The sequence below is a fragment of the Lactuca sativa genome, chromosome 3, assembly GCF_002870075.4.
Source record: "Lactuca sativa cultivar Salinas chromosome 3, Lsat_Salinas_v11, whole genome shotgun sequence".
NCBI lineage: Eukaryota > Viridiplantae > Streptophyta > Magnoliopsida > Asterales > Asteraceae > Lactuca > Lactuca sativa.
In genome coordinates, this window is record NC_056625.2 from 209,946,402 (window position 1) to 210,018,490 (window position 72,089).

Consider the following 72,089-nt stretch of genomic DNA (forward strand, 5'->3'; position numbering starts at 1 on the left):
AAGACTCGCAACGGACACTCTAGCTCTCCTGATGGCCCCCGAGTCAAATAATAGCAAAGCAGGTAAGGAGTTCACTAAGAACATACCTAATCATAGGTACAACATATAAGTATAAAACATATATAATCAATAAGATAAAGGGTAGAAACATACCAGCAACCACATCCAGTGCTGTCCTGGCCTCCTCGGTTGTAAGCTGGAAGGCGCGTCCCCGAGCCTTCAGAGGCTCTACTCTACCCTAACTCTTGTCAGTAATCCTCAGTGTAGAGGGGACACTAGGCCTTCATATGACCCACCTGCTTATAATTCTAACAAAGTTTGACCCCGGAAGTTGGAATCTGCTGTTTGCATTCCCTGGTAAGGTGGCTATGCTTTCCATATTTGTGGCACCCATTCCCCAATCGACATGCCCCCGAATTTGCCTTCCTACACTTCCCACAAGCATGGCCCGAATGACTTCCAGACCTGGAATCAGCGGTCTTGGACCGCTTTGGCGTTGGCTGTGACTGCTTCGGGGCCTGCCTCTGCTCCTGTACCGTAACTCTGATAATCATTATACAACCCAATCATCAACCTCCACCAGTCCTTTGCCTTGGACCTCAACAACTTCAGGGCACATCTGACCTTTTGGTCAGCAGGACATGAGCACGTGAAGAAACATCCCTCTACATCAGACACCCACCTCATGGCTATGATCAGATCCTAGGTCCCATCGAAGGCTAGGGGCTTCATGTTATCGAAGTCCCGTGTTAGGTGCATTTCATGCACCCATTCTGTAGTTTTATTTCGTAAAAGTGCATTGCATATAGGCTTACACTCATGTATTTTGCTTGTTTTTCGGGATTTTTCATGAGGCTATTTCATTCACACACTTTTGTGATATTTTAGGGACTTTTGGGGGGAGGATCTTGCTTGAGGAGTTAAATAAGAGATGTGGACAAAATTTCGGGATTTACGGAGCACCAAGGATGAAGATATTGAAGAATTGAAGATTTTGCCAATTCAGTGATTTACACGGCCATGTAAACGTAAGGCATGAGTTTACGCAGCCGCAGATTTGAATCTACAAAGGCAGTTTGAGAGTTCTACTTTTTGCGTTTACACGGGCCGCATAAATGACAGTGTTAATTTACGCAGTCCGTTTAAACGTAAATGTGGGTTTTAAAACAGATTTGCACCTTTCTTAAAAGAGGGAACCAATTTTTTACTTTAGGCTATCGATTTTTGGAGTAGAGAAAGCAATTTTCTTGAGGATTTTGGGGTTGATTAACACTTGGGAACATTTGATTTCACTTTGTAAGAACTTTAATTTCATTTTCTAGATTTGTGATCTTGTTCTAGTCATGAGTGGATGGAACCCTAGATTCTCCAACTTTATGTCTTGACTTCTTAGTTGTGATTTCAATCATGTGACTTGATGTTTGCTTTCCATTTCTATCTAGTGAATTTGATTTTGTTTTAATTGAATGTTTGATTCTAAGTGTGATCCTTATTTACCATTTGAATTAGGGTTAGGTCATTCAAGTTATCTAATTGCAAAATCCGTAATTGTTTTTTAAATTGGACTAGGTAACAAGAAATAAATTGATTTCTATTAAATGAATTTTTTGTAAATCTTATTCACAAATTCTTATGCTCCCGAGCTTGTGAGGAGTATTGAATGTTGTTGGGAACATTCACATAAAGTTTAATGCAATCTTTCAACCTAATTGTAAGAGCTTGTTTAGATTAGATTGGTAAGGTTAGGATTAATCAAAGAGTTTATTTTGGTTAGTTAATGTGGTGAATGGGAAGTGCTAGAGCTTTTTAACATTTCCAAGTTCCAACTTAGATAGAATTGAACAAATATCATTTTATCCATGGAATCTCATTGCTAATTTGTCTTGCATAGAGTTGGAGTACTTACAAATCTTGAATTTATTTTAATTAATCAATCATTTACTTACTATTTTAGTCTTTTATTTAAATCAGTTCATATAAACCCCCCACTTTTGTGAGTATTATTGTACCTTCTGCAATAAGGTATAAAAATTTGTTCTGTGTCTCTGTGGATCTACCCTACTTACCTTGTATTACATTTTTAGTGCAAAGTAGTAGTATTTTTGGAGTCTTTATGTACCCCTTTATTTGTTGGGTTTGACACGCCTAACAAATTGGCGCCATTGTCGGGGACACGGTGTTACTAATTGTTTATGTCAAAAATTTTGTGAGCAGGTACATCTCTCTCAAAAAAAAGTGTGGCTCGGAAATGAACACTCCTTACATTAAAGACCAACTTTCTGAGCTAGCCCAATTAGTTATGATGATTGGAAATGACCTAAGTGTGTAGCCCCCATCTATTCCTTATGATTTTTGCACTATAATGGACCTCATACCAACAGGTTTCCATATTTACAAGGAGAACAGACCATGATGGAATTCATTACCAAGTAACTTCCCATGGAACAGATCACGGTGGCCATGAGACCAGAAAACCACAAGAGGGAGTAGATGATAGGGCATATTTCGGATTTTGAGACAGATAGTAGGGGGTTATGACTTTCCATGGGTGGATTTGGGTGTCGTATGCAGGTGGGGCCCGATAGATTTTGTTGGAGGATGCCCATACGTTGAGGTTTTCTATCCATTTGGGGGCCACGATGATGTATCTGGATTTGAAACACAATTATTGGTGGCCATGTATGAAGAGAGATATGGCATGGGTTGTAGAGAGATGTTTGATCTGCCGCAAGGTCAAGGCAGAGCACCAGCGCCCTCATGACAAGTTACAGCCTCTGGAGGTTCCTCTTTGTAAATGGGAACATACTTCTATGGATTTTATTACCAAATTACCAAGGTCTGTGAGGGGTGTGGACACCATCTGGGTGATAGTGTACTGATTGACAAAGAGTGCTCACTTATTGGCTATAGGTGAGAACTCTTTTGTGGAGAAGCGAGCCGAGATCTATGTTTGAGAGGTGGTGGCTCGGCACGGAGTGCCAACATCGACAGTGTCTGATCATGATGTGCATTTTACTTCCAGATTCTAGAAGAAATTTCATGAGGAGTTTGGTACCCAGCTGCATTTTAGCACCGCTTACCATCCGCAGACAGATGGGCAGAGTGAACAGACGATTCAGACACTCAAGGATATGCTACGTGCTTGTGTTATGGATTTTGGTGGGAGTTGGGATTCCTATCTTCCCTTGGCTGAGTTTTCTTACAACAACAGTCATCACTCCAGTATTAGGATGCCTCCCTTTGATCTTTTGTACGGGTGGAGATGTCAGGCTCCTATATGTTGGGGGGGGGGGGGGGTCGAACAGAGAGTTATTGGGAGCACGGAGATAATGCTCAAGACGACAGAACATATCCAACAGGTCAGACAGAGATTGCTGAAGGCCCAGAGTTGCCAGAAGATTTATGCAGATCAAAGGCGTTCTGAGCTAGAGTTCTAAGTCGGTGACTTTGTTCTCCTAAAGGTATCCCCATGGAAAAGGGTGATCCGATTCAGGAAGCAGGGCAAGTTGGGCCCTAAATTTATTGGTCCTCTCAGGGTGATTGCTCTAGTGGGTAAGGTAGCTTATTGGTTAGAGCTGCCTGAGGCTCTGAGTCAGATTAATGACACCTTCCATGTATCCTAGTTGACGAAGTGTGTAGCCAATGAGACGGCAATGGTTCCTTTAGAGGACATTCAGGTTGATGATCGCCTGAATTATATTGAGAGACCGATGGTGTTCTTGGATAAGAAATTAAAGACCTTGAGGAACAAGGAAGTGCACTGGGTTAAAGTCTAGTGGAAGCATCATAGAGGCTTGAAGTGGACTTAGGATCCAGAGTCTGAGATGCACGAGCAGTACCCAGAGCTATTTTCGGAGGATGACTTCGAGGGTGAAGTCTGATCCTAGTGGGGGAGAATTGTAACATCCCGAAATAAGGTATACATCGATGACCTTAATCTTTATCCAATTATTAAGACTAGTCCTTATTTGAGAAAAGGAGGAAATTGAGTACACATGGCGTACACATGTTTACACTCAGTGTACTCATGTGCTTCGCATGAACGTGGAAGCCACCTAGTACGCTGGGCATACGAGGCTCAGAATGTGAACCCTAATGCTTTGTGTGTGCCTATTTAAGGAACATGATGGCCTCATTTCCAGCCACCATTTCCAACCTCCAACTTTCCTCAAACCCTAAATCTCGTTTCCATAGCTTGTGTGAGTGCTTATGGCTTATTGATTGTTCTTGTGAAGCTCTTTGTGAAGAAGGAGCCTTGAAGGAAGAATAGATGGTGCTTTCAGCTCTTAGATCTGAGTTCTTCTATTGTTGGTACATCATTCGGAGGTATCAAGTTTGAAACTTGCTCATTGTTTTGATTAGTTCATGTTTTGGGTCCATTTTTAGGGTTTTATGTCCTAGGTTTGGAGCTTTGTGAGTTTGGTGAACTCCATAGCATATCCTCTATCCTTTTGAGTGTATTTAGTTGTCTAGATTCATAAAAATGGGGACTTGATCGCGTAGACCTCCCTATGCATGAGATATGTGGGCTTTGGTGTTGAAAAGATTAGAGATTGCAAGTTTGGGACTTGTTCACCCATGCTAAGGCTCAAAGTCCACAACTTTATGGAGTAATAGGCCTTAGACAACTTGGATCTAGAGTTGTGGCATTTGTCTTAACGAATTAAGACTAAATGAGTGAGGAATGATATCCGAGACGTACGTTGTACGTACTTCTAGCTACAAACAACGTAGCGTTAAGTTTTACCCATGCATGCATTGAGAGTAGTACACCCATTGTAGAGGGTTGTACGCCCAGCGTACTCGTTGGGTGTTGACCTTTGTTGACTTTTGGAGCTTTTGGCCATATGGTGGACTTTTGGTCAAGGAGGTGCAAAATGGTCTTATCTCCCTCCTGAGACTTCGTAAAGAGACTCAATATAGCATATTGGGATTTCTAGTAATATTTATTAATTAGAGTTAAATGTGCTATATCAGGCAGAGTCTAGACCGGTAGTTCGGGTACCAGGTTGATTACTTTTCCAGCGAGAGGTGAGTCTTCTCACTATACTTATCCGTATGATAACTTTTGGGATGACCGGAGGGTTGTATTGATGTTATGGACCGGAGGGTCTTAACTGTATGACTGACCAGAGGGTCTTATCTGTTTATGTATCATTTTTCATCTGTCTTTCTGACATATGTTATTATATTATTTTGTGTATGTATTGAGATGTGACCGGAGGGTCCATACTGAGACGTGAGACCGAAGGGTCTTCACTAAGACACATGACCGGAGGGTCCTTATCGGGATTAGCCATGAGTGGCTAATTATTTGTATATATGGTATTTTGAGGGACTCGCTAAGTTTTGTGCTTACAATGTTGACTAAATGTGTTTTAGGTACATCACTGGACCGCGGGAAAGCACCGACATGATTCTACACACCAGCTTGATGTTTAGGGTTTATGTCGATTTTGGGATACTTGACTTTGTTTTATGATATTCTATGTTGACAATTATATTTTTGGCATGGAGTGATGCTACGAACAATGTTTTTGTGATATTTTAAAAATAAAAAGTTTGTTGAAAATTTTGGTCGTTACAATCTAGCTTGTTTTTATGTTGAAAGGTCTCCACAGACGGGATGTTAAAATGTGCATTCCCACGGTAGTATACAAGCTTACAGATAATATATATGATTAGAACATGTATTACATTAAAAAAATAATTATAATAAATAAATTGAAAATTACAGGTTTGCATGGGCTACATATTTCTGGACCTATACTTTGGGGTTGATGTGTGGAATGTTTGAGAAAGCAGGCCGATCCCGAATCGAAGAAAATACACAAGTATACCGTTTTCGATTTTATGCTTCTGTTGAAGGTTAGTTTCTAATGTAAATTTAAATAGTTATCATACTTTCCTTTTTTTATATCATAATAGCATTGTACTTCCGTTTGTACTATATAATACCGTTGTACTTTCATTTTTATACTATAATAGCATCATGCTTCCCTTTTTTCATAGATATGGATTTTGGAGACTTCTTAGAGGCAACACAATATTTTATTCACATGTCGACAGAATTGCCACGAATGAGGTCATGGAGAAGAAAAACATCATTATCTTGGGTTCAATATTGTCGAATAATCAACATCTTTGTGGTAGGATTTTTTATATTATAATTATATATAGTTACAAATTCCAATGTTTTTCATGTTAAACTAACAATCTTATTTTTGCAGCCCAACAACCAGCATGTTGTTGTCGCGGAAAACGAGACGGAGATCATGGAGCCATTTTATATTCGCTATGTGAATTGGACTCTTAACCAAGTAGAATCTTCCCCACGGCAGCAAATTCCACCACCTATTGTTGCCTCTTCTCCTCGAAGAAATAAGTACAAGTCAGAAACATCTTCGACCGAAACAACCACAAGTGTGTATTCCTCGCAACAACCTTAAGTAGAAAGAAGTCATATGTCAAGCGACACATCAACAAGGCCGGTAAAGAAGAAGAAGACGAGCTTAAGACATTAATGAAGCATCTAATAGGCATCGTGGCTGAATTAACTTCTAAAGTAGGTTGTGTATTACAAAAAAACCCACATACAGGGTTTAGTGGTGGGGAGGACATGGTAAATGAAGAGGAGGAAGAAACATCTTACCATGGTACAGGGATGAATTATGATGATACATTTATGCATGGTTTGGAGGGAGAATTTGGGCTTACAACTACGGAGAAATATGTTGAGCCATCACCGGAGGTGGTTCGACATCACAAAAAAATAGTCACTCCTATTGTTAGGCCGCAACGAACAAGGGATATTTCACAATATCAACACACATCGTACGCAGTGGTATTAATCTATTCTAAATTTGGTGTATTTATAAAATATTATGTTGTTGATAATTAATTAACATTTTAATTTTTTAGATTGAATCCAAACCAAATTGAAGAAATCACCCAAACCAAGGAAAAAACAAAGCAGTGGAGTGTCTCGAAAAAAACAAATAAAGAAATTGTGAATGAAGACATTGGTGATGTTTTAAATCATCGACTGTTAGACAGTCTTCATGCTGCTAGTACGTTGGGTTTTTAGAAAGAATGGAATACGATCTCTTACAACTTTAATACTACACACATGCTGCATATAATCCCACTAGATGTGGAGTTTTGGTCAAAGTTACTTGCAGTTACTGACTCTGGGTGGTTAATTTCTTCGGTAACATTTGTTAAATTTTAATAACTTTTTTAGATGATAATTTATATAATTAATTATAACATTTATATCTTAAAATGTACAACATATTTCAATATGTAGTGCCTTGCTCATGGAAAGACGACCGACGTCTGCAAGGTGGACGATATACCCTCGGGAAATCAATTTGCAACCTGAAAAATCACATTTATTAGGAATATAGCAAATGGTGTTGGAGGCTATCCTAAATGGAAGGATGTGGATATGATTAGTTTAACATTTATTTATATATACAATATTACCATTTGAATTTGTTATGTATTTAATTAATTATTTTTTTTACAGTTTTTATTCCCAATAAACGTTATTGGTGTCCATTTGTTTTTGGCAGTGCTAGATTTACAAATGTGGATAGTAACCATTTACGATTCAGCACAATCTATGAATTTCTTTAGTAAGTACAAATTTGGTTGAGTATTCAAAATTTTTGGGGATAGTCTTATCTCAGAGAGCTAGATGTGATTGAGTATTGGAATTATTTCCCCGTTGGACATAGAGGCATTGCAATTCTGAACTTTGTTGAAGGTATAGACGTGCCACAGCAAGAACACATCAAAGATTGAGGTGATTGTGGAGTTTTCATATGCATGTTTATGGAAACGATTGTTTCGGTGGTACTGGTGAAGATTTGAAAGCCATGTAAAGATGTGGGATTTATATATAGAAATAGGATGACAAATATTATTTGGGACACTATATAATTTGATTTTAGGAACTTTGTTTACATTAATATGAAATACTTGTATTTAGTAGTTTCGTTTAATACATATGTGTTTTTATTTTTTATTATATTCATTTCACAGACTGCCAAGTCAGTTATGCGGACAGACAAGTCAGTTAGGCGGACTGCCAAATTACTTTTATGGATTTCCAAGTCAATTATACGGATTGATAAGTCGTAAATTACATTTCACTATAAACGAATTGAAACTCTGTATCATGTCATCTAATCTATATCACTATATCTACTTTGTATCTCTCACAATTAGTTCAAAACCATGGACCGCAGAGGAGTATTTGTTTCTAACTCGTGCATATATTAATGTCTATGAGAACACCAAGTTGAATGATACAATGTTTTGGCCCCGTTAACCGATGCCTTTAACACTAACTCTCAAACCAACTTAGAGAACCATCGTAACACCCTTAATATAACAGCAAAATGGTATGAATTGATAACAGAAGTTCTGTTATTCAACGATCTTTATTAGAACATTGAAAACGCACGTGTGAATGATATTGAGGAAGACATCTTGGAGGCAGCTAAAGAGAAATACAAATCCATTAGCAATGAAGAGATTTTCAACTATAAAGCACCTTGGAATCTTTTGAAAGATCTCTTGTATTTTTAACCTGTGATGCGTTTGTATTATGTTATTTATATGTATTATGTTTGATTAAGCGATTATTTATATTTACTGCGTTTGTATTATATTATTTATCCTTTATTTTTTCGAAACATAATGCACAAACAAAAATTACAATACATTCAAATAACAAACATTACAAATAACATAAAAAGATTACAAATAAACATAAACATTACATTCAAATAAAAAAACATTACAAATAACAAGCAGAAACATAAACATTAAGAATAAGATATAGGATTCACAAACATTACATAAAACATTACAAATAAAAGAGTCGTCTACATGAAAAAATGTTTATTTTTAACGAGATTCCAAACATCCTTGTACTCGAACTCATTTCCATCAAACTCGAAAATGTAATATTCATTCACTTTTTCAAAAAGTTCTTCATCATTTGCATGAGAGTGTTTCATTTTAGCATAATTGTAGCATTGATTGAACCATGTGACTTTTTTTCTTTAATCCATTCATTTACTAACAATTTCAGGTTTTATTTGTTCTTGTCCTTCTCCCACCTCATAGTTGAACAAAGCTATTAGGTGGGACCATTCATCACCTACAAGGCAATGAGGGGGATCTATTGTTGCTACACCTACGTAAACGGTAATCCAATATTGTGTTAGGACCAACACCTTTGTTGTCGTCCATGGACATGTACCATTGGATGGAGCTGTTGCATTTGACATATTTGCTACATTCGAAGAAGTTGGTATACTGGATGCCATTTTGTGAATAAAGATGTGAGTGTCATATAGACATGAGCTTTATTATACAACAAGATAGGTTACACGGACTACCAAGTTACTTTCGCAGACTGCCAAGTCAGTTATACAGACTAACAAGTCGGTTACGCGGACTGCCAAGCTACTTCCGCAGACTGCCAAGTCAGTTATGCGGACTGACAAGTCAGTTATGCGGAATGCCAGCGAACTGCCAAGTTACTTCCGTAGAGTTATACAGTGTATAAAATGACATTATGAGTTCATATAAAAAATATATCCTTTTTTCAACTTTTTTATGAGTTCATCTTCAAATTTTCAAATTTGCTCTTGCAACGAAGTTCATTGTTACTACTGTGATCCAATTGACCATTTTGTTATAGCCTCTTCGGAAGGGCCATATATGTCTTATGAAACTATGAAAGAATTGCAATTGCTAAAGAACAACAAAAACAAGATAAACAGTCATCATGGGATCTCACTGAACATATTGAATTCATTGCGTCAGAATGAAAAAAGGTCTAACAATGGATAGATATCAAGAAAAAGAAAATCAAAGAGCGTGAAGAATTGATTAAAAAGAGTAAGAAGAGTATCAAAATGACTGAAAAATAGGTTGCTGAGAAGGATGCAAGTATGTTAGATCTTAGTCTGAAAAATGATCATTTTGAAGATAAAATGAGAATTAGGGATGACTACATAACGATGGAGAAAGAAAAGTATCCAAAGCAGTTCCCGAAAGTTAATAAATGGTAAAAAAATGTTTTACGCTTCTTATGTTTTTAGGTTATCTATATGTACTTTTATTGTGTTTTCCTTGTTTGAGTAATGTATTTTCTATGTAATCCGTAATTGTGTTATGTTCATAACAAAAGCTAATTTCCTTGATAGGGTAATCAAAGTACACAATCAATGTCTTCCGAAACATAAAATACTTAATCAAACGTCAAACAATAATCTTCTCTTTGCGTCCCGTGCGTCTCTTGCATCTCGTGTGTCCCTTGCGTCCCGTGCATCCCTTTCCCATTTTTTTACTACCTGACGTCGTGCTACTTTTTAGGATTCTTTTTCTTAACTGGGACCAAAGCAGGACAAGTCCCTGCATTATGTGTTGTACTATCACATCTACTACACCTTCTTACTATAGGTTCCTCACCTTGTGACGGAATACGATTTTTGTTTTTCGGTCTACCAGCTTGACGTGTATCCATTATTGGGGGTTTAACAACCATCATCTCATCAAGAAGCTCCCAATCACACGATTCTGGAAGGGGTAAACTGCCTCCTCATATGTACTTCAGTACGTTTCCATTTGGTAAGCGTCTATAGCCAAATGTCCAAAGTCAGTTTTTTCAAGTGCCTTAAGACCATTATGACATGACCACAAAACAAACTAGTTCCTTCCCAATATTTTCATGTAAAAGTCTCTTGCCTCAGATCAACTATGCCACCATTTTTGAAATCATGTACTTGATATATTGCATCTCAAACGCTTGAAACAGACCAATCTTGTCGTACGCTCTTCATTTTTTCTAACTACTTTTTCACCCCACTCCGTTAGCACTGTTTAACGTTTCCTTGTAAAGAACACACACACACACACACACACATATATATATATATATAATTATTATTATTCGACCTAATTAAAGTCATACCTCCATCGATGCAACACTTGTTACACCATTCCTGTGAAAGACAGTGGAAGAACTCAAGGAGGGGTATTATATGCATTTTCCTAGAATCTATAAATAAAGCATTCACAGACTCTGCATTGTTGGAGGTCATGTAATCGTTCCGTTTCAACGGGGCATACGCTCTAGTCTATTTAGCACGTTGAATTTCACTTAGGTATGCCACTACTTGCGGCCTAGTAGAACTAAATCTATACCATAAATTTTCAAATACATTTGTTTTGTAAGCTCTCACAGGCCTTTCTGTAATGACGAACATGTGTGTACATTGTTGAAAGTCCTAATTCAAATTCGTCAGTCGGATCAAGACGTTTTGCATATAAACGCCAACTACATTTCTCGATTTCTCAATATACCTTGTAACAATTTTTGTTAGAATGTTTGGTCTTAAACTGAAACCTTTCTCTGGTTGCTTTAAGACTCAAAGAAAATATTAGTTGTTTGTTATAATACGTTTGACAAACAAACATATCATAATTTGGACCTAAACTGTGAAATGGTCCAGGTTCAAGAATCACATTAGGACAATCAAGTATGGGAGGCACATCGTAAAAGATGTATAACATTTTATTTCCGTGTGTGAACTCATGTTATGGCCATCCTTCATTTGATTCTGACAAAGTTTTGTTATCCAGTCTTCCAAACTCATATATATTTTCTTCTTCCACCTTATTTACTGCCACAGTTTCTTCTCGTGAACACTTTTCAACATTATCTAATGCAATGTTGTCAACATTGTATACAATGTTGCCAACATTGTATGATACAATCTTGTCATTCGCTTCTGTCTTTTCGACCCATCCCTCAAACACCTCCAAATATAACTGCACAATCTCCTTCGTTTCAGACATTACATTTTCGAATTGATGAACATTTGCTTCGTCTACAATATTCATAACATACCTATGAATCGGATGTTGAAATGACAATGATATATTACTATTGAACGTATTAGCCTTAGTTTTAACCAAATCAAACGATATTCTACGGTCAAAATTAGGCTAAAGTAGTAAACCTAAGTTGTTAAACTTTGGTCTAATGTAGGTGTTAATTTCACTACTCAACTGCCAAAACCACCCCATATATAAAATAACAAAACTCATATTTTCTCTGAAAAAAATTTAACCCTAAAACTGATCGGTTTTTTCAAATAGAACAAAAATTTTCTTTTAAATGAGCAAAATTTCTTTTGAATTACAAAAAAACGTCGCTAAAGACCAAACACATTCCGCAGAGACCTTGTCAATATGCTACGCGGAGGCTTTAATAATATGCTGAGTCAAACACTCCGCGGAGGGTTTAATGTGTTTGCAGAGATAACTCTACGGAGCCATATGCGGTCCGTACAAAATATTTGAAAATCATACAAAATCAATCATTCTGCGGTGATTTTATGATTCCGTGGAGTCCGTAAAACACCCCTCCACGGAACGTATGTTTATACATGGAATTTTGCTTTTTATGAATAAATTTTGAAATCCCAAAAAAAATTGTCTCTAACCACATAATTTTCCAAATAATAATTCCTATTCTAATAAATGAATAGTTTTAATTTCCTTTTGTCAAGTGTCATTCTAATACAACTCGTCATTAATATTATTATTAATGTCATGTGTCATGTAGATATATTAGACAACTTATTTCAAAATTTAAATTTACATTTTCTAATTATATGTTAATTTTGAAGTTATAATAACTTTAAAATTTATATATATCTCTTAATTAATAATTTATTTAAAATAATTGATTAATAATTATAAAATTTTATTATAAAAATTTAATTAATTTTACGGTTATAAACTAGTAAATCTATGAAATAATAACTTAATATCTTGGAAACTAAAGAACACCTTTATGTGCACAAACATCTTTTATACGTGTTAAAGCGAGCTTAGGTCCCATCCCGCCCCTAGCACCTTCTCCTTCCATTCGAATCTCTCTTTCCAACGCTTCTCCACAAGCACCAATTTCAGTTCTGCTATAGAACACAAGAACAAAAATGGCGGACTGGGGACCCGTATTGATTGGTGTAGTACTCTTCATTCTATTGCAGCCGGGACTCCTTTTTCAGTTACCCGGAAACGGTAAGCAGGTAGAATTTGGGAGCATGAAGACCAACGGCAAAGCAATCGCTGTTCACACTCTCATCTTCTTCACCATCTATTCCATCCTTATCCTCGCCGTTCATGTCCATATCTACACCGGCTAAACACCGCCGCACCTCCTCCGCATAAATCAGGTTTTAAATCTAGAGATCTGTACTGTAATAGCTTTATTCTACTTGTAGTTTTATCAATAATCTGTTTCTTTTCGATGGATGTTTCGATTTGGTTATTGATTTATTAGCTCCGTTTAGATCTGGGTTTTCTTTTGCTGGTTATTATGTTTTTGATTCGAGTGTTAGTGAAGTTGAAATGTATAATGCGTGTGGTACAACTTGTTGTTGCTATGTCATCAAGAACACTGTAGAACCCCTTAACTTAGTTAAATAGCAAAATCTTTTCTATTTTGGGTATTTTCCAACAGGACAGCACCGACGCATAAATATATCGCTTGACGGTGGTAGGTGGTGGGCAGTCGGAAAAACAAATAGGTTTTAGCTTTCCATTGCATTTGATTGATTAATTAAGTTGATTTTTCTTTTCAAGTGTCACTCCATATATTGATATCTTCAAAGTTGTGTTGGGCGAATGGGAATTCGTTTGGAAATTGATTGATTCCGGTAAGACTTCTCGGAGTGGTGCGGTAGGAGACCGCACCTTGGTGCCACATCAGCAGGGAACACCGCCCCCAGGGTGCGGTTTCCTGCCATTGAGACCGCAGTGCGGCCCTTGAAGACCGTGGTATTTAATTGGTTGGTCATATTCTTGACCGTTGAACGCAATTTCCCCCTTTTTTTTTTTTCTTTTTTTTTGTTTTTTTTTTCTTTCCTTCCTATATATATACACATATCAAACTCAATTTTTTTCACAATACAATCTTCTCTCTCTCAATTTTTTTTTTTTTTTTTTTTTAAATCACCACTCTCCAAAAAATGTCATCTTCTTCATCTTCTGAAGAATTTCAAACTATTTTTGATACCGCTATTGCGTGTGTTCAAATGGCGGAACAAACATACAACGTTGTATGTAACAACGCAGCTGCAAGTTCTCAACAGAGAACACGAAGATACATTTACAGAAATCGTGAAAAAGCCAACCAACGTTTGGTGCAAGACTATTTTGCAGAGAATGCCACTTACCAAGGGTATTATTTTCGTAGGCGCTTCAGAATGCTCAAAGGTTTATTCGAACGTATAGTTGAAGATGTAACGAGGGAGTGCAGTTTTTTCCAACAACGCTACGATGCTAGAGGTACACCCGGTTTCACTCCGTTACAAAAATGTACGGCCGCACTTCGTCAGTTAGCATATGGCATTCCGCCTGATGCGTTAGACGAAAGTTTTAGGATGTCTGCTAGGACAGCACGAGACAGTCTCCATTTTTTCTGCAAAACTGTCATTCAGTTTTATGGTCCAAAAGCCTACACGTAATGACATCTTGCAATTGCAAGCTCATCATGCTAGTGTGCATGAGTTTCCTGGAATGCTAGGAAGCTTAGATTGTCTCCATTGGGCATGAGAAAATTGTCCTACAGCATATCATGGGCAATTTACACAAGGTGATCATGGTCACCCAACGGTGGTACTTGAAGCAGTTGCATCACAAGATATGTGGATTTGGCATGCTTTTTTTGGTTCTCCTGGTTCGATTAACGACATCAACGTTCTTAACTGTTCACCAATATTTAACAACATATACGATGGATCCGTACCAGATTCTTCTTTTCAAGTGCATGGAACGCCATATAAGTATGGTTATTATCTGGTCGATGGAATCTATCCTGAGTATGCTGTGTTTGTTAAGTCGTTTTCAGCTCCACATGGTTCTAGACGAAAGAAATTCAAGAGAGCTCAAGAAAGAGCTATGAAGGATGTTGAGCGTGCTTTTGGAGCTCTGAAGAAACGATGGTTCATACTGAAAAAACCAGCAGCTTATTTGGGCGAGGAAAAACTTCAAGAAATCATGTATACGTGTATTATATTGCATAACATGATTATTGAAGACGAAGGAAGAGCGATATGTGTGTTTGACGAGGAAGAAATAATACCAGAGACACAGCCAATAAAAATTGGTGGCGAAGAGTATATAAACAGAAGAGCAGAGATACGTTGCAATGAAACATTTCATAATCTTCGCAATGACTTGGTGGAATACATTTACGGGGTTCAAAACATTAACCTTAATTTGGATCCACCGGATGACCCCGAAGACGAGTTCTCGGAGAACGACTTTATGTAGTTTCCTTTAGTTATTTTATTTATGTTTTTTAAGTTTATAGGGTTATTTAAATGTCATGTGTGTGGTTTTTTTTTAGTAACGCAATGTACTGTTTTTTATTTTATTTTCAAGTAATGAAGAATTATGTTTTTTTTTTTATTAAAATAGAAGGTATATTAAATTAAATTAGTTAAAAAAAAAAAGAAGTTTTATTAAATTAAAATACTTAAAAAAAAAAACAAAAAAATAAAAGAAATGCAAAGTGTGGCACCACACCCTTGGTGTGGCAAGAAACCACACTTAAGTGGTAAAATGTGATGTGGCGCTTACGTGGCGAGGGAGGGAGTGCGGTTTCGGTGGCACCACTCCCTCCAGCCTAACAACGCATGGAATGATGGAAAGTTATTTGGCTTAACGGTATGGGTGCGGTCCGGGACCGCACTTCGTGCCACATGGACCTGGAACACCGCCCCCAGACCGCGGTCTCGGCCGCAGTGCATCTAGGGAGTACCGTGCATTGTGATTGGTCCTTGATGTTTGACTGCCTTTTGACCGTTGAATGTTTTTTTTTATTATTATTATTATTTTTTATTTTTTTTATTTTTTTGTTTTTTTTTTATTTTAAACTTTACTATATTACCAATCTACACAATATTTTTACACAACATTTTTACACAATTTTTTTATCATATCTCTACTCTTTTTTTTTTTTATATTTTTATTTGAAAAATGTCATCTTCCAAACGAACTAGCAAAGAAAAAACACCAGTCAGAAATACCAACACCCTAGTACCTTCGTTTGATCAACCGATTTTCTCACCTCCGTATTACCACTACGGTGGTATGTTTCCGTATTTTCCACAACGACCAGGACAACCACAAACATCACCACTACCACAATCCAACTCGGATTTTAATCCATTTGATTTTTTGTCCCAACCCGAGTTTGTTCAACAAACACAAACACAACCAGAAACGGTCGTTTTTGATTCTGAACCGGAATTCGTTACAGAAACCCAACCCACTCGAGCAGCGACTAAAAGAAAAGAGAAGGCGGAGGCTAGATGTTGGAAACCTTTGGAAACGTTAGTGTTGGCACAATCTTGGATCGATATTTCAGAAGATGCAGCGGTTGGAAAAGACCAAAAGCATGACGCTTTTGGATTCACGTTTTACACAGGTTCCATAAATGAATGAACCGTGGAGAATACCGTTCAAAACATCAAGTGTACTCCAAATGGGGGAAGATGAACAAAAAAGTCATGTTGTTTAATGACTTGTGGAACAACATGAAACGTTAATGGAAAAGTGGAGAAAGCGATGAAGTGATTTTGAAGAAAGCGTTGAAAGTGTATCAAAAAGAAAATCTGAAACCTTTCAAGTTTCTTGAAGTTTGGAATTTTTTGAAAGATAATAGGAAATGACTGAGTAGCAAAACATCTGACCAACATATCGATAGTGGGTCAAAACGCAGCAGAACATCTGAGTCCGACCACACTACATCAGATGCTCGTGTTCAATTTGATCTGAACGAAGATGAGCCTATTTCAGTTTCACCACCTTCCCGACCATTGGGAAGAGACAAATCAAAAAGTAAAGACAAAGGCAAAACGTCGGACTCAGATGATTTGAAAGAAATGGGATCCGACATGAGGGGTATAAAAGACAGAACGGACAAGATTTTAAAAATTGCTTCTGAAAGAGAGCTTCGGAAACAAAGTGAGAGCGACATGCGAATACTAGCGATGGACACGTCGAATATGACCGGGGCCGAGCTTGAAGTGGTTTTGGCGATGAAGGAGGAAGTAAAAAACCGTTACATCAATCGTGGCTAATTTCTAGTTTTTTTTTTTCAAGTTTTTAATGGTTTTGTGTGTGTTTTTTTTAAGTTGTAGGTTTTATGTTTCTACTTTGTTTTTTTAAAATTTTTAGGTTTTTTTTTTTTTTTTTTTTTTTTTTTTTTTTTTTTTTTAAATTAAGTAATGTATGGTATTTGTATTTTTAATTAATGAAATATTATGTTTTTTAAAATTATGTTTTTTTATTAAAAAAATAAGTTTTACTAAATTAAAATAATTAACAAAAAAAAAACAAACAAAAAAAAACTAAAACTAAAACTGTGGCACCACACCCTTAGTGTGGCAAGAAACCACATTTGAGTGGTAAAAAGTGACATGACGCTTATGTGGCGGGGGAGGGAGTGTGGTTTCGGTGGCACCACTCCCTCCAGCCTTAAGACAAAATTTTGTCTCACTAGTGCGGTAAACGAACCAACCCACCAAGACAGAACAAGGTCATATTCATGTTCATTTGTTTAAGTTAGTCGAACTAATTAACGAATAAATGAACGAGTTTTTTTTGTTTATGTTGGTTTGTTTAACGAATTACATTGTTTATATTCGTGAACATGCTAAACGAACGAAGATAAATAAATATAATTGAACATATATAAACATAAACGAACATATAATATGGTAATGTAATCAAACGCAGTTGAACATATAAGAACATAAAAGGAAATAAAAGGAACTTAAATAAACAAACATAATTTTTGAACGAACAAGACTTTTTCCTAAATGAAAATTTGTGTTTATGTTCGTTCATTTATTAAATAAGCGAACATAAACAAAAGTACTGCTGAACGGTTTACGAACAATTCGATAAACCTTTGGTTTGTTTGCAACTCTGTCTCACACAACACAATAATGTTTTATGTACCACAATACAACATGGCATGATGTCATTATTTTTTTTACTAATACGAAAACCATTCAATTAAAACACGACATGGAACGAGAAAAATAGCATAACATAACTATTATTGGAATTAATCAGTACTTAATCATATATAACACAAAAGACACGAGAAACATGTCATACCCTAAAACCATGAATGGCGGAAACATTCTGGGGCGGAGGACGTCATGTACAGTATCATAACAATGAATAACAGTAAACAAGCAACAACATCATCCATTGCATTAATAATATAATTTCATACATGTGTGTTCTGTCAAGTTATATAGACACTAAAAATATACATATCAAAATAAAAGATGAGTCTTGAATGAACTTCATCTTCTCAAAAGCCTGGCACCTGTACCTGTCTAGTGGTGACCTGAGAATACAAGTTATTTTGAAAGCGAGTATCAGCTTTAAAGATGGTGAGATCATAAGTATATTAGTGTCTTAGTTTGTATGAAAGCTGGTAAGATGTAATGTATAAGTTTTGTAAAGTTTGTGTTTGTTTGAACTATCCTAGAAAACCCTATGTTTCCTACTAAGAGTAGCCTTCTACCAAGGCATCTAGTAACTGTATGTGTGTCTCTTGTAAGAGTATGTATTTTCCCAAATCCGACTATCATTAACCAAAAATATAGTTTTTACATTACCGTGCATCGTGTGAATGTTCACGAAGTGAATGTAATGGGATAAATATTATAGTACTGTAGTGTTGTATTAAGTAACTACTGTTGTACTAACTACCTTAAACCAATTGTTATTTAAAGTACAATGTGATCGGCCTGTACCCTGCTACCGACTCAATAGTAAAACGATGATGTAAGACGCCGTAAGAAATGACATTTGGCACCCGAAGACTTGCAAGTCCCACTGTAGCGAGCAGCAAGGTGTAGGATAGTCAATCCAGTATAGATCTATATGCAAACTCATACGCTCCCCAATTAAGGAGATTCTGGATACAAAAACTGTCATGGCAGGTAGTGCCATGACCCGTTTAATGGCTCATATAACTGAATGTAATGTATGTGCTAGTTGTATTGTGTGTTCTTCCTCTGTTTAGCCTGTATGTTTGTTTCTCATCACTACGTATTATGTTTGTTTCTCATCACTATGTATTATGTTTGTTTCTCATCACTATGTATTATGTTTGTTTCTCATCACTAAGTATTATGACTCATGTATGCACTGACTCTTTGTGTGATTCATTGTTCTTGTATTAGTATTAGTAAAACCCTAAACTACGCCTATTGTAGTTTACTAGTAATATAACTTGTACGTATGAACATTGAAATATACCCTTGCTACCCAAGGGTATTGATTTTACTGGAAATACCCTTTTATGACTATATATGTACACATGATATATAACTAATATTTAAACGAACTTTGAACGGACACCCGATACCCCACCAGACCACATCTCAATGGCGAAAAGGAAATAAGGCGGGCGGCCTTCCTAAGCCTTTTAGACATTGCTTATATAACTATACATACATGGACATGCAATTGATAATAAGTATAACAGAGTTTAAGTAAAAGTATTTGATAAGTAAAAGAGTTTGTAAAACAGTTTGAAGCAAAGCAGTTTGATAAACAGTTTAAACAGTAAGAAAAATCACTGGTTTTGTAGTTATTAATCACATGTGATTGAAGTAATAACTATAAGGATTCAACTTGTATTCCCCCCATAAAAGCATTTAAAACAATTAAACCATTGATTAGGGGTATGAACTCACTTGCAGTGAGTTAATTGGATTGAACTCACGAGCCTAGTTATCATATAATGAACATATATATAACTAATTAGCCAATTTATAACTAATAAATTAAGTTGGGACACTCTAGAACATGAAAACACTTTGTTCCGAGTGTTAAAGATCACAAGGGTTGCATCCAAGTGTTTGTAGGGCAAAGCTAGAGTGTTTGGAGTTCAAGGGTAAACTCCTTTGGAGTTTACGGTTTTAATGACCATTACCCAAGGAGTTTACGGCAGTAAACTCAAGGGTTTACGGTCGTAAACTCTACACTTTATGACCATATGTTGTTTTGAGGTTTTACAAGTCCTTTGAAACATTTCTATTTGGTGGTTAGGCCTTTGGAAGGGATTAGGGCAATAAAACACTCCTTTGAGGAGTTTACGGACTCATGGTCATTTCCCTTTGGGTTTACTACCGTAAACCCATATGGAAAATGGTATTGCCATGTTTTCAAGTCCTTAACTCATCAAGGTAATTGTCTAGGTTAGTTTTTAGGCCTAAGGAAGGAATATGGCCCAAATAAACTTACTTTAGGGTGTTTACGGTTTTGGGAGATCCCCAAACCGTAAACACATAGAAATGGTGGACTTTGGTGTTTTTCAAGGCTTAAACACATCAAGGGAAGGTTTAGACATCAAACTAAGGCTAGGTAAAGGACTTAGGCACACTTTGGTGCCTTACTTGGTGTTTACAACCCAAGAACATTCTTGGACCGTGAACACCTTAATCCTTGTGTTCTTGGCACATTTTCTTGATGCTAACATGTAATACAAGCTTAATAAGACTCAAGGATGGAAGTACTTACTATAAGGAAGCTTGAAATGAGCTAAAAGTCCAAGAACACTTAGTGTGTGTTCTTGGTGTTTTTGGAAATCTAATCAAAACACAAAAATGGATGGATGAAAAGATGCACAATCACTAGATTAAGTGTTATACCAACTTGAAATGGCTAGAACACTTACAAGTTTGAAGATCTTGAATTAAATCTTGGATGATACTTGAGAGGGTTTTTGAGTTTACTCTTTTAAAATGAAAAGTGATGTTCTTTGGGGAGTAAACATAAAATGACTAGTTTGGGGAGTAAACTCATGCTTAATGCATGAGTTCACGGTTTTGGAAGATTTTTCGGCCCAAACATAAAAGTTTGGCCGTGAACTTCTAAGACACGAGGTGTTTGCGGTTTTGAAATTTCAAGACCCGAGACGACACTTCCTTTCACCCGTTCGTTTAAAGAATAATATTAAAATAATCAAACGAACTTTAAATTTGCTAAAAATAAGTAATAAAGTAATTGACTTATAAATTGAAGTGATTGACTTTTAGGGTTTGATCGAATGCAAAATTCCGGGTTGTCACAAAACACATGCTAATATATATTTTTAAATTTCATATTAAATATTTTTAAATTTCAATTTAGTTTCAATTTGGTTTTGTATCATAGATAATGGTGTATAAAATGATTTCTAGAATAAACCATTACCTTCTAATAGAAGCAACATAAAAAATACTATGATTGAATTATAGTTTACTTCTTGATTAATAACAACCAAAATTAACATGCAAGAAGGTTTAAGGATAACCTTTATTTTATAAGAAGTTACAGGATCCAAAGTAAAAATTTTCTAATGGCATTACACCCTTTATACTTCAACTCTAACAAAATCTTTCTTTGTTGGACCTTAACAAAATCGACCAAACCCTACGGTTTGTCTTCTTGGAATCGTCGGCTAGGAGGAGGGAGAGAGTGGTGGAAATCTTAGGTGACATTTGGTTCATTGGAATCCTTGGAAATTAAAATCAAATTCCACCATATTCCCATGTTTGTTTTTGCTAAAGAATTAGATTCCTAAATGAGATGAACTTTCCATCAAATGAGGGAAAGTCCATTCCATTGAATTACTTTCATCCTTTTTAGTAGGGAAAGTTCAAGATTACTATAACATCCTGCTTCTGATTGTCCGTGATTAGGGTTCATGGGCTACAAATAGGGCATGAGGGATTCTCGGGGTTGTGACGAGTTGTTAGGAGCTTAGGGCATCTCGTCACCTATCCGAGGATATGAGGTTGGTGGGAATCGGGGTTATGTCGAGGAAGCGATGAAAGTTTGATGATTTGGCAAGCTAAGTCCTTATTTTGAGATGTGTCGCGGTCGAGTACGCGGGGCGTAATTATGTGTACGCTCGGCGTACTTATATGCGTGGAAGAGACGCGAAGGCCACCTAGTACGCCTAGTGTACCAGAGGGTACGCCCAGCGTACTAGGTCCTGGAAGAAAACCCTAATGTCTTGAAGTATCCCTATTTAAGGAACAATATGCCATCATATTCAACCACCATTTCCAGCATGTTACTTCCCTCAAAACCCTAAATCTCGTTTCTTTGCTTATGTGAGCATTGGAGGCTTATGAAGCGATCTTGGGGGATTCTTTTGAGAAGAAGGAACTTTGAAGGAAGAAGAGTTGTCATTCAAGCTCTTGGATCTGAGTTTCCTTGAGGATTGAGCATCATTCAGAGGTATCAAGCTCAAAACTTGGCTCTTCTTTTGCATGGTTCATCTAATGGTCCATTTTAGGGTTTATGTCCCCAAAGCTTGAAGGTTTATGAGTTGGTCAACCCAAGAACAGTGTACTTGTCCCCTTTGATGTCTTTAGATGGTATAAGTTCATAAAAATGGAGTCTTGGTGGTCAAGATCTCCCAAACTATGAGATATGTGGATTTTATGGTGGAAAAAGTGAGAGTTTATGAGATCTTGACTTGTTCAGCCTTGATAGAGCTTAAAGTCACCAACTTTATGTTATAAGAGACTTCATTTGACCGAGATCTGAGATGGTAGCCTTTGTCTTAACGGGTTAAGACCACTTGAGTGGGATAAGCAAGTCTGGGACGTACGTCGAGTGTACTCCCAGCTACGCGCAACGTTGTACTGAGTCACCCACGTTGCATGCATGGCTAAGCGTACACCCAACGTTGAGAGACGTACGCCCAGCGTAGAGAGACGTACGCCCAGCGTAGAGAGACGTACGCCCAGCGTACGTGGCAAGTGTTGACTTTCTGTTGACTTTTTAGTGTTTTGAGCAAATGTGAATATTGAGGGGCAAAATGGTCTTTTTACCCTCCTTGGATTTAGCAAAGGATTATTGGGCTTGAGGGTTAGGTCTATTTAAGGATGGGCCTAATTGGGAAGATTGGGCCATTAGTGGGCCCTTGTGTTGGGCTTGCCTTCTTGACTTGAGTTAAGGGTTGGGCCTTGGATGGGCCCAATTAGTATTGGGCCTCGTTGGGCCCAATGGATTTGGGTTATTTGTGGACTGAGTTGGTGGGTCATCTTTAGACCTGATGAGTGAAGGTATGGTCTTAGATCCTAATTGAGTTAACTGTGGGTTTGGCACAGTGTTAGGGGCCGGTGTGCAGTGTCAACAATTATAGGAGCCATTCTTCATCCGAGGTGGGTCTGCTTACTATACGTTACCTAGAGTGGTACTTATGTTTGACCGGAGGGTCTTATGTGTTTACATTGAGTATTACATTATCCCGCTTTATGTTGCATGCTATGCATTATGTCTTTGTGATTTATGCTATGCGGAGCTTTACAGACCGGACCAGAGGGTCCAACGAACCGTGGGACTGGAGGGTCCCACTAAGACACATTGACCGGAGGGTCTTACAGTGATATAGCCTCGAGTGGCTGATGAGCTGTGTGTGTTGTATTTTGGGGAACTCACTAAGCTTCGTGCTTACCGTGTTATGTGTTATGTGTTTCAGGTTTTCTTGGAATCACGGGAAGGCACTGACTCGATAGTACACACCAGAGAAGGAGTTATGATTTGAGGATCCTGGATTATTATTATTAAAAAAATATAGAGTTGTGTTTTGTAAATAAATTCAATGGTGTTTTTGTGAAACGTGATTTGGGAATTATGTGATTTTAAAAGAAAATTTGTTTGAAAATTTACGCTATTACAATTACCATAATATTTTTTTCACCACCATCAACCACCATACCACCACCGCAACTGCCACCTCCACCATCACTATTGCCGCCACCTTTACCACTACTTGTTACAACCAACACCCACCACCTACCTTTGCAACCACCACCCGCCCCACCTCTACTACCAAGACCACCATTGCCGCCGCCACAACCACAATCATTAGCACCCAACAGTACTGGCACTGCCACCATTTATTGTTTTTATAATTTATATACTCCCTCCGTCCCATATTAATAGTCCATGTTTCCTTTTTGGTTTGTCCCAAAATAATTGTCTACTTCTAAAAATAAATATGTCTTTTACCATAATACCCCTCATTATTAGTTAAATTACCATAAAATTAAATGCAACTACCATGGAATTAAATGCAACAGAAGGGTAAGACTGTCATTTCATTTAATAAAGTTAACGGTAATTAATGTTTTCTTAAACTGTGTGTTTTTTGTCTGTGAACTATTATTTTGGGACGGAGGGAGTAATATATTTTTACATATAAATTATAAAACAAAGTAAAATTAAGCAAAAAAACAAGAAGAACAATTATGTCATTTTACATTATTCCATTTACATTTCCTATCAACCAAACCAAACAGAATATGAAATTGAATTACAATTCCTAACAAATTACAAATCATTTAAAAACATTTTGTAAACCAAACGTCAGGTAAGTTATATATAGGTGGTGCAAATTCAATTATGTTTCTCCTTAGCCTCTAAGGTTTATTTGAATTATAATTATCTATTAGTCAAATATGATAATAAGTCATAATTTAAACCTTTAATAATATTCCATTATTACCCCCTCTAATTAGTTTATAGTTATTTACTTGGTAAATCAGTAAATAACAAATTAATCTCTCTCAAATAAATACTCTTGTTTTAAGATTGATCCAAGTGTGTAATCTATATATGATCATATAACTAATTTTGTCACTAACACGTTGTTTCCAGTAAACATATTTCGAACAGACAATATTTGTATATTCGAACTTGTAAATTATACAGGGTATGTCTTCATGATAAGTACTTAGATCTATGAACCTTTAGATTCAGCCTACTCCAAAGTTTGTGATCAAACATTCTTTTGTTATGGATATTTGTATAAACGTGAAACATAGAAATGTTGTCTAACTATGACGTTCATGATTCTGTTTCTTAGTATGGAGTCATGGTGACCTAAAAGATAAACTGTATAATTGAACGACTATCCATCCACTCTAAGTATAGCTATACTTCACTATCAACACCAAATCATTAACGGACCCTATGATATCACTTTTATCGAAGAGGAACAGAAGGAACAAGTCAACTTCAACTACACCGACTTGTACACCTTTTCCATCTCACACGCGAGCGTACTATGTATTTTTTTCAATTACAGACAACGTTGGAGGACATTAAGGCAAAAAAGTAAGTCATATGTATCTTAGTTTCGAGGAAAAAATATATTACGATCTTCCTTGCGACAATATTCCATGACGTAATTATGTGAGTGTGGTTTACTTCGGTACATGTGTGTAGTAGTCGGTCGTATCTCTATGCTATATCCATCTTTATGAATAATCTACTATCACCCTACATTGGTCTTAATTAATTACTTTCATCCTATAAAGTATGATCAATTGTAGAGATTCTAAATTGATATTCTCAATAAGGTGTAAAACATGTAAAATAAAAGGGAAACTCCATCAAAATCTTAATACTTTGGCCTCATAGTCGAGTTAATTATTATATATATTTTTTTATCCAAAGAAGTCCCAAAAATCAAAAATTGTATTCATTTTGACTCCTTGACCCAGTCAACATGTAATATTACTTTCACAATTTACACTTTTGGCCCAGATTTTAAATTTATTACAAATTTGGTAAAAAATTTACACTTTTTGCATAGATTTCAATTTTGTTATGAATTCATCCTAAATTTAGTTTTTAAAAATCTTGTTTCAAATAGTTTTTTCTACTGTATAAAATTATATTTATAGAAAAGAACATATTTTCATATAAAAAGCCTTCTTTTTTCTACCTAAAAACATTTTTTATAAAAAACATTTTTGTATGCTAAATTCCTATATATATTTTTTAAAAAGAACATTTTTGTATGCAAAATTCCTATTTATAATTTTATTTTATTTTATATAGCTATTTATAAAAACATAGGTATGTATCTAGACAATTGAAGACGCATGAAGTAAATTACACCACCCATGATCTTGAGCTGGGAGCTGTGGTCTTCGCCCTAAAGATTTGGAGGCACTACCTCTACGGTACGAAGTGCACCATCTTCATGGATCACAAAAGCCTCCAACACATTCTAAACCAAAAGGAGATGAACATGAGGCAGAGAAGGTGGGTCGAGCTGCTAAACGATTACGAATGCGAAATCAAGTACCACCCAGGCAAGGCTAACGTGGTAGCCGATGCCCTGAACAGGAAAGAATACTTAGGTCGCCAGGTGAAGACATTATCGATAACCATCCACTCCCACCTAACTTCACAGATCAAGGGAGCCCAATCAAATGCATTGAAGCCGGAGAATGCCACAAATGAAACACTGCATGGAATGGATAAAAACCTTGAAGCCAAGGAGGAACAAAACTTACTACTTCATGAATAGAATCTGGGTCCCTAAACTTGGGAGATTTAGAGAGATATTCATGAACGAGGCTCATAGAACGCGATATTCCGTCCATCCAGGTTTAGATAAGATGTACCTAGACATTAAGCAACATTATTGGTGGCCAAATATGAAGGCAGAGATCGCCACTTACGTGAGCAAGTGTCTCACTTGCGCCAAAGTGAAAGTGGAGTATCAGAAGCCCTCAGGGTTACTGCAACAGCCAGTAATACCCGAGTGGAAGTGGGAAAGGGTTATTATGGACTTCATAACCAAATTACCTAAGACAGCAGATAGATTGGATGCTATCTGGGTGATTGTTGATAGATTAACCATATCCGCCCATTTCCTGCCAATAAAAGAATCGTACAAGATGGAAAGATTAACACAAATCTATATAAAAGAGATCGTGAGACTCCATGGAGTGCCATTATTTATTATCTCGGACCGTGATAGTAGATTTACTTCATGATTTTGGTAGTCACTGCACAAAGCTATAGGAACACAACTAGACATGAGCACTGCTTACCACCCTCAAACCGATGGCCAGAGCGAACGAACCATTCAAACACTTGAAGACATGCTTTGAGCCTGTGTGATCGATTTCGGCTAATCATGGGATACCCACTTTCCTTTGATTGAGTTCTCGTACAACAACAGTTATCATACAAGCATAAAGGTTGCACCTTTTGAGGCTTTATATGGTCGCAAATGTCGATCGCCTCTCTGTTGGTATGAGGTCGGTGACACTCATCTGGAAAAAGGGCAATCACTAAGCAGCACACTTACAAGACCATAAATCATTCGAGAAACGACAGAGAAGATAATCTAAATCAAAGCCCGACTCCAATCATCGCGTGACCGACAAAAGAGTTACGCTGACAAACGACAAACACCTCTGGAATTCCAAGTCGAAGATCGGGTACTATTAAAGGTCTCTCCATGGAAAGAGATGATCCGTTTTAGGAAACGTGGAAAACTAAATCTGTGATACATCGGGCCGTTCGATATTCTAGCCCGAGTTGGCTTGGTGGCATACAAGCTGCAGCTGCCTGCGGAGCTCAGCAGCGTACACCCTGTGTTCTACGTCTCAAATCTGAAAAAGTGCTTATCAGATGAAACTCATATCATTCCTTTGGAAGAGATCGAAATAAACGAGAATCTCCTGTTCATCGAGGAACCGGTCGAGATTATGGACAGGTAAGTGAAGCGTACGAAGCAGAGTCGTATTCTAATTATGAAGGTTCGGTGGAACGCTAAACATGGACCGGAATTCACATGGGAACGCGAGGACCAGATGAAGCAGAAGTACGCTCACTTATTCTCTCGTTCATGATCCTACCTTCCAAAAGAATTTCGGGCGAAATTCCCTCTAACGGGGGGATGATGTCACAACTAGCATTTTTAGCTAGGAAATTCTGTTTTCATGTAAACATCAACTCTTGTAAGACTTGTAATCTAAGTGGATATCATATTCTCTACTCAATCAAAAACATCCATTTGAATCAAAACTCCTGAGTGAAGTCCAAAATCTAAATTAAGACATCTCATATACTCAACTATGGGTTTGAAACCCTAATAACCTGGTTTAAACTTCGTATGGGCCAGTAAACCTTTCATTAGACGATTTGGGGCTAAAGAACCCCATTTGTGCTCTAATTGGACCCACATTCGTCAAACCATGGCATTTGGGCCTTATTGGGCCTAAAATGTCTCACCATGTTAACATGGGCCATGATGGGCCGTGAATCACTCTATCGAACCACGATGGGCTGTAAACCCATATTTCCATTGCGATTGGGCCGTAAACCCCATCCTTTCACCACCTTTAGGCCGTGAACCCATAAGAAGGGCCCAATGGGCCGAGAATCTTCATGATTGGGCCTATGATCTCGAAAATGTTCAATGAGGGCCCAACCTTCTCCTTCTCTTTTACTTTCCTCGTCATTCATGACCCACACATATAAAAAAACAAATTAGCATGAATAATTACTTAACACCTCATGTTTACATGGTGAATATCCATGCAATACACAACATACAGCAAGAAAATCCCATACATCCATGCAATGTCTTTTCACACTTCTCTCTTCTCTCTTCTTCTTAATCACGGTCAAGGAGCAAAAACTCCCACCACCTTCATTTTTTTTCTCTCAAATTCAACCAAAGACTTCTCTTTAGAAATCTCAAAAAACCTCTCATTTCCTCCTAGAAAAATCATGTGTATGCTTGAGAATACATCATTAAAGTTCATCATCTTGCTAAGATATCTTATATTCTAGTGTTTAACTTCATCATATGACAAATCCTCCATCTATTAACACCTCATTCGTGATCTATGCTCTAGATCCATCTTAGATTCGAAAAGCTCCACATAAGAAGCTTCTAGGGCCGAGATCCTCATCATTCTTTATCAAAAAGCGAAACCTTCAAAGCAATGTCAGTTCATACCCCCTATTTTCAGTTTTTACTATCTTTTGGGGGAGAATACAAGTTGTTTTATGTAGATCTATGTGTGTATGCATGATATTGTGTGTTTTTCAAGATATATGTGTGATTATGTGTTATAAACTCCATGAACTTGAAGATCTACTAAAATGTGATGATATTTGTAGAACATAATACTCATTTCAACTAATTATGCAAAGAAAAGGTTTTAAAATACATCAAAGTTACTTAAAACTATGAGATTTTGATGAAAGGGGCCAAAAGTGACAAAATAACCAAAAATGGGGTACTATATGTAACTCACCGTTTTTTAGGAACCAAAAGGAATGTATTTTCATAAATATGAATCTTTTTGATATTTGTGACCTTAAAAGGGCTTACCTGTTTAAAAATTCATAAATGGGCTTCTTTTGGGCTTTTTCGAGTTTTTGATAAGAGGAACAAAAAAAATGTAAATTTATTAAAACTTGGGCAAAAAAGATATATTCATTTATAAATGGGCCGAAAATGTACATTTTCATAAAAATCAAGCCAAAAATGATATTTTTGACAAAAGTGAGTTAAAAATGTTATTTATACTTAAATCTAGTCTCAAATAGAAATTTTGTCCTTAAAGGACCTAAATTGTCACTTTTACCAAACATGTGCTACAATTGTAAATTTGTGGTTTTAGGACCAAAAATGTCTTTTTACAAAAAAAGTGGGCTTTTTAGGTCAATTTGGTAACCAACGAAGCTTATACAATTAACGTAACAAACAACAGATAGACTACGTCATTCTTACCTTTATTGGGTTTGGAATTAATTTTCATGCTTAGTGGGCCTTAGTAGTTCACTTACATGTTTATTGGGCCTGGGATACTCCTTATATGCTTATTGGGCCTGGAAATGATATACATGTTAAATGGGCCTTAGTTGTCCTTTTACATATATATTGGGCCCTGGATATATATTCTCATTCCTTTTGAGCATGGAAATAATTCACATGCTTAGTGGGCCTTAGTTGTCCACTTACATGTTCATTGGGCTAGGAATATACCTTATATGTTTCTTTTCGCGTAAATTCGATTAAGGATCTTGTGAGTCATGTTGGTTGACACCCATTGAGTGTACAATCGTAGCTTGTTGTTATAACCAGAGTCTCCTGGAGGGAGAGCATCAGTTTGTGTATAGATCTAGATCTATACGAAGTTGACACCCCACACCTGAGCTGTTCGCTACAGTTAGACTAGACCAGTCTAGGGTACCAAAAACCTTACCTTGTTCAGTCGGCATCCGAAAAACGCCAAGACAGACGAAATTTTCATTTATGGTTGTAGCGACTCACTTAGAGGAATTAACGTTATAAATTTTACGGGAAACCATTCTCTTTTCTTTTTGGATAACACAGTAATATACTCGTATTGTTACTTAACTTCAGGGGTTGAGATATCAGCATTCTCTTTTGCAGACAACATCGGGTTATCTGGGGTCATTCTCTTTGTATTCCCTTTGTATTCTATTTATATTCTTTTTGTCATTCTCTCCATACTCTCTTTGCATTCTAGCAAACATTAACACACATGCATTAATAAAAGACCGGACACAAACATATCAAACTGTTTTTCAGAAAATATTGGATTTCTGGTGTTTACAAAGTAATACAAATCATTTTCTCAAACATGCTTATGAACTCACCAATATTTTTATGTTGACCTTTCAAATTAACTTGTATTCTCAGGAAACCGTAGAGCAGATTGGGCAGAAAGAATTCATGGATATTTTTTATATTTTGTGTCATCATACTTTGACTATTTTGGCATGTAATATTTAAATACAGTATTTGATGTAAACCAATGCTAGTTGTAATATTACTTGTGTGATGATGATGTTGTTATTTTTCAATTATATACTCTGCGATGATACTACAAGAATGAAGTCACCCAAGCCCGTGCATGTTTCCGACGTCTGGTTCGGGGGTGTGACACATCTATTTTATAATAAATGCATATATATATATATATATATATATATATATATATATATATATATATATATATATATATATATATATAATAGGTTTTCGTATACAAGAACATTGTTATAAAAACAATGTATACAAACAATTATATTACAAAAAATGCATACAAATATGTTTTTATGGGAAAAAAAGGTTTTCATAAAAACCACTATAGTTGTTTTTTTTTTCGGTTTAACCATCGAAAGATTTTTTTTATGTTAATAACTGAGAGTTCTCTTTTATTTAAAAAAATTACTGCATACAACTTTGTATCCTATAAAACCATGAGAGTTTGAATATTGTTTGATTTAACCACTAGAATAAATTTTTATTTTCGACTTAACCATCGATAATTTGAATTTTTTTAACAAAACTATCATTGATCGAAAGAAATAATTTTCCTTCAGTTGTTTGCTGTAACACCGTACATTTCAAAATAATTTTTCACAATTTATAAAAACATTTCTCATTAACTTTTCATAAAAACATCAAGTTTAAATCTCAATTAACATTATACAAAATCCCAAGATCAATGTATATCGAAAATCCCATGCGTGTGTACAGATCAAGCCGGCGTCTTCCCACGGTCATCGCTAGTACCTGAAATAACAACACTAACACTGTAAGCACAAAGCTTAGTGAGTTCCCCAAAATACCACATGAATACATATATATATTAGCCACTCGAGGCTATAACTCTGTGGGTCCGTGCACCCAAGCTCTGTGAACCCTCAGGTTCTAACTCTGGGAACCTTCCGGTTCCAACCCTATAAACAGGCACAACATAAATCACATAGACATCATGCAGTACAACACATAGCATACACACAACATACACATAACTCTGATTACCTACTCAAGGTAAAGTATAATGAGAAGACTCACCTCGTGAATATCGATAGCTAACAAATCCCGAAATCACACGTGCTCGATCCTCCGAGCTACAATCTCCCTATAACATCATATATCTCTAATTAACACTTTTTAACACTAAGGTTGACTACCCCTAAGAAGTCAACACTGGTCAACTCTTGGTCAACGGTCAACGGTCAACTTTGACCGGACTCGGCGAGTGCACTATGGCGACTCGGCGAGTCTAAACGTTTTCACCAATCTCTAGAATTCCCTTTTTACATGTCGAGTACTCCCCCTGACTCGACGAGTTCCACCTGGAAGAATCGCTGGGCCACCCCGACTCAACTCGCCGAGTCTCAAGAACAACTCGGCGAGTCCCAGTTCAACTCAGACCACCTGCCAACCCTCTCAGACTCGCCCTGACTCACTGAGTCAACCTATGACTCGACTGGACCACTCACTGGGCGATCTGAGGGCAATCTTCAAGCTACTCGCCGAGTTTGCCCATCGGACTCGGCGAGTCCATGCCATGCAATCACTCAAACTTGCTTCTAAGGTCAGATCTGCTCCAACAATTCATAGATCTGGCCTTCCTAGACTGATTCAACACGTAAAGTCCTTATCTTGGTGTTCATAACACACCCCATGGCTCATAAATGGCATTTTGACCTAAGGCATAAGGATTCCAATCCAAAACCTCCATTGATTCACAAAAAGCTTGGGCAAAGGGACACTCTGGACCTCCAAAGGTCCAGATCTACAACTTACTCACTCAAGGGACCAAGGAAGCACTAGATCTTATCATAAAAGGGTTCAATAAGCCCTAAATCAACATAAATTTCGACATAGCAGAAATAGCTCGAAGAATATACCTCAAATGTGATGCTTTGGACCCCAAACTCTCAGAAAGTGGCTCCTCTTGCCTTTCCTTAGCTGATCCTCCCTTTTCCTTGCAAGATGACACTTCCAAGATCAACAATGGCCTCCTTCTATGCTCAAAACGCTCACACTCGATAAGGGTTTCACTCAAGGGACTGGTGAGCACAAATGACGGCCATAAGGCCCTTTAAATAGGTCCCAAACCCGAGAAATTAGGGTTTCATTAAACAGCGCAGACTCGCCAAGTCCATACTTTGGACTCGTCGAGTCCAAGCGCGAACCCGCGTCCAGACCCGCGATCCTACTCGGCGAGTCTGAGCTCCAACTCGCCGGGTCCCTTCTCAAAACACCAAAATATAAACATAAAAGATACTTGGAAATCCGGGCTGTTACAACTCTCCCCCACTAGAACTAGATTTCGCCCTCAAAGTCTCGCTCTGAAAATAGCTCCGGATGCTGCTCACGCATCTCACGCTCCAGCTCCCAGGTCATCTCTGATCGCCTCCGATGTTGCCACTAAACCAACACTAGAGGTACCTCCTTGTTCCTCAGAACCTTGATCTTCCGATCTCTGATGGCCACTGGCCTCTCGGCATAATTCAGGCTCGCATCCACCTGAATATCCTCTAATGGAACCACTGCCAACTCGTCGGCTATACACTTCCTCAACTGCGACACGTGAAAGGTGTTGTGAATCTGCCCCAACTCTGCTGGAAACTCCAAACGATAAGCTACCCGGCCTACCCTCGCGACCACACGAAATGGACCAATATACCGGGGCCCCAACTTGCCCCTCTTCCTGAATCGAATCACTCCTTTCCAAGGAGAGACCTTCAGGAGAACGAAGTCGCCGACCTGAAACTCAAGCTCGGACCGACGTCTATCTGCATAACTCTTCTGTCGGCTCTGAGCGGTCAACAACCTCTGTCTGACCTGCTGAATCTGCTCTGTCGTCTGAAGCATGATCTCTGTACTGCCCATTAATCGCTGACCAACCTCTCCCCAACAAATGGGGGTCCGACACCTCCTCCCATACAACAACTCAAAGGGTGGCATACCAATGCTCGAATGATGACTGTTGTTGTAGGAAAACTCTGCCAAGGGTAAATACGCATCCCAGCTACCCCCGAAATCCAACACACATGCTCGGAGCATGTCCTCAAGCGTCTGAATCGTCCGCTCACTCTGACCGTCTGTCTGGGGATGATATGCGGTACTAAAATGCAGTCTAGTACCCAACTCTTCATGAAATTTCTTCCAGAACCTGGAAGTGAAACGCACATCACGGTCCGAAACAATCGAGATCGGCACCCCATGCCGAGATACCACTTCCCTCACATACACCTCCACCAATTTCTCTGCTGAAGAACTCTCAGTAATGGCAAGGAAGTGAGCGCTCTTCGTCAATCTATCCACAATCACCCAAATTGCATCAACTCCTCTGGCAGTCCTCGGCAATTTGGTGATGAAATCCATAGTGATCTGTTCCCACTTCCACTCGGGAACCTCTAATGGCTGCAACTTGCCATGCGGCCTCTGGTGCTCGGCCTTAACCCTACGGCAGGTCAAGCACCTCTCAACAAACCATGCGACGTCCCTCTTCATACAGGGACACCAATACTCCTTTCTCAAATCCAAATACATCTTAGTGGCCCCCGGATGGATCGAAAATTTTGACCGATGAGCCTCCTCCATCAAAGTGGTACGCGTTCCTCCCACAAACGGTACCCAAATACGCCCCTGGAATGTCACAAGACCCCGACCATCGGTCACGAACTCTGAAACCAAACCAACAACCCATTCCCTTTTCTGCATCTCAGGTTGCACAGCCTCGGCCTGTGCCCCGCGAATGGCGTCCAATACCGGAGCTATCACGGTCAATCTCAAACACACATCCCGCAGTGGAGTGCTCTCCGCCCTGTGGCTCAACGCATCGGCTACCACATTAGCCTTGCCTGGGTGGTACAGGATCTCACAATCATAATCCTTGACCACATCCAACCACCTTCTCTGACGCATATTTAGGTTGGGCTGATCCATCAAATACTTCAGACTCTTATGGTCCGTGTATATCGTACACCGAACCCCATACAAGTAGTGACGCCAAATCTTGAGGGTGAACACCACTGCCCCCAACTCTAGATCATGGGTGGGATATCTCGTCTCATGAGGCTTCAGCTGCCTCGATGCATATGCTATCACATGCCCTCTCTGCATCAGCACCGCTCCCAATCCCAAAATCGATGCATCACAGAATACCACAAAGTCCTCCATCCCTTCCGGGAGGGCTAACACCGGGGCTTCGCACAACCTCTGGCGAAGTGTCTCAAAGGAGGCCTGCTGCTCGGGGCCCCATGAAAAAGCAACACCCTTCCGGGTCAATCTGGTGAGTGGCACTGCGATCTTGGAGAAATCCTTGATAAACCTCCGATAATACCCTGCCAACCCTAGGAAACTCCTGATCTCGGAATGTGACTTCGGCGCCTCCCAACTCATCACTGCCTCCACCTTGGCTGGATCGACCAAAATCCCTTCGTGGTTAACGAGATGTCCTAATAACTGAACCTCCCACAACCAGAAATCACACTTGGAGAATTTGACATAGAGCCTCTCCGATCTCAGAACTCCAAGAACCTCCCGCAGGTGCTCCTCATGCTGCTCTCTAGATCTCGAATATACCAGAATGTCGTCGATAAACACAATCACCGACCGATCCAGTATCGGCCTACACACTCGGTTCATGAGATCCATGAACACTGTCGGGGCATTGGTGAGTCCAAAAGGCATCACCACAAACTCATAATGCCCATAACGCGTCCTGAACGCTGTCTTCTGGACGTCCTCATCCCGCACTCTCACTTGATGATATCCCGATCTCAAATCGATCTTGGAGAACCAAGATGCTCCCTGCAACTGATCGAACAAATCGTCGATCCTCGGCAATGGGTAACGGTTCTTGACCGTCAGCTTGTTCAACTCCCGGTAATCAATGCACATCCGGTGTGAACCATCCTTCTTCTTGACGAACAGGATAGGTGCTCCCCACGGCGAGCTGCTCGGCCGGATAAACCCCTTCCCCAACAGCTCCTAAAGCTGTGAGGATAACTCATGCATCTCTGGAGGTGCAAGGCGATAAGGCACCTTAGCGATAGGCGTAGCCCCCGGAACCAAATCGATACTAAACTCCACTTGCCTCACAGGAGGCACACCCGGCAACTCCTCGGGAAATACATCCGGGAACTCACGCACTACTGGAACCTCCTCCACTGAACTCGGCCTCTCGGAACTCACCCGCGTATCCACCACATACGCCACAAAACCCTTATAGCCCTGCTGTAAACACTGCCTCGCCCTAGCGGCCGAACAAAACGCTGATCCTGAACGTGTACCCTCACCGTATACTGAAAGAACTCCCCCACTAGGGTCTCGTATGGTCACCAGCTGTCGCTCGCAGTCGATGACCGCACCGAATCTGCTCAACCAATCCATGCCCACAATGACACATACATCACCCATAGCAATAGGAATCAGATCAATCGGGAACTCAACACCGAATATCTCAACTACGCAATCTCGGAGAACCTCCATGGCATATATCACCCTCTCATCAGCTATGGAAACTCTCAGAGGCCGGCTCAACGCCTCACGACTAACATTGATATGCTGACTAAAAGCCGAAGATACAAAAGACCGACTCGCACCCGAGTCAAATAACACCAAGGCAGGTACAGAGTTCACAAGAAAAGTACCTACGCATAACATAACATAAGCATACTATCTCAACATCAAAATAAATATATGAAAAAATACATACCAGCCACGACATCGGGTGCTGCGCGGACCTCCTCCGCGGTCAGTTGAAAGGCTCTCCCTCGTGCCCTCGGCGCCTCGTCCTTCACTGGCCGACTCTCTGTAGCTCTGATGGCGGTAGGGGCAGATCCCTGAGGTGCTCCCTGAGATGACCCTCGCAGCTGCGGACACTCTGCCTTTCGGTGTCCAGTCTGATTGCAGTGGAAGCACACTGCAAACCCCTTGGGGCAATCCTTGGCCATATGCCCCTCCTTGCCACATTTGTAGCAAGATCCCGCTCGGCAGACTCCATCATGACCCTTGCCACACTTCCCACAAGTGCGGCCCTTCTGGCTCCCTGGTTTGGGATTAGCGGGCTTGGCCCGCTTGGCTGCCGGCTGAGACTGTGCTGGTCGCCGATCCCTCCCCTGAGACTCCGAATCCTCCCTAGCCCGAGTCTCTGGCTCAATCTCCCTCTTCCGGGCATTTGCCTGAAGCTCAATAAATGTCCGGTACGAGGAGTTCGCCACGAACTCTCGAATATCCCGCCTCAAAACGCTCAGATAACGGCTCATACGTGCCTGCTCAGTGGACACGTGCTCAGGGCAGAACATCGCCCTCACATGAAACATCCTCGTGATCGCTGTAACCGACTCAGTACCCTGCTTGAGGGTCAGAAACTCCTGTGCCAAACGTTCCCTCTCCACCTGGGGAACGTACTCATCTCGGAACATGACAGTGAACCTCTCCCAGGTCACTGCCGCAAGCTCAGCAGGCGTATAATGCGTCGTCACAAACTTCCACTAGTCCTTCGCTCCCAAGCGAAGCTGGTTCAACGCGAACCGAACCTTCAAATGCTCAGGAGATGAGCAAGTGAAGAAGCACCCCTTAATATCAGATATCCACCTCATCGCTGCCACCGGATCCTGGGTCCCATCGAACTCTGGTGGTTTTGTGTTGCTGAACTCCCGGAACAGCAACGCATCACCACCTTGCGGCCTCGCAGCAGCAATCGCTGTGGTATCCGCTGCAACAGCAGCCTCAGAAAGAGCGGCATAACGCTCGTCAAAAGTCTCGATCAGCATGGTCTTTATAGACCCAAACATCTCCGGTATCTCTGCCCTGATGGCCGCAGCCACCTTCTCATGGATGATCCGGCGGATCTCCTCATCACTGGTACCACTGCTCTCGGGCATCAAGTGTGTCCTCACCATGATCTACCTCTGAAATACAACATACGATAAATTAGAACCCTTACGAGCATACACACACTCGTCAACTCTCTCCTCCTTGATTCTTGGTATTCCAAAGATTCTTACTTGGGCTGTACACCGCTCCGGTGCTTCCAGTAGTACGGGCCCAATACTACTGTCCACACTGTATCATAATACACCCCAAGTCCTCCTCTTCGGATCCCAAATTCCAAGTACTCTATCATGCATAGACCTCCCTCTAATAGATCTCTCATAAGCCCCTCGCTGCTACCTACTCACTCTCAAACATCTCATAGCAGCTCACCCCTTCCTAGGCTAAGGCATCACAATCCGGCCATTCTAGTCCTAATAGGAATACCTAGCATACTCTAGCATGCGAAAATATCATATCAAAATCAATAGCACATAACATGAGGGTATTTTGGGAAATCACCGTTCGGGCGCGGACTGATCGTACAGACAACTCTGCTCTGCGTTTCTTTTCAAAATCTTTTACTCTTTTGAAAATAGTTCTCAAATCCTCAGTTTGAGTTCAAATACGCCCGAAGGTGTACTTGAATCCCTCAAACCAAGGCTCTGATACCAACTTGTAACACCGTAAATTTCAAAATAATTTTTCACAATTTATAAAAACATTTCTCATTAACTTTTCATAAAAACATCAAGTTTAAATCTCAATTCACATTATACAAAATCCCAAGATCAATGTATATCAAAAATCCCATGCGTGTGTACAGATCAAGCCGGCGCCTTCCCACGGTTATCGCTAGTACCTGAAATAACAACACTAACACTGTAAGCACAAAGCTTAGTGAGTTCCCCAAAATACCACATAAACACATATATATATACTAGCCACTCGAGGCTATAACTCTGTGGGTCTGTGCACCGAAGCTCTGTGAACCCTCATGTTCTAACTCTGGGAACCTTCTGGTTCCAACCCTATAAACAGGCACAGCATAAATCACATAGACATCATGCAATACAACACATAGCATACACACAACATACACATAACTCTGATTACCTACTCAAGGTAAAGTATAATGAGAAGACTCACCTCGTGAATATCGATAGCTAACAAATCCCGAAATCACACGCGCTCGATCCTCCGAGCTACAATCTCCCTATAACATCATATATCTCTAATTAACACTTTTTAACACTAAGGTTGACTACCCCTAAGAAGTCAACACTGGTCAACTCTTGGTCAACGGTCAACGGTCAACTTTGACCGGACTCGGCGAGTGCACTATGGCGACTCGGCGAGTCTAAACGTTTTCACCAATCTCTGGAATTCCCTTTTTACACGTCGAGTACTCCCCCTGACTCGACGAGTTCCACCTGGAAGAATCGCGGGGCCACCCCGACTCAACTCGCCGAGTCTCAAGAACAACTCGGCGAGTCCCAGTTCAACTCAAACCACTTGCCAACCCTCTCAGACTCGCCCTGACTCACTGAGTCAGCCTATGACTCGACTGGACCACTCACTGGGCGATCTGAGGGCAATCTTCAAGCTACTCGCCGAGTTTGCCCATCGGACTCGGCGAGTCCATGCCATGCAATCACTCAAACTTGCTTCTAAGGTCAGATCTGCTCCAACAATTCATAGATCTGGCCTTCCTAGACTGATTCAACACGTAAAGTCCTTATCTTGGTGTTTATAACACACCCCATGGCTCATAAATGGCATTTTGACCTAAGGCATAAGGATTCCAATCCAAAACCTCCATTGATTCACAAAAAGCTTGGGCAAAGGGACACTCTGGACCTCCAAAGGTCCAGATCTACAACTTACTCACTCAAGGGACCAAGGAAGCATTAGATCTTATCATAAAAGGGTTCAATAAGCCCTAAATCAACATAAATTTCGACATAGCAGAAATAGCTCGAAGAATATACCTCAAATGTGATGCTCTGGACCCCAAACTCTCAGAAAGTGGCTCCTCTTGCCTTTCCTTAGCTGATCCTCCCTTTTCCTTGCATGATGACACTTCCAAGATCAACAAATGCCTCCTTCTATGCTCAAAACGCTTACACTCGATAAGGGTTTCACTCAAGGGACTGGTGAGCACAAATGACGGCCATAAGGCCCTTTAAATAGGTCCCAAACCCGAGAAATTAGGGTTTCATTAAACAGCGCAGACTCGCCGAGTCCAAGCGCGAACCCGCGTCCAGGCCCGCGATCCTACTTAGCGAGTCTGAGCTCCAACTCGCCGAGTCCCTTCTCAAAACACCAAAACATAAACATAAAAGATACTTGGAAATCCGGGCTGTTACATTTGCAACTGACTAATGGAAAAAAACCCATAGTGGTTTTTTTTTTTTGAAAAAACAACTTTCAATGGTTAAACTAGAAAAAAGTTCTTTCTATGGTTAAAGAAAAAAAGAATTGAAACTATAATGGTTTTTATAGTATTCGGCCTGTAATATATATATATATATATATATATATATATATATATATATATATATATATATATATATAAACACCAATTTCATAGTAACGTAGTTGTATATAGTTATGTATACAAATACGTTTTTATAAAAACATGATTTTATACAAACACATTTTTATAAAAAAAATGTCTACAAACATGTTTTTATAAAAAAAAATGTATACAAACACATATTTTATAAAATATATACAATCAGGTTTCTAATCATAAATGTATATAAATTTGTGTTTATATATATATATATATATATATATATATATATATATATATATATATATATATTGTAACACCCAATTCAGATAATCATTGCATTAAGTTAAATTTGGAAGTCTCACCTGGCTCACGACGTGATATAAGCTTGCTACGTCGTGAGGGGTATGTTTGAAAACACACATCAACTTTGGGCTCACAACGTGAGCATATTTTGCTCACGAAGTAAGGCCGATATGAGTGGAAAACCCTAATTTTGAGGCTTGTGTTCATATTTAAAGGGAAGTGGGGGGTTAGGGTTAGCCTACCCTTAACCTCCATCACCTCTCAACACTTTCCTTTGATCCCTAGTACTCTATAGTTGATTTTGAGCTCATTTGTGGTCATTTCTACCAAAAGAGAAGAAAAAGAAGAGCATCTAGCCATCACCTCAGTACTTAAGCCTCTCGATCATTTATTTTCACTCCTTCTGGACCTTTGTGAGTTTTCAAGATCATACCTTTATGGGTTTATAAGCTTATATATAGGTTTTGATGCACTTTCCTTCATGGATTTGATGATATATGGTTGGAATCCATAAAGTTGCCAACTTTATGGATCTCCAACATCCCTTTGTTCAAATAGTTGCTAGATCTGAAGTATGGATGAGCCTTGTGACTCTTTCATGAGATTTGGTGTCATTTCTTCCTTTTGTGCCCTAATTTGTGTTAGGACATGTATTGGACATGCATGTCCAAAAAGCTACGATTTTTATGATGTTCTGGAGTAGATAACACACCATAGAAGTTTTGGTTTCTTAGCTAAAATGATTAAGAACGTTATTAAGTTGTTCTGTCCAGAGCGTCCTCACGACGTGAGTACCTGTGTGTGACGACGTGAGGCTGAGATTCCTCGACTATTTTGTCTTGTTAGGTCACAACGTGACCAGTAGAGGGTGACGATGTAACAAGCGGCTATAGGACTTTTGAGTGAGGGTTGACTTTGACCAAGGGTTTGACCAAGTTTGCTTAATGTATTTTGGGTAATTTGTGTAGTAATTGAGTTTTGGTCACTGCTTATTGAATAGGTGAGCGGTAGAGTCAAGAGTCAGAGCAGTGATTGGTTCAGCTACATTTCAAACTGTGAGGTGAGTTTTCCTCACTGTACTTGCAAGATGAAGGAACCCATAATGTCCATTGGGTTATGTGCCTGGTTTTGAGGATGTTGCTATGCTGTATTCATTTGTTAGTATTGAGTCCTGGTATATAGGATGTTGTTATGTGATAGTGATATGTGGTTCTGCCTGTTAGTCTAATTGACTGGATATATGTTTATATGTTACTGTTTTATGTTATCTTTTATGTGTATGTAGACATAGTATGGTTAGGTAGAGGCGTTACTACTTTGTGCGGAAGCCAATAAACGTGGGAGCAAGTTAGCCATAAGTTATAGTCCCGAGGGGCAAGCGAGACTTATGTTGTGGCTTCGGGAGTAAGCCAGGCATAAGATGTGGGCTTGAAGGAAATTCATACTCATGTTGTGGACTCCAGGGTAATCTAGTTTGTTAGTTATGGAGCCAATATGCATGATGTTATATGCTGTGTGGTGGTACCTTGGGGGAACTCACTAAGCTTTGGCTTATAGTTTCAGTTTATGTTTTAGGTACTTCAGATGACCGTGAGAAAGCGAAGGCGTGATCGTGTACATCCTCTTGGTGTTGATGATTTTGATTTGGGACACTTTGATATATGATTACTAGGTTTGAGAACAATTTTTTGTAAACGTTTGGTTGATTTGGGATTTTATTTGAAAATAATGATTTCACATGATTTAAAAATAAAAATTTTTACCAAGTGTTTTGGGATGTTACAAGTTGGTATCAGAGCCATTGTTTGGGTGAATTGTATGAACATTCGTTTGAATCCAGACTCAAACTATGGATCTGTAAAAGTTTACAAAATGGTTTTCAAAATTGTTTTCAATAGTAACCAAGGAAGGATGAGATATGTACGATCAGATACCTACACTGTTGTTGTTATTGATGATTATTATAAAACTTCATGCTAGTGGTAGGCTAGGGATCTTCAGGAATTGCATGATAGGATTGGTTGATGTATGATGCCTGATAGCCTAGGAGGTATTCTTTTATAAAATTGACATCATTACTGTAGTTTCTTAGTGTATGCATCATAGTTGTACATAACAAATATTTTATAGCCTAAGAATGTTTGTTTTAGCCTTATTTCTTGTTCCTTGTTTGGTTGTGGGCTTAGGATAGATTTAAATATTCGACTGTTTATCAGATCCAATGTTATGTATCATTAGCATGCATGAGTGGCCGCAGGGTTGGTAGAAGTTTCATGGATGAGTATGTGTGTGAGGAACTGGACAGATAAGGAATGATTAGCCACTCTTGATAGTGTGAGGATAGGATGTATGCATATCCTAGTTGTATATATGTATCGGATTTTTGTGATGATCCTTAAGACAAACACGGGTAGGTTCGGAAGGTAGTATGGGCCCGTGATACTGGAAGCATAGGACCTGTACACGTATCAAGAAAGTTACAAAACCTGAAGGTTTAGTCTGTCTGGGGTGGTTATGATGTTATGAATTATGAAAATTCTAATATATTATGGCTTATTTTTAGTATGGTAATCACGCGGGGATCAGGTTCTGGATCTGGAGTGAGCGGCCAGGATAGGTCAGGGTTAACTGGTGATCAAATAAGAGAGATGATTGCCACCGAGGTGGCTACTGCTGTCCAGGGATCTATTCCGGAGTTGTTTGGGTGATTGAGCTATTCGATGATCGTTACACTACAATCTTTGAGGTTGTTGTTTTTGTAGCTACCACGGTTGTTGTTGCTACGGGGGTTTGAGGGGAGAGAGATTTTCAGTATCGAGACTTCGATAATATGAGTACCTTGGAGTTTGATGGAATCAAGTGTGCCCTGAAGCTTCTCAGGTTAGGGGCGAAGGATTATCAGAGACTGGTGAATGGTACTCACACTCATGAGTAGAGGGCTGCTGTTACTTGGGAGCAGTTCATGGAGATGTTCCGTACGAGATACTTTCTCTTGGTGGAGAGGGAGAGGTTGGCTCGAGAATACTTGGACCTAAGACAGAAGATCGATTCGGTGATGGAGATCACCAAGATGTTTACTAGGAGGGCTCTTTTCTACCCTGAGTTTGCTGCTTCGGAGCAGGCTCAGGTGAATCAGTACATGAACATGCTAACGGCAAATATTTGCCAGTTCGTGTCCACCCATTGTTATGCTACCCTCACTGAGCTTCAGGCTACCGCAAGGAGGTAGGAGATTGAGTTAGAGATTCAGACAATAGAGTTTATGTAGGCTCATGTCTAGTCACAGCCTGCAGTGAATCAGTTCAAGCCCATTGATTCGATATCTGGGGGACATTGGGGTCTCACTTGTGGGAAGTATGGCAAGGTTCATGATGGTGCTTGACGATCAACATTTGGATGCCACAAATATGGCAAGGAGGGCATTCCGCCAAGGATTTTCATCAGCAGGCCCCGCCTGTGGGTCCCAAGAATCTTTACCACTATGAGCATGTTGGCCATATGAAGCCAACTATCCCTTGCTCGCTGCAATGCTGGCTCATGCTCCATCACCAGCTACTTTGAGGATTACAGATGGAAGCCGGGGTAGGGTGGAGCCCCCAAGGGCTCGAGGTCGTACATTCCATCTCACTGCAAAGGATTCCAGGGCGGCGCCCAACATTGTTTTTGGTATGTTTCCCTTTATTATCTTGTCATTCATTTTATAGTATGCTTATGTTTATGATTCTTTTAGGTACCTTCTTAGTGAACTCTTTGCCTGCTCTTGTGCTTTTTGACTCAGGTGTGTTAAGCTACACTCGCTGAGCTTTAGGCTGCCGCGAGGAAGCAGGAGATTGAGTTAGAGATTAAGATGAGGGATTTTATGCAGGCTCATGTTCAATCACAACCTGCAATGAAGCGGTTTAAGCCAACTGATTCGAGATCCAGGGGACAAAGGGGCCACACTTGTGAGAAGTGCGGAAAGGTTCATGATGGTGCTTGCCGATCATCATCCGGATGCCACAAATATGGCAAGGAGGGCATTATGCCAAGGGTTTTCATTAGCAGGCCCTGCCTGTAGGTCCCAAGATTTGTTACCACTGTGAGCAGGTTGGCCATGTGAATCCAACTGTTCCTTGCTCATTGGAATGTTGGCTCATGCTCCATAACCAGCTACTTTGAGGATTACAGATGGACAATAGGGTAGGGCGGAGCCCCCAAGGGCTCAAGATCGTGCATTCTAGCTAATTGCAAAGGATGTCAGGGCATCACCGGATGTCATTATTGGTATATTTCCCTTTATTATTCTATCAATTATTTTATGTTATGCTTATGTTTATGATTTTGATTGGTACTTTCTTAGTGAACTCTTTTCCTACTCTTGTGATTTTTGACTCGGGTGCGAGTCGGTCCTTTGTATCTCGGTCCTTCAGTAGGAGTTTTGATATGACTCTTGGAGAGTAGGAGTATCCGTTATGTCCTATTACATGCACTTGTCCAGATCCTTACGAAACTATTACAGGGACTTGTCCTGATCCTTACCAAACTATGAATGCATTCATATCTTAACAGCACAAGAACTCCGACATACAACCACACTTTTCAAGCCCAAAAAATGTGACCATATCCCTATAGTCACACTTTTTTCGTTGAAAGTGTAACCGAATGTCATGACACCTTAGGCATCTTATGATCACATTAAAATTTAGAATTTAAAAGTGTGACCGTAGCATAAATAAGTGCGGCTATTTTGTATGGATTTAATCAATGATTGTATCGAATATGTGGTCGTACATACTTTTTAGACACAAATTTTCATTAATTAAGTGGCGTTAGGTGCCTCTATGGAGACAAAAATGTGTTATTAGTGTGGCTTTTGTTATTATTTTGTGACACATAAAATTGTTGAATATGACTATAACGTACCTTTTAGTCACATATAAAGTAAGACAAATTTATTTTTAACCATGATTAGTTTATATTTGTTGTGACTAGTGCTTACCCTATAGTTACATTAATGTATATTAAAGCATAACATATTGTATCATTTCTCACATAAAAAATAAACTCATAAAGAAAAAAAGGTGACCGTTTTTTTTGTATTAGTGATGCATAATATTTAAAACCATCGTTGAATATTATTTATAACAACACATTTTTTCTAAATGATGTGGCTATTTGTTACCCTATAGTGATATTTATTTATGGTAAATCATGACATAAACATGTAACATCCCGGTCAGGTACATCAAAATTCATACCTATAATTCTATTTTATGTCAAATTGGTCCCTAAGTCCAAGCATTATGCTTTGAAGCCCTAGTGGCAATTTAGTAATTTGGGTAGGAGAAGTACGCCAAGCGTACATGTGTGTACGCTGAGCGTACACTTATGTACGTAGGGAGTACTAATGTTCGGAGGAACCCCTAATTTTTAGGGTTTGAAGGGTATTTAAGCAAACTCGGCATGTTTGCGGGTAGTGGGGTAAAGGTGAAAACAATTTTTGCCCTTTTAGGGTTAGAGAACCTTTTTGATTGAGTTAAAAAAATGATCTATTTCGGTAACTGATAAAGCAACACGTCGTGTTGGGGTAATCAACACGCCATTTTGAAATGGGAATCTTCGAGAAATCGTGAATTTTTGCCCAAACACGGCATGGGAACAACTCTTCCACACCGTGTTGGATGTTCTCAACACAAAATTTTAAATTTGCTCACTAAAGGTTTTACCACACCCCACACTTAAGCCTTGCTTGCTCTCAAGAAACATTTTAATTATCAAAAGACAAAGATGAAAATCGTTAACAAAACTTAACAAAATAAAGGAGAGAAAACAAAAAATTAAAGAAAGATAAAGGGAAAAGAAATGCAAACTCAATTGATTGGTTGCCTCCCGCAAGCGCTTCTTTTTTAGGAGTCTTGAGCTAGACTCCTTACCGCCCTACATTATGGCGTCCTCCTCCAAGTTCATTCCTTCTTCCATTCTATCTTCGCTTGACATCCCTTCTTGATAATGTTTGACTCTATGCCCATTTACCTTAAAGGTTGAACCATGTCACACCCTCGAACCAGAATGGCGGAAACGTTCGGGGGCGAATGACTTCATCTTGTAATATCATAACAAGTATATATAGATGAAACATAGACAATCATCATCACCATACATAAAATATAACAACGTACATGGTTTGCATCATTGTATCCATTCATAAATTAAATCCCAAAAATTTACAAGTATATGGTGAAAACAAAACACAACAAATTCCCAAAAGTCCCAAGCTACCAACCTGCTTAATGAGTTCCTGAGAATACAATTTATTTTGAAAAGCGTTAATGATATTGCCATATTTATACATGTTTTTAGGCAATATTTATTTACATTTTTATTGATAATTTGATTATTTGCATTGACTAATGATACTTATAAGCTTAAATTATACTTTGCAGCCAAATAGAAGCATTTTTGGAGAAAAGGACTAAAATTGACAAGACATGGAACTTTGGAGGCTTTAAGAAAAGAAGAATAAAAATCCAGCAAAAAGGCATACTCACGACGTGAGAATTGAAGGCTCACGACGTGAGTTGGAGTATTCGAGAAGATAGGCATCGGGAGGAAGAATCCTTGTCAAACACGGATAACTACTTGCTCACGACGTGAGTCTTTATTGCTCACGACGTGAGTCTTTATTGCTCACGACGTGAGCGTGGAAAAATTAGAAACTATATATATGCTTGATCATTACGACTTGGGGGACTTTTGGCTGATGGAGAAGTGAAGTTCATAATTGGATTCTAGTTTTGGTACACTTTAATTATGTTTTTGAGTATGAGTTGTTTATGTTTGTTTGCTAGTATGTCTAGCTAAATCTAGCTGCTTCTGTTAGCTAGATGAAGTTGGAACTAATGGTTTTAATATTCTAGCTTTGATTTATTTGTTGGTTAAGACTTATGTTGATTGATTTTACCTAGCATGTTTGATTTGATATTTGATTGCTTTGATTTCTTATTCTATATAGTTAATGACCATTAACCTACATGAATTAGAATACCTTGTAATTTAGTGAACACTAGTTTATTAGAGCTAAGATCAAACCAATCTTAGATAAACAATTGAATTATTAAATTTAGGCTGTGCTAGAGAACTCATATTATGACCAAAAGTGTGTTTATGAAATCAATCTTACATAGCTCCAATTCTATTTAATAATTGATTTTGTGTTAGCAATTGTGTGACGAAACATATATTTACATAATTAATTAATGTTAGTAGATTTAGAAGTAAATTGCTAATACTATCTTAATTGGTAACCAACAATAATTGTCATAGCTAATTTATAAACCATTGAGGGAAAGTGGATTCGAACTAACAGAAGTATTTGTTAATTGATTGAATTTCGTGTTAAGAGTTAACTTCATCTAAACTTGCAAAATTAGATAAAAACCCACCTTGCTAGAAAATTAGGTTAATTTAGTTGTAGATAGATTAATTAGTTAAAACCGTTCCCTGTGATCGACACCCGACTTACCCAAACTATTGTATAATTCGACTAGGTACATTGCCTAGGTGCATTTTAGTTCGTTTAGTAGTTAGGTTATAAATATAAAATTAAGTGTAGCTATTTGCACGCATCAAGTTTTTGGCGCCGTTGCCGGGGAACGGCTTATTTAATTGTTGATTTATTTGCTTTAGGGTAATCGATCCTTTTTGTGGGGTAAAACCTGCAAACAGTTACTTTTTCAGCTTAAATTTTTGTTTTAGTACCCAACTCACGACGTGAGCATTAGGATCACGACGTGAGTGCAGAAGTTTTTAGTTTTTCTTCGTTTTTCTTTTTTGTTAAATTTACTGCGACAACACAAGGTGGTGATCTTTACCACGTCGTGGTGACCAGTCAGTAGGCTATTTTTAGTTAATTTTTAGTTTAGTTTTACGTTTTTATTTTTGTTTATTTTGCAGAAGTTCATGACTAGAGGATCCAAGACACCTTTGGTGCCACCAATTGAAGATCCAGAGTCGGACCTTCACAAGAAGACGGATAAGAACACAGGAGTGAACCAAACACCAAAGAAGTCACCTTTTAAAGATCTAAAGTCAGTTTTTGGAAAAAAGTCATGAGAGAAAGTAAGAGAAACTAGTACATCATCAAAAGTTGAAAGCTTTGATCAAACATCTAACCTACAAGAATCCGAGTACGAATCCAACCCAAAATTCGAACTACATAGAAGTGAATCCGAAGATGAGCCAGAAACCAAGATGGCAGACATTACGAATATGTCTATGGGAGCTTACAAGAAGCGGATTAGAGATGATGATGGTCTGGGGTTAGTTCAACCTACAATTCTTGCCACTGTCAGATTCGAGCTAAAAGGACACATCCTTACTGCACTTAAGGATATTCCATTTTATAGGAAGGATCATGATGTAACACCGTAAATTTCAAAATAAATTTTCACAATTTATAAAAACATTTCTCATTAACTTTTCATAAAAACATCAAGTTTAAATCTCAATTCACATTATACAAAATCCCAAGATCAATGTATATCGAAAATCCCATGCGTGTGTACAGATCAAGCCGGCGCCTTCCCACAGTCATCGCTAGTACCTGAAATAACAACACTAACACTGTAAGCACAAAGCTTAGTGAGTTCCCCAAAATACCACATAAACACACACACACACATATATATATATATATATATATATATATATATATATATATATATTAGCCACTCGAGGCTATAACTCTGTGGGTCCGTGGACCCAAGCTCTGTGAACCCTCAGGTTCTAACTCTGGGAACCTTCCGGTTCCAACCCTATAAACAGGCACAGCATAAATCACATAGAAATCATGCAGTACAACACATAGCATACACACAACATACACATAACTCTGATTACCTACTCAAGGTAAAGTATAATGAGAAGACTCACCTCGTGAATATCGATAGCTAACAAATCCCGAAATCACACGTGCTCGATCCTCCGAGCTACAATCTCCCTATAACATCATATATCTCTAATTAACACTTTTTAACACTAAGGTTGACTACCCCTAAGAAGTCAACACTGGTCAACTCTTGGGCAATGGTCAACGGTCAACTTTGACCGGATTCGGCGAGTGCACTATGGCGACTCGGCGAGTCTAAACATTTTCACCAATCTCTGGAATTCCCTTTTTACACGTCGAGTACTCCCCCTGACTCGACGAGTTCCACCTGGAAGAATCGCGGGGCCACCCCGACTCAACTCGCCGAGTCTCAAGAACAACTCGGCGAGTCCCAGTTCAACTCAGACCACCTGCCAACCCTCTCACACTCGCCCTGACTCACTGAGTCAACCTATGACTCGACTGGACCACTCACTGGGTGATCTGAGGGCAATCTTCAAGCTACTCGCCGAGTTTTCCCATCGGACTCGGCGAGTCCATGCCATGCAATCACTCAAACTTGCTTCTAAGGTCAGATCTGCTCCAAAAATTCATAGATCTGGCCTTCCTAGACTGATTGAACACGTAAAGTCCTTATCTTGGTGTTCATAACACACCCCATGGCTCATAAATGGCATTTTGACCTAAGGCATAAGGATTCCAATCCAAAACCTCCATTGATTCACAAAAAGCTTGGGCAAAGGGACACTCTGGACCTCCAAAGGTCCAGATCTACAACTTACTCACTCAAGGGACCAAGGAAGCACTAGATCTTATCATAAAAGGGTTCAATAAGCCCTAAACCAACATAAATTTCGACATAGCAGAAATAGCTCGAAGAATATACCTCAAATGTGATGCTCTGGACCCCAAACTCTTAGAAAGTGGCTCCTCTTGCCTTTCCTTAGCTAATCCTCCCTTTTCCTTGCAAGATGACACTTCCAAGATCAACAATGGCCTCCTTCTATGCTCAAAACGCTTACACTCGATAAGGGTTTCACTCAAGGGACTGATGAGCACAAATGACGGCCATAAGGCCCTTTAAATTGGTCCCAAACCCGAGAAATTAGGGTTTCATTAAACAGCGCAGACTCGCCGAGTCCATACTTTGGACTCGTCGAGTCCAAGCGCGAACCCACGTCCAGACCCGCGATCCTACTCGACGAGTCTGAGCTCCAACTCACCGAGTCCCTTCTCAAAACACCAAAACATAAACATAAAAGATACCTGGAAATCCGGGCTGTTACACATGAGGACGCTTTTAAGCATCTAGATGAGGTCAATGACATTACCGATTACTTCAATGCTCCTAATGTTCCTAGAGAGACAACTTTACTAAGGATGCTGCCAGTCACTTTTAAAGGACCTCCAAAAGACTGGCTGAAGGCACTACCACCTGGTGCAATCACTACTTGGGATCAGATGCGTGAGCAGTTTCTAGATTAATTCTGCCTACCTTCCAAGATAGCTAAACTCAAGAAGGCGATAGCTAATTTTGACCAAAATCCGGGTGAGTCACTCTACGAGGCATGGGAATGCTACAAAGGTTTGTTAAGGAATTGTCCTCAACATGACCTTAACATTCAACAAGAAGTATCCATTTTCTATGACGGGGTTAATGTAATGACAAGACAAATCCTTGATTCTCAAGGATGGCTTATAAAGAAAAATCTGGGGGAAGTCAAGGAGTTAGTTGAAGAATTTTCAAATCATTCTCGTGAGTACCACAATCCAAGGCATGAAGGCATTAAAGGAATTGGGGGAGGAAGTTCAGAAGACATGGTTTCTGTGCTAGAAATGCTCAACACTATGGATAATAGGATGACCAAGATAGACCAGTCAATACATCCTATAAGAGTTGGTTGTGAAAGGTGCAATGGTCCACACTTGACTAAGGATTGCTACATGGATGAATATGGGAATAAAATAGCTCAAGTTTGCTTATCGGGTGGGGATAAATATGATGAAGACTGGCAAAAAAGAAAGAAGGAGTGATTGCCATATGATGAATACAAGAAGCAAAAGGAAGAAAGATATAGGCAGACAGGTCGAGGCTTTTACCAAAAAGGGCAACCACCAGCTAAGAAGAAGGTTGACTTGGAAACCATGCTACTTCATTTCATGGAAGCTTCAGAGAAAAGACATGATGATACTGATACAACACTGAAGGATCGAAGAATAATGATGAAGGATCAATAATCTATGATGAAAGAACATCAGGCAATGATGATTGACCAGCAAGCATCATTAAGAAATCATCAAGCCTCTTGTAACGCCCGTTAATTCGGGCTAGTCAATTTAGAGACAATAAGCATCAAAATTGAGTTTTTGATGGAAGATTATTTAGAAGGATTAATCTTAATCAAGTTGTAGTATGTGTTATAAGGGTTCCGTACACATAAAGAACGCCGAAATCCGAGTTATAACGAAGAAGTTATGGCTTGTCGAAGTTTTACGGCAAAATCGGCACCGGGAGACGTAAATAGTGAATTTAAGATAGAGGAATTTTTAGCCTTAGTGATCTAAAAAGAAATTGTAGTATACATTAAACCGAGAACATACAAAAAAAGAACACCCAAATCTGACTTCGTATGAGGAAGTTATGAATTTTCTAAGATTTGGCATAGTAGTGCACGACATGAAACTCGAATTTTAGCTCGAGCGGTTTGTGGCCTACGAGACCTAAATGAGAGTTGAAGATCTCATTAATAGGAACTCAATGATAAAAAGACAGACAAAAACGGAGTCCGTATGTAGAAGTTATGAATTTTACGCGGACATTTAACAATATAATCTCCTCCTACTGTTAAATTTAAGATCGGTCGAGAATTTGCCGATGGAGTCTAAATAAAAGTTGTAGATCTTGTTTTTACCTACGCGTGGAAAAAACATAGAAAATGGAGCTCGTATGCGAGGGTTATGATTTTTCTAAGTCGGGAGGGTGTTGTGCGAGTTTGGGTGACGTGGCGTGATCACAGCCGTTGTTTTCTCTCCAAGGAAAGCCATCAGATGATAACACATGGCACTGACTCGGCGAGTCAGTGGACCAAATCGGCGAGTTCATCAGGAATTCAGCCTATAAATAAGAGTCCCGGGTTCCCTCATTTCCTCACCCCTCAACCCTCTTCTTTCTCTCTCTATACTCTCTCTCTAAGCTCCCTAACCCCCCCTAAAATATAGGTAAACCCCTAGCACCCGAAGGAATCCCCGAGGCTCATGAAGCCCCGAGAAAAGAGCCTTTCAGCTCGGGAACACTGCTCCAGCGAAGCCCAGTTTTGCGAAAAACCCGCTGTAAGTGACCTACGCCTACTCTATCGTTAGTATATCTTATGTTTTATGTAACACCGTGAATTTCAAAATAATTTTTCGCATAATATAAAAACATTTTCATTTAATTTTCATAAAACATCAAGTTTAAAACTCCAATCCATATCATACAAAATCCCAAGATCACATATCATAAAAATCCCATGCGTGTGTACAGATCAAGCCGGCGCCTTCCCACGGTCATCACTAGTACCTGAAACAAACAACACTAACACTGTAAGCACAAAGCTTAGTGAGTTCCCCAAAATACCACACATAAGACATATTAGCCACTCGAGGCTATAACTCTGTGGGTCCGTAGACCCTGCTCTGTGAACCCACTGGTTCTAACTTTGGGAACCTTCCGGTTCCAACTCTATAAACATGCACAACATAAATCACATAGAAATAATGCAGTACAACACATAACAAGAATATAGCATACAAATACTCTATCACATAACTCTGATTACCTACTCAAGGTAAAGTATAGTGAGAAGACTCACCTCGTATATCTCGATAACTCGTGAATCCCGGAAATCACTCGTGCTCGATCCTCCGAGCTATAATCCTCCTATAACATCATATATCTATAATTAACACTTTTACCACTAAGGTTGACTACCCCTATCAAGTCAACACTGGTCAACTCTGGTCAACAGTCAACGGCCAACTTTGACCGGACTCGGCGAGTGCACTAGGGCGACTCGACGAGTCTATACGTGTTCACTGACTCCCTAGGATCCTCTCCTGACACGTTGAGTACACCCCCAACTCGACGAGTCCCACCTAGCATGAATCGCGAGGCCACCACGACTCAACTCGCCGAGTCTCAAGAACAACGCGGCGAGTTCCAGCTCGACTCAGTCCACCTGTCAACCCTCTCTGACTCTCCCTGACTCACTGAGTCAACCCATAACTCGGTAAGACCACTCGTTGAGTGGTTAAAGGCAATCTTCAAGCTACTCGCCGAGTCTGTTCTTCGGACTCGGTGAGTCCATGCCATGCATCAACTCAATCTCGCTTCTGAGGTTAGATCCGCTCCATCAACTCATAGATCTGGCCCTCCCAAGCTCATTCATCACGTAAAGTCATAGTCTTGGCTACCATGCAACACCTACAAGGCTCCTTTTGAAGAAATGACCTCTAAGATGGCAACCTAAGTCTCCAACCCAAAAGGAAGGACATAAAGAATGGTACTTGGGACTCTCTGGACCTACTAAGGTCCAGATCTAGGTACCATATCCCCATGGGACCTCTCACACTCCAAATACAAGGCAAACATAGCATGAAGAAACCCTAGATTTGACCATATCAACAAAAATACGAGAATAAGCTCTGAATGATACCTCAAGAAGCTTCCTATGACGAAATGGAAGTAGATCCAAGCTCCCCCAACTCCTCTAGCTTGACTTTCCCCTTCCTTTCTTGCAAACACACACAAAATTGGTGAATAATGGCCTCTTATCTCACTCACAAGAATCCCTCAGCTGTTTAGGTGCTCTCAAGGACAAGGTAGCCGCAATGAAGGGCCATAAGGTCCTTCAAATAGGGATTAGGACCGGGAAATTAGGGTTTCATTAAACAGCTTGGACTCGCCGAGTCCATTCCTTGGACTATCCGAGTCCAGGTGCGAACCCGCATACAGAACCTCGATCCTACTCGGCGAGTCTAAGCTCCAACTCGCCGAGTCCCCTCACAAAATACCAAAAATATATGAATAAAAGATACCTGGAAATCCGGGTTGATATGAAGTCACATTGCACTTAGTTTATTTTCATCACAGGTGTTGATATGAAGTCACATTACACTGAGAGATTAAGGAGATATAAATCACTAGTGATAATGAATGTAAGTTCTGTTTATGCTTATGTTTCTGTATTGACGATGACATCCCAAATGTTTTAAAATGAATAAAAATACTTTTCTTCGAAAATGCCTTGATAACATATTTATCTTGTTTTACTGGGAACAAATTCCGCAACATTTTTATTAAAAGAGGTACTCTGACTTTTATAAAGCATAAACAAAATCGGTCTTTTCTGGACGTGAAAATGGGGATGTCACACCTTTATCCACAATCTCGAAGCTCAACTTGGTCAACTAACAACTTTGTTGGACTAGAAACTATCTCCACATTTTCCCAAAAATAAGACTCAATCCTATGTTATAATGATCGAGACTAAAGAAGAGGCTATCTCTAAGTTCCTAGAAGCATTAGAAGTGGAGCCAAGGCAACCCAAACTAGAATGAAGAAGTTAAAGATCGAAAATCCAAATTCAGCTGAAATACTGAACTCACGACGTGAGCCATCCATGCTCACGACGTGGGCCCAATTTGAAAAGAAAACTTCAGAATCCATTCCGGCTTATCGTCCGCCTTTACTGTTTCCTTCCTAAGCTAATCTTAGTCAACTGGAAAAGGAGCATCTGGGGTTTATTTAGCAAATAAAGGGTATTCCAATTAATACTCCTTTTTTCGAGTCATTATCCAAAATTCCCAAATATGCAAAGTTTTTACAAGACTTGATAAACACTCGTTAGCAGTTAAAGAAGAATTCTAAGGTGATTCTAAGTGAGAAAAGCTCAAAAGTTGTATTGGGAGAGATACCTAAGAAGATGGGAGATCCTGGATGCCTCACTCTTCCATGTGAGTTTGGAAATAATCTGAAGACTTACGCTTTAGCTGATTCTAGGGCTAGCATAAATTTGATGCCTTATTCATTTTTATCACAAGCTAAATATTCAGAAGATGAAGGCTACAAAAGTGACTCATCCTAGGGGGATTGTAGAGGACATCCTGGTGAAAATTGGGAAATTCGTTTTCCCAGTTGATTTTGTGGTTATGGACATGAAATAAGATGTTAATGTCCCAATCATTCTTGGTCGCCCTTTACTTAATACGGCTAAAGCTTTGGTTGATGTTCGTGAATCCAAGCTTACTTTGAGGGTTGGAGATGAAGAAGAAACTTTTGGAGTTCAAGATGGTTTCCAAGGGAGTGATGTTCATGATGAGGTCTTCAACATTAATGAAGAGAATGAACTTGAAGAATTAGAGAAGCTTATGGAAGAAGAGATTCAACAAGTCAAATGCTCCAAACCAATAGCTTCTGTTCCAATTTTTTTTCGAAGTGCTTGCTTATAAAACTCCCATATCTTTGGTAAGAAAAGAAAGCGACGGTTTATCAAGTGATGAAGATGAGGTTACTTCAAAGGAGATGAGTCCAGTGGTGAAAGAAGAAAAGATTCCTATGGAGCCTAAAAAGACTGAAGAAAAACTGGAGACTAAAGGGATCAAAAGAAAACTTGATGTAGTCGAGGTGAAAGCAAAAAAGGAGAACTCGAAGATGGTGTATATTAGACATGTCCAAGCTTACAAGAGGCGATGGAAGGAGCATAAGATTCAGGTGGTGTTGGACAGCTCAACGTAAGGAGGCACAGAGTCCAGCTCACGACTCCAACAAAAAGAAGTGCTTCTCGGGAGGCAACCCGAGCTCGGTTTGCATTTTCTTTTCTTTTCATTTGAGTTTTTAAATTTTTAGTTTTTAGGAATATCAATTGTCTCATCATCTAATAATCCTCTGAATGGTAAAAGTCGAGTGTGGGGGTTCTTAAAATTAAATGGTTTAAAAAAAATTAAAGGTTTTTAGTAATAATGAAATTTATTTTTCAAACTAGAAGCGAGCTCACGACGTGAGTCTAGACTGATATACGTACTGAAATACTTTGATGATTAACCCACCGTTTTCTCTCAGCCCATTTAGAATAATCCAATAAGTGTATTAGCCTATTTCCGCTTGATTAAACAATCCAATTGTTTTAGCCACATATTACTCACGACGTGAGGTCTCTATTCTCACGATGTGAGCAAGAATGAATCAGGACTACTTGAATAAAGAAATCAGATTTCGTTTGACCTACCATTTACTTATCCCTCAAACACCGACAACTTCTTGGTCCCCCCCACGCACTCGATTTCGACCAATTTCACTACGTTGTACTCTTGTGCTCACGTTAACATCAATCTAAGGCACACCAATCTTACTTTTAGTGTTTAGCTTTGACTTATTTGGTTGATTTAGGGGTTAGGGTTTGTAGTCTATTTGAATCTCAAAATTGATGCCCTAAATATGAGAAATCTTTATTGCGTGTATGATTAATATACTTAGAATCAAGTTAGAATAAAATCCCAACAAAGTATTTGGCCCGATTTGTAAACTGTCATGACCAATTCTCGTTGTAGGCAACGTATTCACGACGTGAGCCTTAGTGCTCACGACGTGAGACCTGGGATATGGTCTTTTGTTTGCTGCTAATATGTTTAACATGTGGAGCATTTTGTTTTGTCTTTCTAGTTTATTTGTTTTTTTGCAGAAAAATGGCTTCAAGAGGTGCAACACAACGTGTTTAAAGACCCAACACGTCGTGTTCTTCATTAAAAACGTGTGTACGACAAGGCACTTTTCCAACCGGATTTTCTATCTCAACACACCGTGTTTAGAGATGACACGTCGTGCCATTCTTTAATTTCTTCTTTTTCTTCAAAATACAAGATCCAAGCTTCCAATTCCCAATTCCGATTCCTTTTCCTTCCGAGCATGTCTTTGTTGCTGCAAAAGAAATTTTCTACTAATTAAGTACCTTTTGTTCAGTATTTGAAACAAATACAACACAAAATATTAAGATAATACATGAATTATATGATTAAATATGCCAATATCAGATGCTTGGTGTTTAGGGAGACACTTCTGCAAGCCTAGCTTCTATCAAACTAGTTTTCACTTAGATGATTTGTTGTTGAATACACATTTGACATTGTATTATCAACAAAATTTTGTCATTAAAAATTGATTTTTTTTCATGATAGAACTAGGATCTCCTTCTATAACAACCTTTTCTTTCGAGCCATGATTTACAATTTGTTTCTTAGAAGAAATATCCACATTATTCAACACATAAATCTTCAATTTTGTAGCATTACTCCCATCTTCACCATTCACTACACAATTATTCATCTTTGAACTATATGTTCATATTAGAACAATAACGTACATTATCATTTCCATCTTCTCCACAATTCACCAAGCCTTCATGCAAAAGTGCATCATGTTTTTCTTCCACTTCCCTTCCTACTTCTTTAATCCCACAGCACTGCTCATTTTGCAGATCTCTCAAAACAAAGTTAACAATAAAAGATGCTCAATCTGTATACTCATCTGTACCAATATCAACTCTCTTGCAACTAATATCAACTTCATTGGCAAATCTGGTTGATGTAATTTTTACACGAATTGCAAAACATTCTTTAATTCTTGTGAATTTCGTTTGTGAAAACAGTGTTTCACAAGTATCCAACCATCTTGTAATTAGTGTATTATCCAGTGAAGTCAACATTGCAGGTACTAAGGCGTTTTTCATTAACAACCTTTGTTCTTCAACCAGTTTTAAGACATTCACCATATTATTTTATACTCCTACACAATATAAATAGTTTTTTCACATATAATAACAAAAAAAAAGATTTGAACAAATAATTAAACCATGTAATTATTGTATATAAAAAAAATATAATGATTATTATTCCAATACTTCATTGGAACTAAATGCCTTTATATCAATCTTTTCTTTTCTTAGTTGCAACGATCCAAAAACTCCATTATTCAATTCGTATTCTTCTAGAACTCTGAGGTGCTCTGAATCCAATTCACGGATGAATGGTTGTTATCTTCTCAATTTCACATCCTTACAAACCACCCTATCTGCATACACAAACTTAAAAAAATTTTAATTACATAGCGATATGGTGTAATAATTAAACTGTAATATAAATGAATATCTTAAAGCATACCATTAACAACTTCAAAGGGTTTGTATAATAATAGTTTTTTCAAATGATCTCCATTTTAGTTTGCAGTCTCCAAACAACTTATCATATAGCCACACCAATCTATATTCTTCCAATAAACAACTTTTATTAGTTTTCTAATAAAAGAAGTGTTGGATGATCCATTCATCTCCGTATCCACAAATTTGTTTATGAAAAGATTTATTAAATTCGACCTGAAGTTGTTGTTTGCTTTATTGGTTGCCCTTATCCTTTTGAGGTAGTTGTTGTTATTGAACTTTTGTCCCTTTTATTGTTCTTTCCATTCCTTATATTTGTATCACCCTAATAATCAAGGTATAAATTTTCATTTTTGAGATCAATCCTAAACCCTGAGAGTTCACAAATCATAGTTTCCAAAAATCATAAACATGAATCAGAGTATCCCAAAATCATAATCTCATAAAAATCCAAGTTGATGTGCACGATCAAGCCTTCGCCTTTCCCCAATAATCTGAATTACTTGAAACATAAAACTGAAACTAAAAGCCAAAGCTTAGTGAGTTCCCCCAAAGTACCACCACACCACATATAACATATACAATCATGCATGTTGGGTCCAATAAGTCATCGAACTAGAATACACTCGGATCCACAACTATCGGGCTGGATTACCTCCGACCCAATCATTCATCATACAGGAATACTCTCGGCTCCACAGTCATCGGGTTGGATTATCGTCGACCCAATCAACCATCGAACTGGAATGCCTCGGCCAAATCAGTCATCGAACTGAATGCCAATATGCAACGAGTCCAAATAGTCATTATATTGGTATACCCTCGGGTCCCCATCCATCGGCTGTGACATCCCCAAAATCTCGGCCAGAAAAGACCGATTTTCATTTATGCTTTTAAATAATTTCAGAGTAAATCCTTTTGATTTGAAAGAGTTGCGGAATTTGTTCCCAAAACAAAACATGATAAAATAATATTTATCAAAGCATTTCATCAAGAGATGCATTTTCCTTTATATAATCAAAACTCGGGATGTCATGTTCCGATACAGACCATAAAGCATAAACGATAACATTACAAGTCATTCAACAAATATATACATATACAGACTTGTAAACAAAACAACTTGATGATTCAACCATCTTATGCCCTCGCACCACTACCTGTAATACAAATAAAACTGAGTGGGTCAGGCTTGGGAGCCTGGTGAGCATATAGGGTTTTCAACCCACAATGAATAAGTAATATTTAATTTCACCAACCAATCACTATCCCGATTACCCATTCCCGTTGTCCTCACTTTACGTCCCTAAAATAACATCTATCTCAAGGGACCTAATCTAGGATTTTCATCGGACATCACTGCGAAGGGGTTTCCTCAACAATAGATATCCTAAAGGCAACCATGAGGGGGATAGAGTACACCGGTGAACACATCGTTCACAACACCTACAGGTTATGAACCTGCTAGCGTTCCACTGGACTGTCTAGAAAGAGTCCGTGGTCGTTATCCATACTCCGCTGAATAACTAGATCAACAACAACAACAACATCGAGGCCTCTCATCTGTTTATTACACACCAACTATCTACCCATGTTCTACCCAACATATTAGTAGATAAAATATATATTTTCATACATAGTTTAAAACCTGTATATCATTTTCATTCAATATATATTCCACTTAACAGATGAGGCATACCCACGTAACACGTATTTCATAGAAAGCAATTCAGATCCATGAGATGGAATAAAGTGAATATCCATTCACGCATACAATCACAAAATATACACATAACAAGTATATCGCATAAAATACTTCATAGTTACTTGTTAGAAGAAAGTAACTGCACCCTCACACATATAAACCACAATTTACTTAATACACTCAAACCGCACTTGTATTATTATCGTGTTTATGAAAGGTAGTATACACTCACTTGATCAGAAGACGATCGGACAGCACTACGACTTGCAGAAGTAGTAATCCTCAGCAGATCTAGAAGATCTTCACAAAAATCGAACTTCTCGCGGGCAGAGCTTCGACTCGGGAACCACACTTCTCGGGATCTTCGGGATCTCGGGACTTGCCTCGGGGCTCGAGAATAATATCGGGGCTTCGGGGTATTTCTGGCATGCAAAACGATGCAAAACGGGAGAGAGAAGAGAAGAAATTGGCAAAATAGCCGGCTGCCCTCGCATCCTATTTATAGAGGCTGGAGCCTCGGAGTACGCGGGGCGTACTGGCCTCCGAAATCGTCACTGCATGCGTCATCCGAAGTGTCGACACTCTTCGAAGTACGCGGGGCGTATGTTGGATCGGACCGCTGACTCGTCTTCGGATAAGGCCAGAATTTAAGATTAAAAATAAATACAAAATAATTAATAAACTTCGGAAATTCATATCTTCTTCATACGAACTCCGTTTTCGACGTTCTTTATATCCATGCGAAGGTGAGACTACGCTCTACAACTTTCATTTAGACTCCGTCGGCTAATTTCGACTTTATTTTTATTATTTATTTTTAATAGGCCGCGACAGAAACTTTCGTTATAAATTCATAACTTCTTCGTTTGACGTCCGTTCTCGCCTAACTTTTTATCGCTTCGATACCAACAACGAGACCTTCGATCCTCGTTTAGAATGCTTCGGCTAAAAACCGCTCGATCTCAAATCGAGTATTTCAGGCTGCATACCGCTAAGTCGAAACTTCGATAAATCATAACTTCTTCATACGAAGTCAGATTTGGGCGTTCTATATATATTCGGAAACCTCGTTTCAACTACTACAACATTAACCAAAGATATTAAGTTTATTTTACACTTAAATTTTGATGCTTATTTTTATTCTTAATTAATCAGACTACATAATTAAGCAATTAAGCACAAAACACATAATACTCAAATAATACATTCTTATTATTTCAAAACGGGTTATAAAGGTTAACCTAGACTATTACATTGCTAAAAATGGCAAGCCCGGAAACACAGGCGTTACATCGGCTCAATTACGCCTGGTTTGTTGGCTCACGCACATACCAATAAAGCCTCAACCCAAAATTCATACTATGTCGACATATACAACAGATAAACGTATAACCAGTCGACAGACAAATAGGCAGATCTACAAATCACTATCGTATAGCAATATCATATATATCGGGATACATATCTAATATATCACTACAAAATAACATCCTATATACCAACATACAGATCTAACAGATTACTACAACATAACAACATCCTATATACCATGATTCAGATCTAATAGATCACTAAATCATCACTACATCCTATATACCAGGATACATAATCTAGTGGGCGGTATTGGAACATTCGACCCACAAGTACAATGAGAATAACTCACCTCTCAGTCTGAAAAAATGGTTGAACAAAATGTTGCTCCGGATACCAACTCTATAGGTCACCTATACAACATACAGTGACCAAATCTCAAACCATAGCTTAAAATACCTTAAATTCCCTTAAGTTAAACTTGTTCAACCCTTTGTCAAAGTCAATGTCAAAAATTCAAAGATTTCCTTTTGGGCTGCATACACCCAACATACTCCCCTCTACGCCTAGCGTAAAGGGTGCCTTGCAAGATTACGAGCTTGAACCCTTGTATGCGTAGCGTATGTCCAAGTATGCCTAATAGCTGAACCTAAAATTTTCCATTAAGCTCTTGTTCCATTAAGCCAAGACACCAAACTTCATATCTTAGTAAAATGGGACTTCTTAATGGATAAAGTCCCTAACTTTATCCATTTGCATGCATTTAAGAGGGTGAAAATTTAAATCCTTGGTCCAAAAGTCACCAAAAACTCCCAAACTCTTGCATTGCTCAATGAGAGTGTCCAAGATCTCATTTTGATGAATCTAGAAGCTCAAAACTCTAGGAAACTACATTTTAAGGCCGTGGAGTAGCTTATACTCCATTAGACTATCTTATGGACCAAAAATGCATACAACTTCTAGGATAACAAGATCTAAGCAATTTATACATCAATGTTCAAGATTTATACTTCCAAATGAAGCTTGAGGGCAAGATATTACTGGATCCAAAGTGCCTTAAGCTTCCAAGATGATTTCCTTTCTGTTGCCTTCCTTCAAGAACACCACAAAGCACACTTTCAAGCTTAAAATGCAGGCACAAGGGAATTAGGGTTTGTTTGGGACGAAAATGGGGATGGATTATGATGAATGAAGGGGCCTCAAAGAGATAATGATGTTTAAATAGGTTCCAAACCCTAAAAATTAGCGTTTAGATCTTCACCATGCTCTTCATTTACATGCCAATTGGGACCAATTTGTAAACGTATTACATAATAAGGGTCAAGACTGTAAAAATACCAAGGCCTCCATTTGATCTATTAATTGTCCATAATCTTGAAATAAGAATTTCTCGAAACAGGATGTTACAATATTCTTCATCATCAATAGCACATTCAGAAAGTCTATTGAATTCTACATTGCCTAATGGTATTCCAAGCATTGCATAGACTCTTTCCCTGTCTATGAAAAACTTCCTACTTTCTAGTGTGATAGTAAATGTTTCCTCATGGAATTTGTCAACAACGTAGTATACAAGGTGTGATTGTAATGTTGTCATTTGAATATTCAACAAACCACCAAATCCATTATCTATTAACAATATCATTTGTTCATTAGATAATTATTTGACTGCTAGGTATAAAGAATTTGGTGACATTCTTGTGCTAATGTTGTGAAAATGATTAAAATCCAGTTTCTTTGATTGATTTAATGGTTTACTTACCTTACTTTTTTTTAATCCCATTCAATTTGTCGCTTACCGGGTCTTTGAACTGCGTCATCAACATCATGAGTACATTCATGTATTTTCTTCCTTTATTTCTTCTTTAACAATCAGCACTAAAAATAATATATTTTCTTCCATAAAATTTCAAGAACGTATTCATAATAGAAACAATACGTATTAAAAATTTATAATCATCATTTTCTAAAGATGAAATAATAAAATAAAGTAATGTTCATAAACAGTGGTTCTTTCAAAGACATAACAACAAAAATACGTACTTTGATTTCTGAACGGATTTACAAAATCGTCGTCCTAAAATGCATATCGGTGATGTATTCTTATTAAAAATTTGCTTTTGAACATGTTCTTCAAACTTGAATTGAATATTCTGCTTTGCATTTTTCTCACCAAAATGCAATGATACTTCTTATAATCGATAAAGTTTGATAACCAATTTAAAATGTTTTTGAAAAATAACTGGCTATTCACAAATCAAAACTTCAAAATAATATATCTCACACAAAAATTTTCAAATGTAGTTTGTAAGATTTTTGGTATAATAACGGTTTAATGATACGGTTTTCATTAATAAGAATGTGCTTTTACTATAATACACTTCCATGAATATTACAGTTTTAATTTCAATCTTCTTTCGTTGATTAATTCTATAATTATATGATTCATTGATTAGTCAAATTTGACGGTCTAAACTAGTTCCTTTGTATCTATAAAAAACTATTTTTGAATCGAACTTTATATATATATATATATATATATATATATATATATATATATATATATATATATATATATATATATATATGTAGGTTCATGTGAGGCAGCCAAATTTTGTGAGACCGTGAGACGCATTTTTTATTTTATTTATTTAATTTTATTTTTTTAGTTAATTCAAGTTCCAAAAATAATATTTTAAAAAAAAGAATTTTTGGATTTTTCCATTTATTTTTGCATTTTAAAATTATTTTTTAGAATATGTACACTGTAATATTGTATTAGAATATTTCACGTATTTTTCAAAAAAAATGGAATTTTTTTTATTTTTTATTTTTTTAGTTAACTCAAGTTCCGAAAATAATATTTAAAAAAAAGAATTTTTAGATTTTTCCATTTATTTTTCATTTTAAAATTATTTTTTAAAATATGCCAGTGTAATATTCTATTAGAATATTTCACGTATTTTAAAAAAAAATGGGATTTATTTTTATTTACTTTTATTTATTTTTATTTTTTTTAGTTAATGGGATTTATTTTTCCATTTATTTTCCATTTTAAAATTAATTTTAGATTTGGTCTCACGGTTTCACAAAATTAGAATGGTCTCAAATGAACTTAAACATATATATATATATATATATATATATATATATATATATATATATATATATATATATATATATATATATATATATTTACATGTCTTATTTGTATTTTAAAACAAGAGTTATTTCATTATATACACATTTTAAATATGTATATAGTCTAAAACTTAAAAATACATTTTTAAAAGCAGAGATATGTTTGTTAGAAGTATAAATATGTTTTTAAAAGTATAAATACATACTTTTATATATATATATATATATATATATATATATATATATATATATATATATATATATATATATATATATATATATATATTATAAAAAATATACTTACATGTCGTGTTTGTGTTTTAAAACAAGAGTTATTTCGTTGTGTACACATTTTAAATATGTATATAGTCTAAAACTTAAAAATACATTTTTAAAAGTAGAGATATGTTTGTTAGAAGTATAAATATGTTTTTAAAAGTATAAATACATACTTTTAAATTCTTAAGGCAAAAATATGTTTTTTATTTTTATTTTTTTATAATGATTTCTAGAAATTTAAATACTTATGTATACTTCTAAAATGTATTTATACTTCTAAAATGATATTTTAACGTTTTATAACTTATAAATTGGCAAATAACTTGTATAAAATTATAACATTTAAAAAATATACATGATGTTTTATTAAATATATTTTCATTTATAAATCGTTTTTTCTGCGTTAATAAATTCATATATATATATATATATATATATATATATATATATATATATATATATATATATATATATATATATATATATATATATATATATATATATATATATATGTAAAGGAATTGCAAAGTGAAATGTTCTTGCGAATTTTATTTGATGATAATTCGGCAATTGTAATAAGTGGTAACAAGTATAAAAAAATAAAAGAGAAAATTGCAAAAATGGTTCCTATGGTTGACAAATTTATGTGTTTTTTGATGGGTTTTATACAAATAATCATATGTGTGCATGCAACCCTAATTGGATCTATGTTTTCACTATTTGACATACAACTTTATGAATACAAAAAGAAACCTAGCATGCTTCTATAATTTTTGAAATTCACATACAAGAATAGAACGCATACCTTTTGTTGTTATGTAGTAATAACAACTTGTTTCTTGAATCTCCTTGGCTTTTGAAAGCAAGTACCACAAGTGTAGTACCTCTAATGGCTCACAAACACACTTGAGTGAGAGGATGAATATGAGAGAGAGGATGGAGGGTAACAAGCTCACAAAATCAGATCTACTATGGTTTCTCTAAGGGGTGCCGATTTTGAGTGACTTAGGGTGCTATTTATAGTTGATGTCAACTAGGGTTTTGTCACACTCCAAAACCGAGAACGGCGGAAACGTTCTTGGGCAGAGGACGTCATGAAATGTATCACAATAATGTAAAGTAGTAAACAAGCAACAACATCATCCATTGCATGAATAGTATAAATTTAATTACAAGTGTGTTCTTTCATAGTATAAAACAACATAATGAATAATCAAAATAAAGACGAGTCTTGACTGCTCCGTCTTCACAAAACCTGGTCATTGTACCTGTCTATTTGTGACCTGAGAATACAAGTTATTTTGAAAGCGAGTATCAGCAATAAAGCTGGTATATTCATAAGTGTTAATGTGTCTTTGATTTTAAAAACTGTAAAGTAAAGACTTGTAAACATTTGGAGAAAAGTTTGAAAATGTTTATAAGTAATTGTAAACGTTTGAAAACCCAAGAAAATCCTATATTTCCTACTAGTATAAAAGTAGTCTTCTACCAAGACTCGACTGTTTTGAAAGTGGTCTTCTACCAAGAGCCGACTGTTTTGTAAGAAAGCATCACTGTAAATGTGACGGTTTTTCCTGTTTAACTATTATTATAAAAGTTATAGTCTACCTCGTCGATTATGTATATGAGTCACAATATAAAAGTAATAAGGAAAAATAGTTTATCTATATCAAATATATCCTACCACGTCGTTCATGTGAATGTGTCACAAAGTAAAGGAAGGAGAATAATATAATAACTAAAGATGTATCCTTTTGCATTAGGATATTCACGGCGTGGAAACTTGCCGAACAGTACAACCGTGGACACCCGTTGATGCTCCTTTTCCCTACTGTAGCTAACAACTTTGGGTGTGGAATGGTAAGTCCCGAAACATTTGTAACAGATCCTATGTAATAGTATCTATTAAAGATAATAATGTAGACGTGTTCATCTAAGCGTATCTCTGTAAACGTATCAATGTAAACGTATCTCTGTAAGCATATCTATGTAAACGTATTCATGTAAGTGTATCTATGTAAACGTACTCATGTAAGCGTATCTATGTAAATGTATTCATGTAATCATATATATGTAAACGTATTCATGTAACATTTAATGTATTAGTATAGACTCATGAATGAACTGACTCTTGTGTTATTCCTTGTACTTGGAATTGTAAGTAGTATCTCCTAACTATACCTATTATAGTTACTAGTAATGTATGAGTATATCCGGAAGTATACCTTTGCTACTCAAAGGTACTGAACTGACTAATGGAACCTTTATACCTATATATGTATACATGATATATAATTAATATTTAGACGACATTCGGACGAGCAACCGATTCCCTAAGGCCACATCCCAACGAGGAAAAGGAAATAAAGCGAGCTTACCGTCCGAAGTCCTTTAAACATTATTTATATAACTATACATATCTAGGCATGCATTTGACAATATAAAAGTGTAAAAGAAATTTTGTAAAACCTTTGAAAAGTTTAATACTAAGAAACGATGACCTGATGTCAGTTTATAAAATGATTGAAAGTATTTTGTTTGACAAGACAATTTAAGTACAAGGAAAACCTTTGTTTGAAAACACATTTGTAACAGAGTTTGAAAGGAAACTTACAGTGTGTAAGACAGTTTGATAAAGAGTTTTAAACATGTAAAAACGTTTAAGAAAGTCACTTGAAGAAATCTGTTTGGTAAAACAGTTAACGCATAGTAAATCCATTTGCATGCTAGTTATTAATCACATGTGATTGATATATAACTAAACATGATTCAACTTGTATTCCCCCCATAAAGCATTTATAAACATTTAAAAACATTTAAAAGGTTAATTAAGGGGTATGAACTCACTTGATTGATTGAAGAAAGTGAGACGAAAATCGAGCAGAACTTCAACTTCGAAAAGTTGATTTTCTCGGGAATCTCGGGAATCTCGTGGATGCAAAGCCTTCCTTCGGAATTTGAATCTGAAAACCAGGGCTTCGGGAGCTTAAACGCAGAGCTTCAGCACGAGAAAGAAGAGAATTGAGCAATGAAACCCAGAACCCTTGAGTCCTATTTATAGCCTTCATTTTTAGGTGCCACGTCGTGGCAAGGGATGGCCATGTCGTGGGGAACAATCCTATCCTATTCCATTGACAAGATGCCACCAATCATGTTGCCACATCGCGGCCAACTGTGCCACGTCGCGGCCAACCTGACAGCCTCGGATTTCAGGTCTCGAACTTGTAAAATCCGTAACATTCGCGTATGGGCTCCGTTTTTGATGTTGTTTATATGCTCTCGTAGTTGAGAGTATTCTCTACAACTCTTGTTTAGACTTCGTCGGCTAATTTTGACTTTATTTTTAATATTATATTTTTAACAGGCCGGGACTGGAAAAGTCCGTTAAAAATCCATAACTCCTTCATCTGACGTCCGTTTTCGTCAGAATTTTCACCGTTGCACTACTATTGTTGATGTCTTTGATTCTTATTTAGGTTGTATCGGCTAAAAATCTCTCGATCTCTATTTCGAGTTTTTAGCTGTCTACTACTATATCCGGATCTTGGAAAAATCATAACTTCCTCATACGAAGTCAGATTTGGACGTTCTTTTTTACGTACGTTTATGGTTTAATGATATCTACAACTTTCATTTAGATACTTAAAGCTAAATACTATTGTATCGAAACGTCGTGTTTTTATGTCTATCAGTATTGTCGGTTTTGTCGAGAATCTTAGAATGGTTATAACTTCTTCGTTATAACTCAGATTTTAGTATTCTTTATATGTATGAAAACCTTGTTACGATTCCTACCACTTTATTTAACCCAAATAAGATTTTAGGAAAGTTGAATTTTGACCTAAATTTAACTGGTGTTACATTACATTGTCTAGAAATATCGGGTTGTCACATCATCCCCCCGTTAGAGAGAATTTCGTCCCGAAATTAGAGTTTAAGCAGAATTGACAACTATGTTACAGATAGAAGTTTCATTTGATCCTCGCGTTCCCAAGTGAACTCGGGTCCTCGCTTGGAATTCCAGCGAACCTTTCACTATCGGGATATGACTTTGCTTCTTTCGTTTGACTTCACTGGTATGATAACTCTTCTTGGTCGAATGTATGTTGAGTGTTTTTGTGGTCTGTGAAAATATTACACGTTGTACACTACAAGTAGTGTCTCCAGATCTTCAGAGCAATTACCACCGCTCCTGACTCATGATCATGTGTTGTATAGTTAACTTCCTGCGTCTTAAGCTGCCTTCAGGTATAGGCAGTGACCTTTCCTTTTGCATAAGAACACAACCAAGCCCTTGGTTGGATGCATCACGTTACACCACGAAATCTTATATCCCTTTTGGGAGGGATAATATCAGTGCGGTGCACCAGGATTACTTTAGCGGTTGGAACGCTCTTTCTTGTTTACAGACAAGTCCGGTGCTCCCCGAGGTGAGAAGCTTGGCCTAAAGAATCCCTTTCTGAGGAGTTCGTTAAGCTAACTAGGAAATTCCTGCATCTCATTTGGAGCTAGACGATAAGGTGATTTGGCTATTAGGGTAGCCCCTGAAACTAAGTCAATTCTGAACTCGACTTGACGCTGTGGGGGTCATCCCGGTAGTTCTTCTGGAAATATGTCTTGAAAGTCGCGAACTCTGGGATGTTCCTAATGTCTTGCTCTTCTTGGCTCGCTTCGACGGTGTGTGCAAGGAATGCTTGATATTCCTTTCGTAAGCGCTTTTGAGCTTGAATACACGAAATGATGTGAAGGTTAGTACTTGATTTGTCTCCGTAAATAACAAGAGGTTCTTTGATAGGGAGGTTAAGATGAACTGCTTTCTCAAAGCGCTTGATATCGGCTTGATGTAGACTCAACCAATTCATACTGATTATGACGTCAAAACCTTGTGGTTGATTAGATGTCATGAAGATCTAAAAGAAACTATGATTACTCATGAATTAAGGAAAAAAGGATAGGTACATCTAAGTTTCTTCGCATGGCAGGACGATCACTCGTAGTCTTAGGCAGTCTCCATCCTGAAGTTCATATTAGAACTCATACCAGGTTCATCAATCATAGTTTCGCGTATACGAGTCATATATAAATAAGATTGAAAAGGTAGTCGAATAAATGATTCTTCTTTAAGCCCACATCCCAACGAGGAAAAGAAGTTAAAGTGGAATCATCAATTCTAAACCTGTAGAACCTTGATTATATACCACCCCTATGTATACATTCTTCAACGATAGATCAACCGTATGGGTCTTTGGATTGAACTTGACGTACTGTACGAGTGGTACTTCGGGGAGTTTTGCTGAGTTTTTCTTCGGAAAGCATAAGAAACATGAGGTACTCTATGCATGAGTACTTCGGTGTTTTGGAATGACGGCTTCGCTATAAAGACGTTTTCGGAGAAGGAGATGTATGCACGAAACTGTTATTATGCGGATCGAATTGACTCAAGTTGTATGATAATGTCGGACTTACTTAGAAGTAAAAGACATTAGATTTGAACATAAAGGCATTACAGACAAAACACAACGGTGCAACTTTTAACAGAGTTACAGTACTTTAGAGTAACTACAGGAATACTGCTGCGAACAAAGTATACTACAAAAGGCAAGTATGCACAACACGAGGGTCCCTTAACTGACAGGATCTCGCAAAAGATAAGACTCGAGTTGCACTAGTTTTAAACATGTTTTAAAAACATACATAATACTGACGATTGGAAGTGAACCTATACTATAGTAGGGTCCTTCGTTGCCTCTTTCCATTCTGAGGTCAAACTCCTCCGGATTCGCCGTCGTTCTTCTCTGTTGGACAGTCCCTCTTGAAGTGTCCAATTACGCCACATAGATGGCATATTCGAGAGATTTGGACATTGGTGGTTGAAGTAATGTGTTGGATCCGAGTCCTGCAGCAATTGGTAGTATGTCCGTTCTTGTTGCATTTAAAGCAGTGTAACGGACGACAACTACCCAGATGATGGAAGCTACACTTATTGCATTTCGGTAGGTTTCCGGCATACTGCCTAGCTGGTGTAGGGACAATTGGGATACCAGAAGGGATGGTAGTAGGAGGTACAGATGTCGTGGCTGCGAAGGTTACCGCAGGTTGTTTGTCTTTTGCTTGCCCCTTGGGGTGATTTGCCTTTAGCCTTAGCCTAGAACTTTCATTTGTTATTCTTGGGCTTGAGATTCGGGGTGTCGTGGTAGTTTGTTGCTCGTTGAGGTACTTGATTGTTACTTGGATTGGAATTATTGTTAACAATCCCGCTAACATTCGCGTTGTTAGCGTTAAGATGAGTCAGAACAGCTATCACGACAGCCGAGACTGCAGCTTGAAAGGTAGCTACATCAATCTAAAGAGTTGGTGTTTGGTTGATGGGTTGATCGTTTTTCTTCGGCTACATGATTCTGTTACACGGAAAGAGAATGAATTCGTGAGCGAGTACGGTTGAACCTAGATGTAGTTTGATCGTTCATGTAAATAATAGAAGTATGTTCTCGAAGGTTTGATCTACATCCCTATGATGCAGCCCCGGTACGGAATAGGAGTATGTTCACGAAGGTGTGACCTACATCCCTATGATGCAGTGCTAGTACGGAGTAGAAGTATGTTCATAGAATGGTCTCAAGAAGTTTGTCGTTCAAGCCGAGGTGTTATAGGTTGGTGGATAATATGATCCAACCTTTGAAAGAGGCTTAAAAATGATTCCGGAGTTAAATTACTATAGTCCAATGACTTGACTAAAGCAAATTTCAGATAGACTCCAATGAAGGTATGATGAAAGTATTTGAACAAAGAGTGACACGGTAGTTAGCCGACTGTCAATAACATCGATGTTTAAGATGTAATAAGTTTGGGAAAATTGACCTTGTAGTAGGTCTTACATCACATCTGGAGTAGAAAAGTCTTTGACAACATAAAGACCTAACTAAAGTACTTACATTACAAGGTAGTCACATAGATAAGTGCTACATAGAACATAGACAGGAACACGGTTCGCTAAAACAAAGAAGGAAGTAAAGTATCTCCTACTGGCGACGGTCACCCCTATGGTGAACCCGTAGTTCAGCTAGTTGAAGTTCCATATCTAGCAGGTATCTTTCGTACACCCTCTGTTGTACACGGAGCTCTATGACTTCGGCTTGAGTTTCAGCTAGTGCTTGCAGCAGGGTCTCATGGTTTCTCTCAGATCTCTCACTTGTGTGTTCAAGGCGATTGGTGCGAATGGTATGCAT

General features: G+C 38.1%; 2 protein-coding genes and 1 non-coding gene across 3 annotated transcripts; 2 read left to right on the plus strand and 1 right to left on the minus strand.

The window, feature by feature from the left end:
- The first annotated feature begins 13,031 nt into the window (after nt 1-13,031).
- On the plus strand, nt 13,032-13,391 carry LOC111877726 (uncharacterized). Its single transcript, XM_023874239.2, has one exon. It carries the CDS (start codon nt 13,032-13,034, stop codon nt 13,239-13,241), a length of 210 nt encoding a protein of 69 aa, XP_023730007.1. The 3' UTR covers nt 13,242-13,391.
- A 675-nt stretch (nt 13,392-14,066) lies between these two features.
- Nucleotides 14,067-15,372, plus strand: LOC111877702 (protein ALP1-like). Its single transcript, XM_052769894.1, has 2 exons — nt 14,067-14,385; nt 14,669-15,372. Exons 1-2 carry the CDS (start codon nt 14,067-14,069, stop codon nt 15,370-15,372), a joined length of 1,023 nt encoding a protein of 340 aa, XP_052625854.1.
- A 35,376-nt stretch (nt 15,373-50,748) lies between these two features.
- On the minus strand, nt 50,749-50,855 carry LOC111877731 (small nucleolar RNA R71). Its single transcript, XR_002845518.1, has one exon. It is a non-coding gene; the product is annotated as a small nucleolar RNA R71 (small nucleolar RNA).
- Nucleotides 50,856-72,089: the final 21,234 nt, after the last annotated feature.

Bases quoted from the DNA above. Each gene is read 5' to 3' on its own strand.
- LOC111877726 (XM_023874239.2), top strand. From the start codon at position 13,032: ATGGCGGACTGGGGACCCGTATTGATTGGTGTAGTACTCTTCATTCTA.
- LOC111877702 (XM_052769894.1), top strand. From the start codon at position 14,067: ATGTCATCTTCTTCATCTTCTGAAGAATTTCAAACTATTTTTGATACC. The intron at 14,386-14,668 runs GTACACCCGGTT...ATTGTCCTACAG, and splicing joins ACAACGCTACGATGCTAGAG to CATATCATGGGCAATTTACA.